Source organism: Pygocentrus nattereri, chromosome 9 (genome assembly GCF_015220715.1).
Source record: "Pygocentrus nattereri isolate fPygNat1 chromosome 9, fPygNat1.pri, whole genome shotgun sequence".
Lineage (NCBI taxonomy): Eukaryota > Metazoa > Chordata > Actinopteri > Characiformes > Serrasalmidae > Pygocentrus > Pygocentrus nattereri.
In genome coordinates, this window is record NC_051219.1 from 80,589 (window position 1) to 143,088 (window position 62,500).

The 62,500-nt window shown below is 46.1% G+C and overlaps 2 protein-coding genes across 2 annotated transcripts; one reads left to right on the plus strand and one right to left on the minus strand.

Annotated features, from left to right (window-relative positions):
• Positions 1-1,869: 1,869 nt before the first annotated feature.
• On the plus strand, positions 1,870-3,333 carry si:ch73-269m23.5 (ceramide-1-phosphate transfer protein; the record flags this gene model as incomplete). Its single annotated transcript, XM_037541627.1, has 2 exons — positions 1,870-2,175; positions 2,328-3,333. Coding segments are annotated over 2 exons (898 nt in total), but the record flags the coding sequence as incomplete, so codon positions are not given.
• A 7,785-nt stretch (positions 3,334-11,118) lies between these two features.
• atp1b2a (ATPase Na+/K+ transporting subunit beta 2a) lies at positions 11,119-47,576 on the minus strand. Its single transcript, XM_037541349.1, has 7 exons — positions 47,238-47,576; positions 30,760-30,888; positions 30,366-30,470; positions 24,380-24,585; positions 20,735-20,794; positions 12,667-12,762; positions 11,119-11,368 (listed from the first exon to the last, which is right to left on the minus strand). Exons 1-7 carry the CDS (start codon positions 47,335-47,337, stop codon positions 11,201-11,203), a joined length of 864 nt encoding a protein of 287 aa, XP_037397246.1. The 5' UTR covers positions 47,338-47,576; the 3' UTR covers positions 11,119-11,200.
• Between the last annotated feature and the right edge of the window lie 14,924 nt (positions 47,577-62,500).

Sequence of the window (62,500 nt, forward strand, 5' to 3'; positions counted from 1 at the left end):
TGAATAATTCTGAGCGTAGCTGTGTCTGAACTTTGAGGGGCTGAATAATTCTGAGCGTAGCTGTGTCTGAACTTTGAGGGGCTGAATTAATTCTGAGCGTAGCTGTGTCTGAACTTTGAGGGGCTGATTAATTCTGAGCGTAGCTGTGTCTGAACTTTGAGGGGCTGAATAATTCTGAGCGTAGCTGTGTCTGAACTTTGAGGGGCTGAATAATTCTGAGTGTAGCTGTGTCTGAACTTTGAGGGGCTGAATAATTCTGAGCGTAGCTGCATGAATCACAGTAAGAGCCCCTGCAGAGAAACAGATGGACGAGTTCTGCTCTCCAACATCTGTTACTCTCTGGGTTCTCCGACTGTTTGATTGTAGATTGTTCTGATGATCCTTCCCTCCCTCTCTCTCTCCCTCTCTCCCCACCTCTCGACCTCTCCCTCTCCCCCTCTGTCTCTCTCGCTCTCTCCCCACCTCTCGACCTCTACCTCTCCCCCTCTGTCTCTTTCCCTCTCTCCTAACCTCTCGACCTCTCCCTCTCCCCCTCTGTCTCTCTCCCTCTCTCCCCACCTCTCTCCCTCTCCCCCTCTGTCTCTCTCCCTCTCTCCCCACCTCTCGACCTCTCCCTCTCCCCCTCTGTCTCTCTCCCTCTCTCCCCACCTCTCGACCTCTCCCTCTCCCCCTCTGTCTCTCTCCCTCTCTCCCCACCTCTCGACCTCTCCCTCTCCCCCTCTGTCTCTCTCCCTCTCTCCCCACCTCTCCACCTCTCCCTCTCCCCCTCTGTCTCTCTCCCTCTCTCCACACCTCTCGACCTCTCCCTCTCCCCCTCTGTCTCCTTCACTCTCTCCCCACCTCTCGGCCTCTCCCTCTCCCCCTCTGTCTCTCTCCCTCTCTCCCCACCTCTCGACCTCTCCCTCTCCCCCTTTGTCTCTCTCGCTCTCTCCCCACCTCTCCACCTCTCCCTCTCCCCCTCTGTCTCTCTCCCTCTCCCCTCTGTCTCTCTCCCAACCTCTCGACCTCTCCCTCTTCCCCTCTGTCTGTCTCGCTCTCTCTCTCCCTCTCTCCCCTCCTCTCGACCTCTCCGTCTCTCCCTCTGTCTCTCTCGACCTCTCTCTCCCCCTCTGTCTCTCTCCCTCTCTCACTCCCTTTCCCCTCTATCAACCTCTGTCTTTCTCCCTCTCTCTCTCTCCCTTCTTTCAACCCCTTCTTTCTCTCTCACTCTCTCTCCCTCTCCGTCTCTCTCTCCCCACCTCTCGACCTCTCTCCCTTTCTCCCCACCTCTCGACCTCTCCCTCTCCCCCTCTGTCCCTCTCGCTCTCTCTCTCTCTCCCCACCTCTCGACCACTCTCCCTCTCTCCCCACCTCTCGACCTCTCCCTCTCCCCCTCTGTCTCTCTCGCTCTCTCTCTCTCTCTCTCCCCACCTCTCAACCTCTCTCCCTTTCTCCCCACCTCTCGACCTCTCCATCTCCCCCTCTGTCTCTCTCGCTCTCTCTCTCCCTCTCCCTACTGTCAACCTCTCTCTCTCTCCCTCTCTCAACCTCTACCTCTCTCCCTCTCTCCCCCTCAACCCCCCTCAACCTCTCCTTCTCTCCCTCTTTCAACCTTTCCCTCACTCCCTCTCCCTCTCTCCCTGCTATCAACCTCTCCCTCTCTCAACCTCTTCCTCTCTCCCTTTCAACTTCTCCCTCTCTTCCTCTCTCCCCACCTCTCGAGCTCTCCCTCTCCTTCTGTCTCTCCCCCTCTCTCCCTCTCTCCCTCTTTGAATCTCTCCCTCACTCCCTCTCCCTCTTTCTCTCTTCCTGCTATTAACCTCTTCCTCTCTCCCTCTCTCTTTCAACTTCTCCCTCTCTTGCTCTCTCTCCACCTCTTGATCTCTCCCTCTCCCCATCTGTCTCTCGCCCTCTCTCCCTCTGTCTCTCCCTTACTCCCTCTGTCTCTCCCTCTCTCCCCTCTATCAACCTCTCCCCCCAGGTGGAGCCTGCCGCTGCTGAAGGTCGGCTCGTCAGTGCCAGCGTTGATGATGAGTATATTATTAATAATAATATTCGTAAGGATGCTGTACTAGGTGTGTGTCCTGCACAGAAGTTTCAGGTGTCCCGCCTCCTGTTGTATTTAAACTCTGCCCTCGGCCCCGCCTCTGATGTCATGTTAGAGCCATACCTGCTCTGCTGGGAGGAGCTCATTAAGTATGTCCTCATTACCATAACCCAATATTATTATCTACTATAAATTATTCAGTACCCGGTATTAATTATTCATTATCTGTTATGAAGTGCATATGTATCTGCGGACACCCCTGTGGAACCTAAGAGCTCTGTGCTTGTTGTGGGTGTTTCAGGTTCATGGAGGCCCTTGGTCCTCTAGTGAGTTTCTTCACAGGGAAAGTTCAGGAGAAGATAACTCTGATTCGCCGGCTGGTGGAGGAGGAAGCTGCTAACTTCAGTTTCCTCACTGCCCCTGACTCTCAGGTTACCCCGAATCCCCAGTGGCATGCCTACTCCTCCGTACGTTCCATGCTGGTGGCAGAGCTGCAGAGAGGCGTAGTCAACTTTGACAGACGGACGGATTCCGGAAGCCGGACGTTGCTCCGCCTCCACCGGTCGCTGCTGTGGCTGCAGCTGCTGCTGGAGAAAGTGGTGGACGAAGGCCGTAGCTACCGGGGTCGCAGCGACGGGGGCCACAGCCTGGGGGCGCTGTGTGCTGAGGCCTATGTGCAGGCTTTAGCGCCACACCACCCCTGGCTTCTGCAGCAGGCGGCTCAGCTGGCGTTCAAGGCGATGCCCAGCAGGGCGGCGCTGCTGCCCATCGTATGCGTCCACACGCAGGAGGAGGCAGAGCCGATAATCCTGCTCATCATCAGCGCCATCAGAGAAGTTCACCGCAGAACTCAGAGAGAGCTGGAGCAGAGGAGCATGATGGACCTGCCGTGAACACAGACACCCACCCCGTCAGTTCTGAGTCCAGTTCTGTAGCCACAGCAGAGCCTGGCAAACTGATCTGAACCCTGCCCAGAGTTAAATCACGTTTTGGATGTTAGACTAAAGTCTTATTGAGTGACTGTAAAATCTGTGTAAATATGAAACATCAGCGTTTTTAAATTAGGGGTTTTATGGTGCAGTTTGAACTCATAGAATTATCCATACAGAAAAATATGACTCAATAAGATAAAATTACCCAGAATCCTCAGCTGCTAAATCTACTCTCGGCTGTGTTCAGTCAGTAAGTCTCTTCATTCCAGCTTCCGTTCTTCTCAGGATCCTCACTTTCAGCTCCTCAAAGAACCTGCAGACACGTCTCCAAAGCTTAGTCTGAGAAGCTGGTTGATGATCAAACCCATTCAGTGGTGCTGAGGTCTGGACTCTGGGGTGGTCAGTCCATCGTCCAGCTTCTCTGTTTGATGTGTCCATCTCCTTTTCTCAGTGAGGTTCTTCTTGAACAGCTACCTATGTCCTTTCAGACCCACAGCACTGAGGGGTCTTCTCACAGTGGAAGGATGGACAGAAACGCCTGTGGATGGTTTCAGATCTGACGCAGCTTGATGTTCTCCTCTCTCTCAGAGATCAAAGCTTTCAGTGCTGCCTCTCTGATGGGGGCAGTTCTGGGGTTGACCAGCTCTTCCAGGTGGTTGTTAGGAGCCTCATTATCCCTGGAGCTTTAATCAGTTATTAAAGTCCAGTTTGGAAACTGTTTTTTTTCTTTGACCTTCTCCCCTTTTTTGTACAAGTGGATTATTTTTTATCTGATATGCTCACAATTGTCTACTGATAATGAAGAATGTGGAGATAAGAAGGTTATTAGAATGAACCAAAACTGTCACTAAAGTAGCAGTAAAAAAATGTAATTGTTAACTGTGATAAAAATGAAGAATGGCTGAATGTGCTGCGTGAATGAGAGTGTAGAAGCTGGAGCTGAGCTGAGCTGAGCTCAGTCAGGGACTGGGACTTTTGCACATACATGAACACGGAAATCTAGTGAAATCTGGTGTTCACAGTCTGTACTGCAGGGGGCGCCAGAGGGCAGAACTAAACGGAGCTTCAAAGACTCAGTTTCAAAAAGTGTAAACTCATTAACTTCAGCTCGATTCAGCAGCGCTAATAACGGCGAGACGTTCAGATGCTTTAATCTGTCCTCTGGCACCCCCTACAGGACAGAGTGCAGTAACGCACCCTCTGTGCTGATCTGAACATTTGTTCCTTTATTAGTGTCTGGATTAAAAATCTCTGATGAGCTCAGTTTGTACTGTTGTATTTGTCCAGCAGGTGTCAGAGTTTCTCTGTCCTGCAGCAGCGCCGCGGAGAGATGTGACGTAATCCCTGAACATCAGGCTCAGTCAATTACAGAGAACCACAGTTTGCTCTCAGCCAATCACAGAGAGCCAGAGTTCTCAAATACAAACAACACTGCACATTCAATTTAATAATCTCTCTCTCTCTCTCTCTCTCTCCGTCTCTCTCCCTCTCTCTCTCTCTCTCTCTATGTCTCTGTCTCTCTCTCTCTGTATCTCTATCTATTTCCCTCTCTCTCCCTCTCTGTGTCTCTCTCTCTCTCTCTCTCTCTCTGTATCTCTCTCCGTCTCTCTCTCTCTCTGTCTCTCTCTTTCTCTCTCTCTCTATTTCCGTCTCTCTCTCCCTCTCTCTCTCTCTCTCTCTCTATGTCTATTTCCCTCTCTCTCTCTCTCTGTCTCTGTCTCTCTCTCTCTGTATCTCTATCTATTTCCCTCTCTCTCCCTCTCTGTGTCTCTGTCTCTCTCTCTCTCTCTGTATCTCTATCTGTCTATTTCCCTCTCTCTCTCTCTCTCTCTGTAAGGGGGGAGGGGGTCTCCTGTAGGTCTGCTTAGACCCCAGTGTCCCTCTTTCCCATGGTTACAGGGGGGATTATGTGATGGGGGTGGGGCTGATGATTTAATCTATTGATCTAATCTGACTGGAGAGAAAGAGAGCACAGGAGGAGGAGGAGTAGAGTGAGGGATGGAGGAATCAGTGTGACGGTGGAGAAATGGAGAGATACGGAAAGAAAGAGAGAAATAGAGAAAGAGATTACAGTCGGTGGGATTAAAGCTCTGCATTAATATGAACTCTGTTCTCACTCTGAGCTTCTACACCATACTTCCAAAAGTCTTCACTCCCCCATCCAAATCACTGAACCCAGGTGTTCCAGTCTCTTCCATGGCCACAGGTGTATAAAGCCGAGCCCCTAGGCCTGCAGACTGCTTCTACAGACATTAGTGAAAGAATGGGTCGCTCTCAGGAGCTCAGTGAATTCCAGCGTGGTGCCGTGATCAGACGTCACCTGTGCAGCAAGTCCAGTCGTGAAATTTCCTCACTACTAAATATTCCACAGTCCACTGTCAGTGGGATTATAACACAGTGGAAGCGATTGGGAACGACAGCAACTCAGCCACGAAGTGGTTGGCCACGTAAAATGACAGAGCGGTCAGCGGATGCTGAGGGGCATAGTGCGCAGAGGTCACCGACTTTCTGCAGAGTCAATCACTACAGACCTCCAAACTTCATGTGGCCTTCAGATCAGCTCAAGAACAGCGTAGAGAGCTTCATGGAATGGGTTTCCATGGCCGAGCAGCTGCATCCAAGCCTTACATCACCAAGCACAATGCACAGCGTGGAATGCAGTGATGTAAAGCGCCGCCACTGGACTCTAGAGCAGTGGAGATGAGTTCTCTGGAGTGACCAATCACGCTTCTCCGTCTGGGAATCAGATGGACGAGTCTGGGTTTGGCGGTTGCCAGGAGACGGTACTTGTCTGGCTGCATTGTGCCGAGTGTAAAATTTGGTGGAGGGGGGATCATGGTGTGGGGGTGTTTTTCAGGAGTTGGGCTCGGCCCCTTAGTTCCAGTGAAAGGAACTCTTAAAGCTTCAGCACCAAGAGATTTTGGACAATTTCACGCTCCCAACTTTGTGGGAACAGTTTGGGGACGGCCCCTTCCTGTTCCAACATGACTGAGCACCAGTGCACAAAGCAGGTCCATAAAGACATGGATGAGCCAGGTTGGTGTGGAAGAACTTGACTGGCCTGCACAGAGTCCTGACCTCAACCCCATAGAACCCCTTTGGGATGAATTAGAGCGGAGACTATGAGCCAGGCCTTCTCGTCCAACATCAGTGTCTGACCTCACAAATGTGCTTCTGGAAGAACGGTCAGAAATTCCCATAAACACTCCTAACCCTTGTGGAAAGTCTTCCCAGAAGAGCTGAAGCTGTTATAGCTGCAAAGGGTGGGCCGACATCATATTAAACCCCACGGATTAAGAATGGGACGTCACTCAAGTTCATGTGCGTGTGAAGCCAGGTGACCGAATACTTTTGGAAAAATAGTGTATAGCTCAGCTACTCTCAGCATTAGTCTCGGAAATTAGCTTTAACTTCTGTTCTGTTAACTTCTGTAAACAGCACAATCAAATATTTTTCAACAAACAATAAACAGCTTTGAATTTAGAGTGAACCTGAACACGCTTTACACACAGCGCTTCATCTGCTGAACTCCACACCTTCACTTTAACTGCACTCAGTGGACTTTTCCTGGTAACATTGCACTGTTCGTGTTTGCACAGTCTCTCGTGTTAATGCATGTTTTGCTGGTGCAGCAGATCGGACACGGCGGTGCTGACAGTTCGGACAGGGAGTCTCCATCGGTGCAGCTTCACCACAAGGAAATGCAGAAGGCTGACGATCCGTCACACTTTGGGCTTGTTGGTACTGTTTGGTAGTTTAATCAGTTTTGTTGGTTTGAGTTTTTAATGGAGTGTGTGTGTGTGTGTGTGTGTGTGTGTGTGTGTGTGTGTGTGTGTGTGTGTCTGAGTCCAACTCATAAAAGCCATTTTTCTCTTTTAAAACACAAAATGTTTATTTCATTCTTTCCATTTTCTGTTTATAATGATATTCTGTTTTTTTTTAATATAGGATCCACAATTTTAATCTCAGGCAATAATATAACAGTATATTCAGGATATTCAGGTACACACAGTAATGAGCAGTGTTTCCATGGTAACAGAACTGAAAGAGTGGAGGGAAAAAGCACATTCACCCGGTGAGGAGTTACAGACGGGCAGGCGGACAGACGGACGGACTGAGCGTGGGAGTGTGTGTGTGTGTGTGTGTGTGTGTGTGTGTGTGTGTGTGTGTGTTAGCATTAATGACACTGTATCAGAGATCAAACAGATATGTACCGCACTGCTAGCCGTCCGCTAACACCGACCTGCAGGCTGTCTGCTTACACACCTGCAGTGGGTTCTAGACAGCTCTGGCGTCAGAGCTGTTCTAGATGTGATGTGAAACACAGACAGTGGTTGGAGGGACAGTAGTACATTTGAAGCTCCGTCTGAGCCACGTTCTCACCACCTGACCGTACTGCACGTTCCACGCCACCGGGCAGTCTGGCCGTGCAGGCAGGAGTGGACGCCGGCCGAGGGCGCTAACGGATCTCGGAGAGAAACTCTGGCAGCTTCGCTTAGCGCTCAGGCTAATCACCTTCAGCCCCGTGTAAACATTACACACTTTCAGCCACGCTGAGGTGGAGGTGAACGATGGCTAACGTGAGGCGCTGATTGTGTGCGTTAGCTTTTCTCTCATCGTAAAACACAAAATCACTTTAGAAAACAAACAAACAAAAAGCACAGCGTATGCAAATCAAGGGGAAAATGTAATTGGGATAAAAAGTAGCAAAAATAAACGAGTGCACCTCACAAACAGGCCGCCTGCACGTCAGGCTAATGTCGCTATGCTAACAGTGCTAGACTACCTACAGCTAAACCTGTTAGCACTGCTTTAACTACAGTTTTATCTAAAGGTTTAACTAACATTGTGCCAGCGGCGGCTAGCGGCTGTGCGCTAACCTGCAGTGAAGCCTAACACATGCTAACCTCCTGTACGCTAACTGTGCTAAACATCCAAGTTTAACTTGCACAAAAGAAGAAAAGAGAAATGATATTTCTAAGGATACAAAACTCAGAGTTAAAGAGCAGAAACAGCTAACCAGCTTTCTAACACTTAAATGCTAATATTAAAGTAGTGAAATAGTGTGGTGCTAATGGAGGCTAACGGACCGACACGTCAGGGCTCAATAAAAAAGAAGAGGAAAGAAAAAGGTTCTCGCAGTCGTCGACACGAATCATCTTGGCAAATTCTTCCGTGTTGTTTGATTTCTCAGCACATTCGCTCTCACTCGCGCATCCCGTCGTCTTTATTACTCTACTGGACCTCCTGCAGCGAGACGCTTCCTCTCCGCCTCGTATTTACCTATTTACATACAGCTCACTATTGCTTAGTGGACGTTTACACTCAGAGTCGCCACTCGTGCAAAAATTCAGCAGGTTTCAGTGTGTGTGAGTCTTGCAGAACCAGGCGTGATCTCATCACAGGATGCCTAGAGAGAACCGGGAGAAGTTCTGGGCTAAATGTGGGGCAGTGTGGAACCAACTGAGTGAAGTTCCTAACCCACCCGATGCTCCACAGCGTTCTGAGGGATCCAATCACACGGAAAAATAAAGCAGTTCGCCTTTTTATTGAAAGGCATTGCAAAGTAGCGCATCATCTGGAATCAGTGCGACTGTTCAGTCAGGCAGTCTCTCAGCTCCATCGGCTACTGACAGCGCCTCGCCGATCACTCCACACGCCGAATGTGATAGACTGGAGGAATGTGGGGGCGGAGTCTAGAGGGGATCTGACTTTATTATCAAGCTGTCCCCAGATGTGCATTTCCACTATGAGATCACTTCTGGCCCTGCGAGACCTCCAGCGCCGCGATGCGTCAGTCCCTCAATATTTAAGACCAACGCTGCGTTCGACTAAAGCTCAAAACTCAGAATCTCATTTTCCTCACTGCACATTCAAAAACAAGAACTGACTCAAACAGGAGCCAACAGAACTTACGGTTCTAGATTTTCTACCTGGCTGATTTCTCAAATTTGGCTAATCAGGTCAGCGCTTAACTGGTCACAGTGAAGCAACACGCAATTTTGCGCTCAGGCTCTCGTAAACGATCTACGTTCACGGTGAATCTGCAGTGAGTGAGCGACACGTCTTCATGCTTCACCGTGATTGGTTGTTCTGCCTGCCAGTCAAACGAACGCAGAGTTTACAACACTGTTTTTCCGCTTGCAGTGAAATGGATTTGGTCTCGTGTCGTATGTTCTGTCTGGTTTTTACCGCCACTGAATTTAATCAGAGAACTCATCCACAGCTCCCACTAGTGGATTCATTAGTCTACAACACCGCCTCGATCTGCATGCAGACACGGTAGCTGGTCGAGTCTGTGACTCTGATTCGAGAAGGGCGCTAGCTTGTGATGCTGAGTCGAACGCAGCGTTCAGTTCAGTGCACAGTAACACTCACAGAAACAAGGACGCAACAAAGAGGCTGACGAATAAACAACACTGTAAATAAATAAATAAATAAATAAATAAATATTGTGATTAATATGTAAACAGATCTGTAAACCCTCCTTTTAGGAACACAGCAATACTGAGTGAGCGAGCAAGAGAGAGAGAGGGGGTTTGCTGTCTTTTCAGTGCAACGGGTGGGGGTGGGGGGGCGGGGCCAGAGCAGTGTGTGCAGATTAGGATTAAGGATTAAGGAGATTAGAGAGATATCGGCGCAGAAGGAGAGAATGGGGGAGAGAGAGGTCAGAGAGAGAGAGAATGACATTCACTCACTCAGAGGGATCAGCAGGAGTGTTTAATCGTCTCTCTGTACGCTGATCTCGATGGTGCTGTTCAGTCGGGTGGGGACATACGAACACCTCACGATCTCGATGCCGCTCTGAGTTTGATTTCTTTGGGCTGTGATCTGAGTTTCACCTGTGTTAGTCTCAGAATTCGCAGAACCGTTTAGCTTCATGGCGTTTCCTGACCGTCAGGTATTAAACCCTGTAATATCAGCTCGTCTGTGTAATAACAGCGCCCCCAGCTGGAGAGGCTTCTCTAGGCTCTACTCGAGTCAATGGGCTCGAAAGCTTCCAAAGGTGAGCCGGAGCTTCAGCGACGACAGAAACACAGAAATATGTTTCCATAAATATTCAGCTGATCTATAAAGTCTAATTAACCTTAATGAGAGAATCGTGGTCTGTTATTTCCCCACCCCTGAAATCCAGCATGGTTATTGATCATTGGTTATCTGTTATTGATATGTACAGTATTAGCATTCTGCGTGTATAAATACATGCATTGATACAGGTACAGTACAAAGGCCAATCAGAATACAGTACAAACAGGCCACACCCATCTCCTCTCTGCATTCTTCACCATACTCAGTTTTCTAAACTGATCTGATTGGCTATGAGGGAAGTGATGTCATTTCCTTTTGGGCAGTTTCAGAGAAAATTAAGAAAGTTGAAAGTTACATGTTCAACTCTGGAATGATTTAGACAACACACACACACACACACACACACACACACAGTGATAGAAATCTTCAGACTGGACTACAGTTCCCATAATCCCCATCACTAACTCACACAGGGTCATCACACAATAATGCTTAACTATTAGAGGGACCGTACACACTTGGTACGAAACCTGTGTGTGTGTGCAAGTGTGTGCGAGTGTGTGTGTATGTGTGTGTGTGCGTGTGTGTATGTGTGTGTGCGAGTGTGTTTGTGTGCGTGTGTTAGTTCTTAATTTGTGTGAGTGTTATTACTTTGTGTGTTACTGCGAGTGTATGTGTGTGTGTGTGTGTGTTCGTGCGAGTGTCTGAGTGTGTCTTAGTGCATTAGTGCGAGTGTGTGTGTTAGTGCGTGTGTGTTAGTGCGAGCGTGTGTGTGTTAGTTAGTGTGAGTGTGTGTGTTAGTGTGAGTGTGTGTGTCAGTGTTTGACTGTGTGTGTTAGTACGAGTGTGTGTTTGTGTATTAGTGTGTGTGTTAGTGTGAGTGTGTCAGTGTCTGTGTGTTAGTGTGTTTGTGTGTGTTAGTACGAGTGTGTTTGTGTGTGTGTTAGTGTGAGTGTGTGTGCGTTTGTGTGTGTGTTAATGCGAATGTGTGCATGTGTTAGTGTGTGTGTGTGTTAGTGCGTATGTGTGCATGTGTTAGTGTGTATGTGTGCATGTGTTAGTGTGTGTGTGTGCGTTAGTGCGTATGTGTGCATGTGTTAGTGTGTGTGTGTGTGTGCGCGTTGGTGCGTATGTGTTAGTGTGTGTGTGTGTGTGTGTGTGTGTGTGCGTTAGTGCGTATGTGTGCGTGTGTGTACGTTAGTGCGAGTGTGTATTAGTCGGGGGAGTTGATGCGCAGTTTGAACGAAACTCTGCCGGCGAACTTGTCTCTGTCACTGAACTCTCTGATGGTGTTGGAGTTGATTTTACACTCAACGTTGATGTCGGCATTTTGAGTCAGGTTCAGAAACTTCACCGCTACCAGCGGCTGAGAGTAGTTCACCTACACATAGAGAGAGAGAGAGAGAGATGGAGTGAGACAGAGAGAGAGAGATGGAGTGTGAGACAGAGAGAGAGAGAGATGGAGTGTGAGAGTGAGAGAGAGATGGAGTGAGAGACAGAGAGAGAGAGAGAGAGATGGAGTGTAAGAGAGAGTGAGAGAGAGATGGAGTGAGACAGAGAGAGAGAGATGGAGTGTGAGAGAGTGAGAGAGAGATGGTGTGAGAGACAGAGAGAGAGAGAGATGGAGTGTGAGAGAGAGAGAGAGAGATGGAGTGAGAGACAGAGAGAGAGAGAGAGGGAGTGTGAGAGAGAGTGAGAGTGTAATAGTGTGTGGGAGTGAGAGACAGAGAGAGAGTGTAATAGTGTGTGTGAGTGAGAGATGGAGTGTGAGAGAGAGTGAGAGAGAGATGGAGTGAGAGACAGAGAGAGAGAGAGAGATGGAGTGTGAGAGAGAGTGAGAGATGGAGTGAGAGACAGAGAGAGAGAGAGAGTGTGAGAGAGAGTGAGAGTGTAATAGTGTGTGTGAGTGAGAGACAGAGAGAGAGAGAGATAGGGAGTGTGAGAGAGAGAGAGAGAAAGAGAAGAGCAAGAACATGTCTGGCTGTTCTAGATAAAACAGACACCTGACTTGTGTTAAAACGTTCCAGATGTTTTGTCTGAATCCTCTAAGAGACACTATCCTCTATCTGAGCTTGAGTGAATCAGTGTTACAGTCACTCTCTCAGCGCAGTCCTCCACGGAGCCTGTTTAACATTCCTAACACCTAACTGGAACACTGCTTAGACTACAGTTCATATTCACAGGCAGAGATGTATCTAGAACCTACAGAAGGTCTAGAGTAATGTTGGTTCTACTCATTGTAAATCAGAGCCTGATTGGTAGGTTCCTCTGTCATTTCCTGATTATGTTGGTAGTTAACGTAACATCTAAGGTCTTCAGTCCAGCTCCTGAGTCTTGACCAATGGGAGAGCAGCTCAGCAGAATCTATCTACATACCACAGAGAGCACAATCCTGATTGGGTCATTTTCTGTTGGCCATTTCAAGAATTCAATCTTATTGTGTTCAACAAAACTCGACAATGGAATAAGAGTTTTATTACGACAACTACAGGGTTTAAATACAACAAACACAACAATAAAAAAGAGCTAAAATTACAGACATGAGTGCAGAGTTTCTGGAATCAAACAGCCCTTGGGCTCATTAAAGCGTCCTGCTGCCCCAACCGGCGTGCGGTCCATCAGACTGTTTAACATGACACACATCTCAACAAAACAACCTGCAACAACTCAGTCGCTCACCTGGGCCCGTTTGCCATAGTACGGGTAGTACATCAGGTTAAAGGTCCCATTTGGAGGGAAATACACCACATCACCTAAAAACTCACTGTCCTCCTTCTACAGAGAGAGAGCGAGAGAGAGAGAGAGAGAGAGAGAGAGGACACAGAGAGAGATAGAGAGGACAGAGAGAGAGAGAGGACAGAGAGAGAGAGATAGAGGACAGAGAGAGAGAACAGAGAGAGAGAGGACACACAGAGAGAGAGAGAGAGGACAGAGAGAGAGAGAGGACACAGAGAGAGAGGACAGAGAGAGAGGACACAGAGAGAGACAGAGAGAGAGGACACAGAGAGAGAGGACAGAGAGAGAGAGGACACAGAGAGAAAGAGGAGAGAGAGAGGACAGAGAGAGAGAGGACACAGAGAGAGAGACAGAGAGAGAGACAGAGAGAGAGGACACAGAGAGAGAGGACACAGAGAGAGAGAGGACACAGAGAGATAGAGAGGACAGAGAGAGAGGACACAGAGAGAGAGGACACAGAGAGAGAGAGAGAGAGAGAAGTAAAAATGTTAGCAAGTATTTTTGTTCCTGTGTTCAGGAGTAAAATAATCTTCTTTCAAATCTGTTCATTCTCAGTATTGAGTGGTATAAAATACAGATTAAGGTAAAAAGCACAGTTGAGCCATCATGAGCCTCCAGAACAGTTTCAAAGCTAAGTAGATCCTGGAACTCTGTGGAACTGTACTGGAGGGATGAAACTCTGGTGTTCTGATGATGGAGGAGACGTTCTGTGGCAGCAGAATCACTGTCAGTGACAACTGAAGTGAAAATCTGAATGACTGAATCCAACAAACTGCTCAGACCCATCGCTGACCAGCTGCTCCACTTTCTCTTCCTACCTCCTTTCATAAACATGTGACGGGGGGAAAAAAGAGGAACTTCTATACCTGTTGATTTCTAACCCTAGGCTTCTAATTGTCATCATCACCATTAACCGTTTAATCCAGATAGGGTCGCGGTAGCAGTTCGGAGAACAAAGAATCCCAGATGACCCTGTGATGATGGTCATTAGTCAGAACTCGTGGCTCAGCTCCCTCTTTTCCACTACAGTCACCTGTCCCAGCCTGCAGCCGATCTCCCGATCCCTCTTCCCATCACTCGTCAACAAGACCCCAAGATACTTAAATATGCCATCTAGTTCCGGGCTAAGACCATAGACTCAGACTTGGAGGTGCTGAACTGCATACCAACTGCTTCACACTCAGCTGCAAACTGACACATGGACACCACACATAATGCCCTCATGATCTGAGCTACACCTTTACACCCTGTCCATGAATATTATGAACAGGTTTAACTTAATGTCAAGTATACGAATGCACCTCTCACTCTGGAAGTACAGAGACTACAGAGTAGTAGCCCCAGCACTCCATAATTTTGGAGGATCTCCCACAAGATCTTGGGGAACACGGTCGTAAGCCTTCTCCAAGTCCACAAAACACACGTAGAAAACACACATGGACTGGGTTAGCAAACTCCCATGCATCTGTGAAAGGGTGAAAAGCTGGTCTATTGTTCCATGTCCGGGATGGAATTTGCATTGTTTCTCCTTCACCTATCGGTCAGACTCTCCTTTCCAGCACCTTGGCATAAACTCTCTGAGGGAGCCTGAGCAGTGTGATACCCTAGTAGTTGGCACACACCCTCTAATACACTTTCTTAAAAAGAGAGACCACCACCCTGGTCTGATAGTCCAAGGGTACTGTTCGAGTCTGAGGTCCATGCAATATTGCAGAGGTGTGTTAGTCACAATAGCCCGACAATATCCAGAGCCTTAAGCATTTCTGGATGAATCTCATCCAGCCACTTGCCACTGAGGAGCTTGCCTGAGGAACCACCTCAGTGACCTTGACCTTCACAAGGGAAATGGAACCTGACATGCCAAAAGCCTCTGGCCCTGACTCCTGTGAGGGAGGCATGTTTCTCCAGTTAAAGAGTTCCTCATAGTGCTCCTTCCACCACCTGACAATATCCTTTCAGAATATCAATTGAAGTCAGAGTTTCTCCACACCTGCCAAATACAGCTTGAGTAAAGCCACCCCAAAACTATCTGCTGTGTCAGGAGTCCTCCAGGCTATCCAGTCACTAAAGGCCTCTTTCTTCAGCTTAACATCCTCCCTTACCACCAGGTTACTGCCCTGGCAGGCACCAACAAGCTTTTGGCCACAGCTACGCCTGGCAGCTTCCACAATGGAGATTATGCACAGGGTCCATTCAGACTTTATGTCCATTATGTCCTCCAGAAAACGCAAAAAGCTCTCCTGGAGGTGGGAGTTAAAATCATTCCAAACAGGGGCCTCCGACAGTCGTTCCCAGTACACCCTCACTATTTGCTTGGACTTACCGGGTCTAATCCAACTCACCCGGCCGTCTAATCCAACTCACCACCAGATGGTGATCAGTTGACAGCTCAGCACCTCTCTTCAATCGAGTGTCCAGAACATATGGTCCCAAGTCAGATGGAACGACAACAAAGTTGATCACTGACCTCTGGCCCAAGGAGCTCTGGTACCATGTACACTTAAGAACATCCTTGTGTTCGAACTTGCTGTTCATTTTGGACAATCCATGCCTATTGTCCAATAACAATTCACCATTCGGGTTTAGATCGGGCAGGCCGTTCTTCGCAATCACACCTCTCCAGGTCTCCCAGTCATTGCCAAAATGAGCATAAATGTCTCCCACCAAGATTATGGAGTCTGTAGGTGGGGCTTTTTCTAGAACCCCACCCAGTTGCTCCATGAAGGTCAAATACTCTGACCTGTTGTTTGGTGCATAAGCACACACAACAGTCAGAGTTTTCCTTTCTGTGATTTTACTTAGCACTGAAGAGACCCTCTCATCCACCAGGACAAACATCAACTGCACAGCAGCCAGCTGGGAACTTGTGGGTTTCCCCACACCTACTCAGGACCTTTAACCTTGTTGCAACATTCCATGTTCCAAAGGCAACATGGCGCCCCCCGAGGCAGACGTGTTTGCTCACTCTGCTCAAGAATGCCGGCTTTTTCTTCTTTTCCTGTGCATTAATGCTCTCTTTACAGTGCACAAGTGCCAGGCACTCTTAACCTATGACAGACAAACTCTGCTGGACATCGCAAAAGACAACAACATGCATGGATTTAGCGGCTTTATTCCACCGGAGCTACAACCCATTGTCCGCTCCCGCAGCCACCACCACCACCAGGAAGACCCAGACCTACCGACCGCGAGTGAGCACACTGATTCGAGGAGAGCGCTCCAGAGGCGACGACGCAAGCGAGGCAAGAGGGGAGGGCTGCATGCTAGGCTAAAGGCTCGCGCTAGCCGACCACCAGTGCCTAGCCTCTTGCTAGCTAACGTGTGGTCACTGGAGAACAAGCTGGACGAGCTGAGAGCTAGGATAACATCTCAGCGGGAAACGAGAGAGTGCTGCACTCTAATTTTTACTGAAACCTGGCTCTCGGACAGAGTACCAGACAGCGCTATCCAGCTAGAGACTCACTCTGTGCATCGCGGAGATCGCACGGCAGCCTCCGGTAAGGCTAAGGGTGGAGGGGTGTGTGTGCTTGTAAACAACGCGTGGTGTAGAGACATACGGACTGTTTATAAGCACTGCTCACCAGACCTGGAGTTCCTGCTGTTAAAGTGTTGTCCCTATTATTTACCAAGGGAGTTCTGTGCTGTGTTTTTAACATCTGTTTATATAAATCCGTGGGCTAACTCTGCGGCAGCGCTCGGCAAACTCCATGACGTCATCACCCCGCCCCCACTTTGGACTCTCAGACCACATCTCCTTGTTCATGTACCCGGCTTACAGTCACAGGTTGAAACAAACACATCCGGTTACCAAAACGGTTCAAGTATGGTCTCCAGAGACTGAGAGCATACTGCAGGACTGTTTTGCTACAACAGACTGGGATGTGTTTAAAGCTGCAGCCACTACGGAGGACTCTTCTGTCAACATTCAGGAATATGCTGAACACGTGTCTGGTTACATCAGCACGTGTGTGGATAACATCGTGCCCACCACACAAGTGAAGAGGTTTCCTAACCAGAAGCCCTGGATTAACAGTCAGGTACGACACATGCTCCGTGCTCGCTCTCTTGCATACAGATCAGGCAATGAGACAGAGTACAAAGCTGCGAAGTACAGACTGAGGAAAGCCATCACAGCAGCCAAGAGGCAGTACAGGGAGAAACTGGATGGCTTCTACTCCACTGTTGACTCCAGGCAGATGTGGCAAGGCCTACAACACATCACAGAATACAGGACCATCACCAGCAACATCAGCTCCACAGACAGCCTACCGGACGACCTCAACACCTTCTACACCCGCTTCGAAACCTCCAGAACTAGCACCGGGAGGCTCACACACACACAGCCCACACAACCCCTGCCCCCCCCTCTGTCAGTATCAACAGGCCAGGTCTGCAGAGCTCTGAGAAAGATCAACCCCCGCAAGGCACCAGGACCAGACAAGATTCCTGAGCGGGCCCTCAGAGCATGTGCGAACGAGCTGGCTAATGTACTGACCTCCATCTCTCTCTCTCAGCCAGAGCATTGTTCCCACCTGCTACAAAAGGACAGTCATTGTCCCCATTCCTAAGAAGAGCCCCCCCACCAGCCTGAATGACTACAGACCAGTAGCACTCACTCCAATCATTATGAAGTGCTTTGAGAGAGTGGTGCTGGCCCACATCCAAGACAGCATACCGGACACGCTGGACCCCCTGCAGTACGCCTACCGTCACAACAGATCCACCTCGGACGCAGTCGCTGCTGCCCTTCACTACTCCCTCTCCCACCTGGAAAACAAAGACTCCTACATAAGGATGCTCTTTGTTGACTACAGCTCAGCCTTCAATACGGTCATCCCACACAAACTCACCCACAAACTCTCCACACTCTGCCTGCACCCCACCCTCTGTGACTGGCTTTTGGACTGGGTGTCCACATCAGTGAAGACCTCACATGGTCACTGAACACCAAGCAGCTAGTCAGAAAGGCTCAACAGCGGCTGTACTTCCTGAGGAGGCTGAGGAAGTTTGGGATGTCTCCGGTGATCCTCAGCAACTTCTACAACTGCGTCATTGAGAGCCTCCTGACCAGCTGGATCACCGTGTGGTACGGCAGCTTGACCGTGATGGACCGTAAATGCCTACAGAGAGTGGTGAAGACTGCAGAGAAGATCACCAATTCTCCACTGCACTCTCTGCAGAACATTTACAACCATAGAGTCCAAAGGAAGGCTGCCTCCATCATCAAAGACCCCACCCACCCCCAGCATGGTCTGTTCAAACCTCTGCCCTCAGGCCGGAGGTATAGGAGTATGATGTGCAAGACCTCCAGACTAAAGAACTCCTTCTTCCCCACCGCAATCAGAGTTCTGAACCAGAAATAACTATTCACACTTCGGTCTGCCAGACTTAGGTACAGACGTGTGATGTGTATCCCACTGGTAAAGAACTCTTTCCTCAGGAATAACCTGCAACTACTGTCACTTTAACTGTAGCACATGTTTACAATTGCACTATTGCACTTTACCACTCATTTCTGCTGCAGATAATCATGTTCCCGGCAAGGCACAGCACTATCCATCCATACCACTGTAATATATACATTTATACATTGCGTTATTTCTTGATTTAATATATATGGTTGTATATATACTCTTTTGTATTTTTTAATGTTATATCTGGCATTCTTAAGCGAGGAGCAAAGTAAGCTTTTCATTGTATATAAGGAAACTTGTTTCCTCTGTACAAATGACAATAAACACTTTGAACATGTACCAAGAGCCAGTTTCCAGTTCTGCCACCTGCTAATGTGAATGTACAGTAATGTGTTGCTCCACACTCCCTCAAGTCTGGGAGCACTGCCAACTCCTATCAGGATGGATGTGTATCAGTCAGAACTCCATACTGATTAGCAGTGGTCACCCACAAGGTCAAAGCCCAGTGTTCTGACCTATGCTGTATGCTGCACATACACTCACCCACCCATGGACAACATGGTGAGGGATGACTCTAGACCAGCACTGATGGATTTCACTCCTCTGACCTCTCAGATGGTCACTGGTGTTTATAATGAGGGGTCCTGCACTGCAACTCTGCTGTAACACATCTCTCTCTGTGTCCGTTCTCAGTTGAGGATCATCTGCTCTGACTTATCACAGTAATGCACAATTTTCCAGCCCTGATTACTGACGTCTCTCCACAGATCTAAACCTCTAAAAACTCCAAAACCAGAAAGTCAGTTGGTCCTGGTTAAGCAGCCACAATGCAGGTATATATACATAACACACACTATATTTCCAAAAGTATTCGCGTCTCGTCTGGCTTCACACACATAAGACTTTAAGTGACATGATGTCGGTCCACCCTTTGCAGCTATAACAGCTTCAACTCTTCTGGGAAGGCTTTCCACAAGGGTTAGGAGAGTTTTTGTGTGAATTCTTGACCGTTCTTCCAGAAACGCATTTGTGAGGTCAGACACTGATGTTGGACGAGAAGGCCTGGCTCACAGTCTCCGCTCTAATTCATCCCAAAGGTGTTCTATGGGGTTGAGGTCAGGACTCTGTGCAGGCCAGTCAAGTTCTTCCACACCAAACTGGCTCATCCACGTCTTTATGGACCTGCTTTGTGCACTGGTGGGCAGTCATGTTGGAACAGGAAGGGGCCATCCTCAAACTGTTGCCACAACGTTGTGAGCGTGAAATTGTCCAAAATCTCTTGGTGCTGAAGCTTTAAGAGTTCCTTTCACTGGAAATAAGGGGCCGAGCCCAACTCCTGAAAAACACCCCACACCATGATCCCCCCTCCACCAAACTTTACACTCGGCACAATGCAGTCAGACAAATACCGTCTCCTGGCAACCGCCAAACCCAGACCTGTCCATCGGATTCCCAGACGGAGAACCGTGATTGGTCACTCCAGAGAACACGTCTCCACTGCTCTAGAGTCCAGTGGCGGCGCTTTACATCACTGCATTCCACGCTGTGCATTGTGCTTGGTGATGTAAGGCTTGGATGCAGCTGCTCGGCCATGGAAACCCATTCCATGAAGCTCTCTACGTTGTTCTTGAGCTGATCTGAAGGCCTCATGAAGTTTGGAGGTCTGTTGTGATTGACTCTGCAGAAAGTCGGTGACCTCTGCGCACTATGCCCCTCAGCATCCTCTGTCATTTTACGTGGCCGACCACTTTGTGGCTGAGTTGCTGTCGTTCCCAATCGCTTCCACTGTGTTATAATCCCACTGACAGTGGACTGTGGAATATTTAGTAGTGAGGAAATTTCATGACTGGACTTGCTGCACAGGTGGCGTCCAATCACGGCACCACGCTGGAATTCACTGAGCTCCTGAGATCGGCCCATTCTTTCACTAATGCCTGTAGAAGCAGTCTGCAGGCCTAGGGGCTCGGCTTTATACACCTGTGGCCACGGAAGTGACTGGAACACCTGAATTCAATGATTTGGACGGGGGAGTGAATACTTTTGGAAATATGGGGTATAATTATTATTGCATCCTCTACTCTACTGCAATCTACTGTTCTATGATACAATCTACTGTAGTTTCATGTAAACTACTGACTCGTCACCTAAACTACATTATCTGTCTTACCCAGTCATCCTGTCCCACTTTATATCTCTGAGGACATAATGCAGACACAGTGGATGGGTGTGGTTAAAGATTGATGCGGAGGGAGGAGTTAATGATGATGGAGAAGGGTTAAACAGAATATTGTAGCGGGAGGGATTAATGCTGATGGGTGGGGTTAAACAGTAATTCAGAGGGATGGGTTAATTTTGATGGCTGGGGGTATCCATTAATATAGAGGGAGGGGTTAATGTCCATGGGCAGGGTTAAACACTGATGTAGAGGGAGGGATTAATGCTGATGGGTGGGGTTAAACGGACTAGATGAACTAATTAAAGGCTGGAATGATGAAAGTGTAAACAACTATTTTGATGAACAGGAAACAAACAAGTTTACAGCTCAATTTAACAACTGATTACATGAATGTTAATTAACTTAACATTGGTGGTCTTACCTTTGCTCCACAGGTGACGTATGGAGACTGTCCATCTTTCCCTGGTAACATTCCAATCACCTAGAGAGGTCAAAGGTCAGATTGTTAATGTTAGTCATCAATCTTTTATCACTTTCATTTTTATTATATTTTATTTTATTTTATGGAAATTAACTGCCTGAAAATGTGGTGTTTTTTCCTGAAAAGAAATCAAAGCAGTGAAATGTTCATCACATTTCTCTGTTCATCCTTTCCATCCCTCTATCCATCTGTTTATTACTGTTTACAGAGTTTGAGCTGAGGATGAGTGGCTAAGGATGGGGGGATGAGGAAGAGGGGCCGGGGACAAGAGTCTGAGGATGAGGGATCAAGGATGAGGAGATGAGGAAGAGGAGCCAAAGAAAAGATGTTGAGAAAGAGAGGCCAAGGACAAGAGGATAAGGAAGAGGGGGCAAGAAAGGTAGGAGGAAGAGGGGCTGAGGAGGAGGGGCTAAAGAAGAAAAGCAAGAGGAAGACAGGATGAGGATGAGGGTCCGAGGAAGAAAGGCAGGAGGAAGAGGCGATGAGGAAGAGGGGCTGAGGAGGAGGGGCTGAGGAAGAAAGACAAGAGGAAGAGGGGCTAAGGAAGAGGGGCTGAGGAGGAGAGGCTGAAGAAGAAAGGCAGGAGGAAGAGGGGATGAGGAGGAGGGGCTGAGGAAGAAAGGCAGGAGGAAGAGGGGATGAGGAGGAGGGACTGAGGAAGAAAGGCAGGAGGAAGACTGTAATTGCTGGATACCAGCAGCAACCAGCAGAGCCTTTTAATGGGTTCTATACATTTTTTGTTTTTGAGTTTGATAATGGAAGATGAATAAAGTTTGAGTTTATTGAATTAATATTTTCTAAATAAATCATAATTTTTGTGACAGACACATCAGGATAACAGACAAACTTCACACAAGCTGCACATAAATCACTGGAATGAATAACCAGCGAACTGTGAAAAAGCAACTGCAGTAATCATGAGCCAATCACACGCAGTGATCGAAACGAGCCAATCACACGCAGTGATCGAAACGAGCCAATCACACGCAGTGATCGAAACGAGCCAATCACACGCAGTGATCGAAACGAGCCAATCACACACATTGATCGAAACGAGCCAATCACATGCAGTGATCGAAACGAGCCAATCACACGCAGTGATCGAAACGAGCCAATCACACACAGCGATCCAAACGAGCCAATCACACACAGTAATCCAAACAAGCCAATCACACACAGTAATCCAAACGAGCCAATCACACACAGTGATCCAAACAAACTAATCACACACAGTGATCCAAACGAGCCAATCACACACAGTGATCCAAACAAACTAATCACACGCAGTGATCCAAACGAGCCAATCACACACAGTGATCCAAACAAATTAATCACACACAGTGATCCAAACGAGCCAATCACACACAGTGATCCAAACAAACTAATCACACGCAGTGATCCAAACGAGCCAATCACACACAGTGATCCAAACAAATTAATCACACACAGTGATCCAAACGAGCCAATCACACACAGTGATCCAAACAAATTAATCACACACAGTGATCCAAACGAGCCAATCACACACAGTGATCCAAACAAATTAATCACACACAGTAATCCAAATGAACCAACCACACACACCGATACAAATGAGCCAATTAATTAGTATAATCAATTTGCAGAGACTGGATAGTATAATCACTGAGCAGTGAATGGTTAGTATAATCCCTGTGCAGTGATTGGTTAGTATAATCAGTGTGCAGTGATTGGTTAGTATAATCAGTGTGCAGTGATTGGTTAGTATAATCACTGTGCAGTGATTGGTTAGTATAATCACTGAGCAGTGAATGGTTAGTATAATCAGTGTGCAGTGATTGGTTAGTATAATCAGTGTGCAGTGATTGGTTAGTATAATCAGTGTGCAGTGATTGGTTAGTATAATCAGTGTGCAGTGATTGGTTAGTATAATCACTGTGCAGTGAATGGTTAGTATAATCACTGTGCAGTGATTGGTTAGTATAATCCCTGTGCAGTGATTGGTTAGTATAATCACTGTGCAGTGATTGGTTAGTATAATCAGTGCGCAGTGAATGGTTAGTATAATCAGTGTGCAGTGATTGGTTAGTATAATCACTGAGCAGTGAATGGTTAGTATAATCAGTGTGCAGTGATTGGTTAGTATAATCAGTGTGCAGTGATTGGTTAGTATAATCAGTGTGCAGTGATTGGTTAGTATAATCACTGTGCAGTGATTGGTTAGTATAATCACTGTGCAGTGATTGGTTAGTATAATCACTGAGCAGTGAATGGTTAGTATAATCAGTGTGCAGTGATTGGTTAGTATAATCAGTGTGCAGTGATTGGTTAGTATAATCAGTGTGCAGTGATTGGTTAGTATAATCACTGTGCAGTGAATGGTTAGTATAATCACTGTGCAGTGATTGGTTAGTATAATCCCTGTACAGTGATTGGTTAGTATAATCCCTGTGCAGTGATTGGTTAGTATAATCCCTGTGAAGTGATTTGTTAGTATAATCCGTGTGCAGTGATTGGTTAGTATAATCAGTGTGCAGTGATTGGTTAGTATAATCACTGTGCAGTGATTGGTTAGTATAATCCCTGTACAGTGATTGGTTAGTATAATCACTGTGCAGTGATTGGTTAGTATAATCCCTGTGAAGTGATTTGTTAGTATAATCAGTGTGCAGTGATTGGTTAGTATAATCACTGTGCAGTGATTGGTTAGTATAATCCCTGTGAAGTGATTTGTTAGTATAATCACTGTGCAGTGATTGGTTAGTATAATCAGTGTGCAGTGATTGGTTAGTATAGTCAGTGTGCAGTGATTGGTTAGTATAATCAGTGCGCAGTGATTGGTTAGTATAATCAGTGTGCAGTGATTGGTTAGTATAATCAGTGTGCAGTGATTGGTTAGTATAATCAGTGTGCAGTGATTGGTTAGTATAATCACTGTGCAGTGATTGGTTAGTATAATCAGTGCGCAGTGATTGGTTAGTATAATCAGTGTGCAGCGATTGGTTAGTATAATCAGTGTGCAGCGATTGATTAGTATAATCAGTGTGCAGTGATTGGTTAGTATAATCAGTGTGCAGTGATTGGTTAGTATAATCAGTGCAGTGGGTTGTTAGTACAGTCAATGTAATTGCTTCATGTTATTACTGTAGTGATTATTTAGTATAATAATTGTGCAGTGATGGGTTAACACAATCAGTGTGCAGTCACTGGTTGGTATAATCAGTATGCAGTGAGTAGTTACTGTAACCAGTGCAGTGACTGGTTAGCATAATCAGTGCAGTGATTGGTTAGGATTAGCAGTGCAGTGACTGGTTAATGTAATCAATGTGCAATGACTGATTAATATAATCACAACAGTGACTGTTTAGTGATTGATTAGTGTAATCAGTGTACAGTGATTGTTTAGCATTATTAGTGTGCTGTGATTGGTTGGTTTAATTAGTGTACAGTGATTGGTTAATGTAATTAGTGTCATGTGATTATTAGTGTTCCCAGTGCAATAATTGTTAGTGTAAACAGTACAGTGTGATTGGTTAGTCTAATCAGAACAATCTTCAGATTATCAGTCAATCAGATTAGTCTAATCATGGTGCTGTGACTGGTTACCCGGTTGAGTTTGATGAGGATGCAGGGCTTGCCGTCACCGTAGCCATAAGTGCGGTCAGTGAAGCCATCACAGTCCCCCAGCATGGTGCGATTAAACTGACAGGAGCGTTTGGGGACATTCCTCACTGGGCCGCTGTCATCCTGAACATAATGCTTATCCGGAGCACAAGCATCATTATTCAACATCTGCTGAGAATTATTATAGGCTGAAGAGAGAGAGAGAGAGAGAGAGAGAGAGAGAGAGAGAGAGAGAAAGAAAGTATCAAGTATTGTCCTATTAATTTCCTAATCATTAATCTGTTCATAGTAGAACTGTCAACAAAGTACCATGATAACATGATAATTGCTTAACAGCACTAAAGTTTTTTGATGAATGACCCATCTGTAGAGGTTTCAGGCTGAAGCTCAGCTGCAGTGCACTATGTCTCACTGTGATAGAATCTGTGATTGTAGTGCTTTCATTCAAATACAACTTTTAAATGTCTTTTAAAGTGAAGCTTTTAGCTCCTTTAGCAAATTACATGGGATGACACTAACCCTAACCGTAACCCAGACAACACTGGATGGGTGGACCATTTTAGACTGGCCAAGTCAATTGCCAGTCCTCCACTAACTGATCAGCATTTCACCTCCTGAAGGAGAGATTAAAAAGAAAAACTTTCCAAAACAAGCAACAACCGAGAGAAGCTAAAGTATAACTTATTTTAAGACTGTATCTAAAAACTGGGTGGTCTGTTATTGAGGATGCCATGTTGTAAGCTATTCATCACATCTAGATGTAAATACCCAGAAATAAAAGCTTATTAATTTTCCTAAATTCATGTTTTATCTTCAGTGTAAAGCAAATACAAAAGAATCAGCCAATTAATTCAGAGGAGACTGAACTCCTTCTGTTCTTGTGGTCAATAAACAGAGCTGAGTTTTGGTGCTGTAAATTGGTGGAAATGTGACAGACTGATACAGTCTTAGTGAAATTTAATTACCTGAAGTAAGAAAGACCATAGGTTATGGCTGATATTCTCTGCCAAAGAGTTTTTTCGCCCCTTGTATTGTGTTGATTTTTACTGTCACATACGTACAGACTGAATCCTTCCTGCTGATTGTCCTGTTCATGGGTCTTTACTCAGCAGTTTGTCAAGTCTTAATTAACCACATTTAAGTTTTAGCTGAAATTTTGTCAAACACACACATTTACATAAAGCTAATTAGCTAACAAGATGGTGCCCAGCGTGGCAGACATCTTTGTGTTCCTCCTGTAACCAACGCTATTTATTATTTATTTTAACTTTAGTATTTATGTTACATGTACAGTGCACCTACAGTACAGTTAGTTACAGTAGAGAGGCACTCCTAGAGATTGGTAAAGTTCATCATGAACTTACCTTTAGCCTTCAACTTTCTTCAATGCCCGCACTCCACCAACACCAGCCAGCAAGGCCCAGCAGCACCGGCCTCGGTGAGTGGCACAGCCGACGAACAGAGCGGCCAAAGCGGAAGCGGGGCAAGAGAGGTGGGCTACATTCTAGACTAAAGGCTAGGGCTACACAGTCACCAGTAACTAGCCTGTTGCTAGCTAATGTTTGCTCCCTCAAGAACAAGCTGGATGAGCTGAGGACCAGCATAACAACTCAGCATGAGATCACAGAGTGCTGTGCTGTCCTCATGGAAACCTGGCTCTCGGACAGCATGCCGGACTCAGCGATCCAAACACACTCCGTCCACCGCAGGGACCGCACGGCAGCATTGGGGAAGAACAAAGGCAGCGGTGTCTGCATCTGCATGAACAACAGGTGGTGTACAGACATAAAGACTGTTGAAAAACATTGTTCAGCTGACTTAGAGCTGCTGATGGTGAAGTGTACTCTTCTATCTGCTGAGAGAGTTCAGCGCTGTGTTTATTTTGGCTGTTTACATCCCGCCACGCGCGAACTCGGCCACGGCACTAGGGCTGCTGCATGGTGCCATTAGCAAACAAGATACCACACCCGGATGCCCTGTTCATTGTTGCCGACCCTGGCCAACTAAGAGACATCATGGCCACACAGAACACATCACTCACTGTGACATCAGTGTAGGTGCAGGACCTTGAAGAGAACAAACCCATGGAGAGCAGCCAGCTCAGACAACATCACGGGGCATGCACTCAGGGTTTGCTCATCAGAACTGGGGCTGAGGTGTTTGTGGACATATTCAATCTGTCCCTCACGCAAGCTTTTGTGCCATCTTGCTTCAAGACTACCACTAGCATACCCCTCCCAAAGAAAAGCATTGTGACCTGCCTAAATGACTATTGCCCTGTTGCACTCACCCCAATCGTGATGAAGTGCTTTGAGAGTAGTCATGACACACATCCACAAGACCATTCCAAACACTATAAACCCTCTCCAGTTCACTGTCAGAACAGGTCCACAGACCACACAGTGAACACTGCCCTTCACACTGCCCTTCACACAGCCCTCACACACCTGGAGGGAAAGGACACATATGTCAGAATGCTCTTTCAGCTTAGCATTTAACATGGTATATCAACTCTCAGGAAAGCTCCTCACCCTCAGACTGACACCCACCCTCTGCAACTGGGTGCAGAACTTCCTAACAGACAGATCCCAGTCAGTCAGAGTCGGCAGCCGCACATCCAGCACAAGAACAGTCAGCACAGGGGTCCCACAGGGCTGTGTGCTGAGCCCCCTTCTGTACACACTCTTCACGTATGACTGCGTGTCCTCCCAGAACAACACCAGCATCATCAAGTTCACTGATGATATTACAGTCGTTGGACTGATCACTGGTGGGGACAAGATGACGTACAAGAAGGAGGTGGCTGAGCTGGTGGCCTGGTGTCATAAGAACAATCTCTCTTTGAATGCAGACAAGACCAAGGAAATGATTGTTGATCCGAGGAGGAAGCGGGAGCTGCACACACCCCTGTATGTTGGTGAGACAGAGGTGGAGAGAGTGAACACCTTCAAATTCCTCGGTTCCTGTTCCAAAGATGTAATTTATCTCACCTTTCAATGACTACAGACCAGTGCGCCTTACATCTCATGTCATAAAACTCCTGGAGAGAATAGTGTTGTCACATCTCAAACCTCAGGTCAGCTCTTTCCTGGACCCCCCACAGTCTGTTAATCAACAGCAGGTTGTTGTAGATGATGCTGTTATTTATCTACTACAGAAGGCACATTCCCATTTGGACCAGAACACCAGGTGCAACAACATGCAGGTGGACCATGACCATGGAGTCCATGATTGCATGGGTCTTGGACTACCAGGTCTGGAAGACCCCTGCATGTGCAGTTGGGAACCTGCCAGTCAATCTGGTCAATAGCATTGAGGCACCAAGGGGAACTGTGCTTGCCCCCTTCCTCTTCACCCTTGAAACCACTGATTTCTAGTACAGCTCTGATGACTTAGTGGTGGTTGGGTGCATTAGGAATGGGCAGGATGGAGAATATAGGAACCCTGTGGAAAGCTTTGTTGAGTGGTGTATGAAGAACCACCTGATCCTCAATGTAACTGAGACCAAGGAGATGGTGGTGGACGTTAGGAGGAAAAGAATCATGATCAGTCGTATTACCATCACAGGTCAGAACATTGAACTGGTAGACACCTACAAATATCTGGGTGTCCTGCTTGACAACAAACTGGACTTGAGGGCCAACACAGAGGCTGTGTACAAGAAGGGGAAGAGTAGTCTCTACTTTCTGAGGAGGCTCACATCCTTTAATGTGTGAACTAAGATGTTGGAGATCTTCTATCAGTCTGTCATTGGGGTTGTCTTCTTGTGAGATGCTCACTGGATGGTTTTGAGGTCGTGGTTGAAAGAAGGTCACTAAATAAACTCACTGCTATCCTGGAGAATCCATCACATGCCCTCCAAGACCTACTGATTAGACAGCAGAGCACCTTCAGCAACAGACTCATTCAGCTGAGCTGTAGTGAGGAACGGTACAGGAGATCATTTGTAACCACAGCGATCGCACTGTGTAACACCTCTTCACTGTGCCAGTACTGTATACTAAGTCACTGACAGGACAGGCTCACTGACCACCCACTGGACATTATACATCTACACTCTGTACTGTGCACTGCCACTTGTTTATATATCCATAAATATTACATATTGCACTGCCACTTACAGTTAATACACCTATGCATATTGATCTACTATGAACATATTATTTACAGTTTGTATGGTTACTTGGTTCATTTGCTGGACGTGGCATGCACCACTGCATTGTCACCTGCATAATATTTATGGAATTTAGCTTGTTCTTATGCTACATATTATATTTTATGGTTGTTTAGTATATTTTATTATATATCTTTATCATTTGGATTTATGCATCTGTATAGTAATGTATGGTGATATTTTTGTACTTGTTTCATGCATGATCTCTACAGGACACAGAAAAACTAGTTCATGCTTTTATTACTTCAAGGCTGGATCACTGTAATGCCCTGCTGTCTGGACGTCCCAGCAAAAGCCTCAACAAGCTTCAGCTGGTCCAGAACGCTGCAGCCAGAGTCTCACAAGAACCAGAAAGTTCGACCATATCAGCCCAGTTTTATCAGCCCTGCACTGGTTACCAGTTAAATTTCACACTGATTATAAAATCCTATTTCTGACCTATAAAGCTCTAAACGGACTCGCCCCTCAGTACCTGAGTGACCTTCTCTCCCACTATGAACCTTCACGCCTACTTAGATCACAAGGTGCTGCTTACTACTGGTACCTAGAACTAATAAAGCTCCATCAGGAGCGGAGCTTCTCATACAAAGCCCCCCAGCTCTGAATAATCTTCCTGTTAATGTTCGGGACTCAGACTCAGCCTCAGTCTTTAAGTCTAGGCTAAAGACTTGTATAGTGGAGCCTTTGGTGATTAGTCTCCCTGTCAGGTCTAGACCTGCTGGAGTCTCTGCTGCTCTGTTATACTGTAATCTGTGGTCAGCCACTCTTTACAGAACTGATGCTGTGGTCAGTCACTCTCTACAGAACTGACTCTGTGGTCAGTCACTCTTTACAGAACTGACGCTGTGGTCAGTCACTCTTTACAGAACTGACTCTGTGGTCAGCCACTCTTTACAGAACTGACGCTGTGGTCAGCCACTCTTTACAGAACTGACTCTGTGGTCAGCCACTCTCTACAGAACTGACTCTGTGGTCAGCCACTCTCTACAGAACTGACGCTGTGGTCAGCCACACTTTACAGAACTGAGTCTGTGGTCAGCCACTCTTTACAGAACTGACTCTGTGGTCAGCCACTCTTTACAGAACTGACTCTGTGGTCAGTCACTCTTTACAGAACTGACTCTGTGGTCAGCCACTCTTTACAGAACTGACTGTGTTTTTCTTCCTTTCTCTCCGAGTTGATCAGCTGCCCATCCTGTGTGTCTGATGCTGCTGCCTCTTCTGCCTTGGTCGGGTGCCACTGCTCACCAGCCATCTGGACCAGCTTGACCACCACTGAGCTTGCTGTACAGCGCTGTGCAGTCCTCACCCTCAGATGCTGCTTCTGTTGCTGGTGCTAATCATAAACTAATCTAATTAACCACTGGTCCACCTGTTTTTCCCGCTTTGTACCATAATACTTTATACTAACAATGTTTGCTGTCCGGTGTCGACCAGAGGAGGACGGGTTCCCCTTCTGAGTCTTGGTTCCTCTCAATGTTTCTTCCTTTTGCTCTTAAAGAGTTTTTCCTCGCCACTGGTTACACTCATGGCTGCTCAGACCTGGATTTTCTTTCTGTAATACTAATTTTTCTGTAAAGCTGCTTTGTGACAACACCTGCTGTAAAAAGCGCTGTATAAATGAACTTTGCTTGCTTGTTTTGCACTTTATTATACTTTGTGCTGCTGTAATAAACAACTGTCCCTCTGGGATTAATAAAGTGATCTATCTATCTATCTATCTATCTATCTATCTATCTATGTTCAGTGTAGAGTTACAGTGTAAACAGTGTGCTGTACTATGAATGTACTCACGAGCAAGGAAGCTGTCCAGGGTCTGAACATATTTATCCCAGCTCTCTGTATTCTTCACATCATATAAGATCTCCATATTGTCTCCTTTAGGCCTGATCATCAACCCTACACACACACACACACATACACAACACCAGTGACAGTTAAACTGTGCAAAGGTACTTATAATGTATTTGGGTGCAGAACAGTTAAGAGGCTGAAGCCTAAAGTATGTCTCTAATATGATTTTGTGACCGGAGTTTGTGTTTGCAGCAGCTCAAGAGTATCAGAAATGGACTTAGGTCAGTCAAACTGTCTGATAATGGAACTCATCCTACATCAAACATGGTTGTGAGTCAATCATGAAGAGTCATTCAGTCATTCAGTTGCATCATCTGAGATCACTGCAACATACCTGGAGTAGCGAGACGGTCCTGCCATGTAGGTTTATAGTCATCAAGCGTGAGGAGCATGATGTACATGGTGAGGCAGAACATTCCAGCAAGAAATGTGTAGAAGACCAGATAAAACAGTAGAATCAACCCTACACAGAGAGAAAGAGACCAACAGGGAGAGAACAGAGAGAGACAGTGATAGTCATATTTGAATCAGCTGAAAAAAGTGTGAAAGTAATAGACAACAAATAATTATAATAGATAAAGTGCTGTGAAGAGCATCTTCACTGTCTGACTGAAACTATTACCTAGAGAAAATTTTAACTAAAAATACAGAATGTCTAAAATATAAAATCTAAATAATAGCTCTTTTGATTCTAATGTTCGGCACAGTTTAAGGGGAGATGAGTTCGGAGTGCAAGTTAAAAGATGTGCTGAAACAGGGAAGGTGGACAAGGGCAAGTGGAGAAGAGCAGGTTCAAAGCAGCACTAAAGCACAGGGAAGGTGGACGAGAGGAAGAAGACAAGGGTGGGTTCAAAGCAGCACTAAAGCACAGGGAAGGTGGGCGAGAGGAAGAAGACAAGCACAGGCTCAAAGCAGCACTAAAGCACAGGGGAGGTGGATAAGAGGAAGAAGACAAGCGCAGGCTCAAAGCAGCACTAAAGCACAGGGGAGGTGGATAAGAGGAAGAAGACAAGGGCGGGCTCAAAGCAGCACTAAAGCACAGGGAAGGTGGATAAGAGGAAGAAGACAAGCACAGGCTCAAAGCAGCACTAAAGCACAGGGGAGGTGGATAAGAGGAAGAAGACAAGGGCGGGCTCAAAGCAGCACTAAAGCACAGGGGAGGTGGACGAGGGGAAGAAGACAAGGGTGGGCTCAAAGCAGCACTAAAGCACAGGGAAGGTGGACAAGAGGAAGAAGACAAGGGTGGGCTCAAATCAGCACTAAAGCACAGGGAAGGTGGACAAGAGGAAGAAGACAAGCACAGGCTCAAAGCAACACTAAAGCACAGGGGAGGTGGGTGAGAGGAAGAAGACAAGCGCAGGCTCAAAGCAGCACTAAAGCACAGGGAAGGTGGACAAGAGGAAGAAGACAAGCACAGGCTCAAAGCAGCACTAAAGCACAGGGGAGGTGGACGAGAGGAAGAAGACAAGCACAGGCTCAAAGCAACACTAAAGCACAGGGAAGGTGGGTGAGAGAAAGAAGACAAGCACAGGCTCAAAGCAGCACTAAAGCACAGGGGAGGTGGACGAGAGGAAGAAGACAAGCACAGGCTCAAAGCAGCACTAAAGCACAGGAAAGGTGGGTGAGAGGAAGAAGACAAGCACAGACTCAAAGCAACACTAAAGCACAGGGAAGGTGGGTGAGAGGAAGAAGACAAGCACAGGCTCAAAGTAGCACTAAAGCACAGGGAAGGTGGATAAGAGGAAGAAGACAAGGGCGGGCTCAAAGCAACACTAAAGCACAGGGGAGGTGGATAAGAGGAAGAAGACAAGCGCAGGCTCAAAGCAGCACTAAAGCACAGGGGAGTTGGATAAGAGGAAGAAGACAAGCACAGGCTCAAAGCAGCACTAAAGCACAGGGAAGGTAGACGAGAGAGACCAGATAAATCAGAAGGTTAAAGAACAAAGAATGTGAATGGAGGCAAGTGGACAAAGGTGAGTAGATGAGGGCAGCCTCAAAGCAGACAGGAGGGCATGTGGACAAGGGTGAGTGGACAAGGCCAGGCTTGGAGCAGAACTGAAAAAGACAGTGAGTGGACGAGGGCGAGTGGATGAGGCCAGGCTCAGAGCAGCACTGAAACAGAGGGCGAGAGGACAGGGGTGAGAGGATGAGGCCAGGCTCAGAGCAGCACTGAAACAGAGGGTGAGAGGACAGGGGTGAGAGGATGAGGCCAGGCTCAGAGCAGCACTGAAACAGAGGGCGAGAGGACAGAGGTGAGAGGATGAGGCCAGGCTCAGAGCAGCACTGAAACAGAGGGCGAGAGGACAGGGGTGAGAGGATGAGGCCAGGCTCAGAGCAGCACTAAAACAAAGATTGAGAGGATGAGGCCAGGCTCAGAGCAGCACTAAAACAGAGAGCGAGAGGACAGGGGTGAGGGGATGAGGCCAGGCTCAGAGCAGCACTGAAACAGAGGGCGAGAGGACAGGGGTGAGAGGATGAGGCCAGGCTCAGAGCAGCACTAAAACAGAGGGCGAGGGGACAGGGGTGAGTGGATGAGGCCAGGCTCAGAGCAGCACTGAAACAGAGGGCGAGAGGACAGGGGTGAGAGGATGAGGCCAGGCTCAGAGCAGCACTAAAACAGAGGGCGAGGGGACGTGGGTGAGTGGACGAGGCCAGGCTAAGAGCAGCACTGAAACAGAGGGCGAGTGGACAGGGGTGAGAGGATGAGGCCAGGCTCAGAGCAGCACTGAAACAGAGGACGGGTGGACGGGGGTGAGTGGACAAGGCCAGGCTCAGAGCAGCACTGAAACAGAGCGTGAGAGGATGAGGCCAGGGTCAGAGCAGCACTGAAACAGAGGGTGAGAGGACAGGGGTGAGTGGATGAGGCCAGGCTCAGAGCAGCACTGAAACAGAGGTTGAGAGGACGAGGCCAGGCTCAGAGCAGCACTGAAACAGAGGGCGAGAGGACAGGGGTGAGAGGATGAGGCCAGGCTCAGAGCAGCATTGAAACAGAGGGCAAGTGGATGGGGGTGAGTGGACGAGGTCAGGCTCAGAGCAGCACTGAAACAGAGGTTGAGGGGATGGGGGTGAGTGGACGAGGCCAGGCTCAGAGCAGCATTGAAACAGAGGGCGAGTGGACGGGGGTGAGTGGACGAGGCCAGGCTCAGAGCAGCACTGAAACAGAAGTTGATAGGACAGGGGTGAGAGGATGAGGCCAGGCTCAGAGCAGCACTGAAACAGAGGGCGAGAGGACAGGGGTGAGAGGATGAGGCCAGGCTCAGAGCAGCATTGAAACAGAGGGCAAGTGGATGGGGGTGAGTGGACGAGGTCAGGCTCAGAGCAGCACTGAAACAGAGGTTGAGGGGATGGGGGTGAGTGGACGAGGCCAGGCTCAGAGCAGCATTGAAACAGAGGGCGAGTGGACGGGGGTGAGTGGACGAGGCCAGGCTCAGAGCAGCACTGAAACAGAGGTTGAGGGGACGGGGGTGAGTGGACGAGGCCAGGCTCAGAGCAGCACTGAAACAGAGGGCGAGTGGACGGGGGTGAGTGGACGAGGCCAGGCTCAGAGCAGCACTGAAACAGAGGTTGAGGGGACGGGGGTGAGTGGACGAGGCCAGGCTCAGAGCAGCACTGAAACAGACGGCGAATGGACGGGGGAATGGGTCACTGTTTCCTGAGTTAGTCCATCAGTGTCAAGAACTGGTTTGTGTGGTTCTGAATTAAAACATTATTGATGACCTCATTGATTTCTGCTGTGTGTATGATCAAAAGTCTCCTATCAAACTTCAATCATCAGCTCTTCTCTATGCGATGGACCCCTCAAGTCGAACCCTCCTTACAACTCCATCATGACCTACTGACCTCCACTTCTCCTCACCTTACCACTAAGCATCCACTTCCTGTTTCAGTGTGTGTAACTGGATGACCAGACACTGCCTAGAGTGTGACCCAATTTCTCCTGCATTCTGCCCTCCCTTACTCTCCCTCCTCCACCTCATCCCTCCATCACGCCACTGACCAAATGTCAGAACAGCTCGTCACTAATCCTCTTTATTATTAAACCTCTGTCTCTCTGTCTCTCTCTGTACTCCCTCTTTACTCTCTCTCTTTATTCTCTGTCTCCCATTATTCTAACCCTATCTCTCTCTCTCTCTTTATTCTCTCTCAGTCTCTCCTCAGTCATGCTGGCACAACGCACCCCGGGGGAGCTGCGGAGGACCTATCAGGGCTGCAGAGCCAGCGCTAAGCTAAAGGCTAAGCGCATGGAGAAACGCTGGAGGTACAAACCATCTATTCCTTCGGTGTTTGTGTTTACATCCCCCCTCCTGTGGATGCTGAGATGGCGTGTGACGTCATATAGCAAGACTGCAAGGCTGCAGACTCAGCACCCTGAGGCTTTCATCGCCATCTCTGGTGATTTTAACCACATTACACTGGACTCAGTGCTCACATCTTTTACCAGTATGTAGACTGCCCTACCAGGATGAACAGAACAATTGATTTCCTTTACGCCAATGTGAAGGATGCATACATCGCCACACCCCTGCCCCCTCTGGGAAAATCTGACCACAGCCTGGTCTACCCGCAGCCCCAATACAAACCCTGTGTCCGGAGAGAGCCCGTAACCACACGCTCCTTCAGGAAATGGTCTCCACAGAATGGAGTGTACTGCAGGAGAGTGAGAGGCGGAGAGGTGGAGCAGAAGCTAAGGGAGTTGTACTGAAAGTCTGAGGTGTACAGTGTGAACAGAAAGGGGGAAAGTACAGCCCCTTGTGGTGCTCCTGTGCTGTTGACCACAGTCTCTGATGTACAGTCCTTCAGCCTGACATACTGAGGTCTGCCAGTGGGGTAGTCAGTAATCCAGGAGAGCAGGTGTGGATCCACTTGCATGTTAACCAGCTTGTCTCTAAGTTGGAGGGGCTGGATGGTGTTAAAGGCGCTGGAAAAATCAAAGAACATGACTCTTACAGCACAACCACCCTTGTCCAGATAAGAGTGGGCACGATGCAGGAGGTATAGCACGGCATCCTCCACTCCCACTTTCTCCCTGTAGGCGAACTGCAGGGGGTCTGTTGCATGTTGAACCAGGGGTCTGAGAAGGTGTAGAAGAAGGCGCTCCAGCGTCTTCATGACATGGGATGCTAGAGCAACAGGCCTGAAGTCATTGAGTTCACTGGATCACCCCCTCTTGGGTACTGGAATGAGGCATGATGTCTTCCACAGTGTGGGAACCCTCCCCAAGCGCAGATTCAGGTTGAAGATGTGGTCAGCAGCACAGGACCTAAGTAGTCTAGGACATACTTTGTCCGGACCAGCTGCTTTCCTTGTGTGGAGTTTCCTCAGCTCACCTCTAACTTGATCTGCAGTGAAGGTGTGCAGAGGGAGGGGGGGGCTATAGCGGTGCTGCAGATCAGCTCAGATGCCTTGATGTGTGAAGAGGAAGTAGAGGGGGTCGTGATGTCTGTGCCGTCAGCGTCTGGGAGGGTGGCATGAATATCAGTAGGAGCAGATGAGGTGTTGATATCCAGGCAGACAGAGACTGGAGTGCCAAGAGCTGAGAAGAGGGAGGGTGTGGTGATGACTGCTGGACATGCAGGTGCTGTGGAGATCTGAACAGGGCAGTCAAACCAATTATAGAAGATGTTGAACTCATTGGCTCTCTCTGCGTCACCGTCTAACGCACTGTCCATCCTCTGCTTGCAACCTGTAATGGTCTTAATACCATTCCATACCTCCCTCATGTTATTCTCCCTTAGCTTCTGCTCCACCTCTCCACCTCTCACTCTCCTGCAGTACACTCCATTCCATCCTTTTCTGATGACACTGCCATCGTGGCTTGTGTAAGGGGAGGACAGGAGGAGGAGTACAAGACCCTGTTGAAGGACTTCGTGGAGTGGTGCCGTGGGAGCAACCTGCTTCTGAGCACTGCCAAGACCAAGGAGATGGTAGTGGACTTTCACAGAGTTAGGCCACCCACACAGCCAGTCTCTATTGAGGGGGTTGAAGTGGAGAGGGTAATGACCTACAGGTATCTCGGTCTGAAACTGGATGACAGGCTGGACTGATCAGCCAACACAGACATCCTGTAAAGGAAGGGTCAAAGGGTCCTTCCTGAGGATGCTGAGGTCCTTTAACATCTGCAGGAAGCTGATAAATCAGACTATGGTTGCCAGCTGTCTTTTCTGTGCTGTGGTGTGCTGGGGAGGAAGCATAAAAAGGAGAGACGAGATGCGACTGGTCAAGCTGGTCAGGTGAGCGGGGTCAGTGGTTGGTGTGGAATTGGACTCTGTGGTCAAGGTGGCTGAGAGAAGGACACTACACAAACTGCTCTCCATTATGTAGGATGATGGCCACCGACTGCACACCATCATCATGGGCAGGAGGAGCAGGTTTAGTGGCAGGTTGCTGTCACAGAGCTGCTCAACCCACAGATTCAGGAGATCCTTTGTCCCCAGAGCCATCAGGCTCTTCAACTCTTGGGGGACCAGCAGAGAAGGGGGGGGGGGGGGGGCTGAATCTCATACTTACCCAGTGTTTATCTATTCATCTGCACATATAGACAGCGCAGTACAGGTATAGACGCGAGCTGCGCGTATAGACAGTGCACTACACGTATAGACGGCGAGCTGCGCATATAGACAGCGCACTACACGTATAGACGGCGAGCTGCACGTATAGACAGCACGCTACACGTATAGACGCGAGCTGCGCGTATAGACAGTGCACTACACGTATAGACGATGAGCTGCGCATATAGACAGTGCATTACACGTATAGACGGCGAGCTGCGCGTATAGACAGTGCACTACACGTATAGACGGCGAGCTGCACGTATAGACAGCGCACTACACGTATAGACAGCGAGCTGCACGTATAGTCAGCGCACTACACGTATAGATGGCGAGCTGCACGTATAGACAGCGCACTACACATATAGACGGCGAGCTGCGTGTATAGACAGCACACTACACGTATAGACAGCGCACGACACGTATAGACGGCGAGCTGCACGTATAGACAGTGCACTACACGTATAGACGGTGAGCTGCACGTATAGATGGCGAGCTGCGCGTATAGACAGCGCACTACACGTATAGACAGCGAGCTGCACGTATAGACAGCGCACTACACATATAGACGGTGAGCTGCACGTATAGACGGCGAGCTGCACATATAGACGGCGAGCTGCGTGTATAGACAGCACACTACACGTATAGACGGCGAGCTGCACGTATAGACAGTGCACTACACGTATAGACGGCGAGCTGCGCGTATAGACAGCGCACTACACGTATCGACGGCGAGCTGCGCGTATAGACAGCGCACTACACGTATAGACGGCGAGCTGCACGTATAGACGGCGAGCTGCACATATAGATGGCGAGCTGCGCGTATAGACAGCGCACTACACGTATAGACGGCGAGCTGCACGTATAGACAGCGCACTACACGTATAGACGGTGAGCTGCACATATAGACGGCGAGCTGCGCGTATAGACAGCGCACTACACGTATAGACGGCGAGCTGCACATATAGAAAGTGCACTACACGTATAGACGGCGAGCTGCGCGTATAGACAGCGCACTACACGTATCAATGGCGAGCTGCGCGTATAGACAGCGCACTACACGTATAGACGGCGGGCTGCATGTATAGACAGCGCACTACACGTATAGACGGCGGGCTGCACATATAGACAGCACAATACACATATAGACAGTGCACTACACGTATAGACGGCGAACTGCACGTATAGACGGCGAGCTGCATGTATAGACGGTGCACTACACGTATAGACAGCGCACTACACGTATAGACGGCGAGCTGCACGTATAGACAGCGCACTACACGTATAGACGGCGAGCTGCACATATAGACAGCGCACTACACGTACAGACGGCGAGCTGCACGTATAGACGACGAGCTGCACGTACAGACGACGAGCTGCACATATAGACGGCGAGCTGCACATATTACACTTACTATGTACCTCATTGCGCATGTTGCACATGTGGACTTATGTGGACATGTGGACATGTGGACACTTAATTGGGTATAATACATGCGCATATTTCTTTATTCATTCTGTGGTCATTATACGCCATCACCTGTAAATTTTTGTACAGTTGTTATTGCGCTGAATCTCTCGTCTCAGGTTATAGATATCATCACAGACTGTGGTATCTTTTCTATTAGTATATAAACCTGTAGACAGGATCTGGTTCATTTATTCTGCTCTATGTCTACACCCGTTTACGGTTACTGTACAGTGTTGTGCATCTGCAACGGGCTGCTGAATTTCCTTCGGTATCAATAAAGTATCTATCTATCTATCTATCTATCTATCTATCTTATTCTAACCTAACTCTCTCTCTTTCTCTCTACTCCCTCTCTTTATTCTCTCTCAGTCTCCCCTTATTCTAACCCTAACTCTCTCTCTCTCTCTCTACTCCCTCTCTTTATTCTCTCTGTCTCCGCTTATTCTAATCCTAACTCTCTCTCCCTCTCTCTCTCTCTCTCTCTCTACTCCCTCTCTTTATTCTCTCTGTCTCCCCTGATTCTAACCCTAAGTCTCTCTCTCTCTTTCTCTACTCCCTCTCTTTATTCTCTCTGTCTCCCCTTATTCTAACCCTAACTCTCTCTCTCTCTCTCTACTCCCTCTCTTTATTCTCTCAGTCTCCCCTTATTCTAACCCTAACTCTCTCTCTCTCTCTCTACTCCCTCTCTTTATTCTCTCAGTCTCCCCTTATTCTAACCCTAACTCTCTCTCTCTCTCTACTCCCTCTCTTTATTCTCTGTCTCCCCTTATTCTAACCCTAACTCTCTCTCTCTCTCTCTCTCTCTCTCTCTCTTTATTCTCTCAGTCTCCCCTTATTCTAACCCTAACTCTCTCTCTCTCTACTCCCTCTCTTTATTCTCAGTCTCCCCTTATTCTAACCCTAACTCTCTCTCTCTCTACTCCCTCTCTTTATTCTCAGTCTCCCCTTATTCTAACCCTAACTCTCTCTCTCTCTCTCTACTCCCTCTCTTTATTCTCAGTCTCCCCTTATTATAAACCTAACTCTCTCTCTCTCTCTCTCTCTCTCTCTTTATTCTCTCTGTCTCCCCTTATTCTAACCCTAACTCTCTCTCCCTCTCTCTCTACTCCCTCTCTTTATTCTCTCTCTGTCTCCCCTTATTCTAACCCTAACTCACTCTCTCTCTCTCACTACTCCCTCTCTTTATTCTCTCTCTCTACTCCCTCTCTTTACTCTCACTCTCTTTATTCTCTCTCTCTACTCCCTCTCTTTATTCTCATAACAAACCATATGTCACAATTGGCCCTTCCTAGTCCTGTCCACGTACTTTGGGTTTTGGATCTTCCATGTGTGTTTGTTTTGGTTCAGCCCCCTTGTTTGTTGCCTCCACCCCTGATTGTTTTCACCTGTCCCATATTTTCCCTGTTTTATAAGCCCTGTGTTTGCCTCTTGTCTTGATTGGTCTTTGCTTGATGTTCTGGTTACTGTGTGTGGCTTGAATCTCTGTCTGTGTTGTTTGGATGTTTATGACTGTCTTCATTTTGTCAATTCTGTCTCTCCTGCTCTCCGTATTGGCTATTTGACCCTGGACCATTTAGACAATGACCCTAGATTTGCCCATAATAAATCTTGCATGTCTCCGCACATGTGCCCACCTCCTCGCTCTGTTACACTATAACAAACACTATAAACATCATAGGGTTTACTCATCACTGTAACACACTATAAACATCATACGAGTTTACTCATCGCTGTAAAACACTATAAACATCATACGGGTTTACTCATCACTGTAAAACACTATAAACATCATACGGGTTTACTCATCGCTGTAAAACTCTATAAACATCATACAGGTTTACTCATCGCTGTAAAACTCTATAAACATCATACGGGTTTACTCATCACTGTAACACACACTATAAACATCATACGGGTTTACTCATCGCTGTAAAACACTATAAACATCATACGGGTTTACTCATCACTGTAAAACACTATAAACATCATACGGGTTTACTCATCACTTTAAAACACTATAAACATCATACGGGTTTACTCATCACTGTAAAACTCTATAAACATCATACGGGTTTACTCATCACTGTAACACACACTATAAACATCATACGGGTTTACTCATCGCTGTAACACACTATAAACATCATACGGGTTTACTCATCGCTGTAAAACACACTATAAACATCATAAGGGTTTACTCATCACTGTAACACACTATAAACATCATACGGGTTTACTCATCGCTGTAAAACACTATAAACATCATACGGGTTTACTCATCACTGTAAAACACTATAAACATCATACAGGTTTACTCATCGCTGTAAAACTCTATAAACATCATACAGGTTTACTCATCGCTGTAAAACTCTATAAACATCATACGGGTTTACTCATCACTGTAACACACACTATAAACATCATACGGGTTTACTCATCGCTGTAAAACTCTATAAACATCATACGGGTTTACTCATCGCTGTAAAACACTATAAACATCATACGGGTTTACTCATCACTGTAACACACACTATAAACATCACACAGGTTTACTCATCACTGTAACACACACTATAAACATCATACGGGTTAACTCATCACTGTAAAACACTATAAACATCATACGGGTTTACTCATCACTGTAACACACACTATAAACATCATACGGGTTTACTCATCACTGTGAAACACTATAAACACCATACGGGTTTACTCATCGCTGTAAAACACTATAAACATCATACGGGTTTACTCATTGCTGTAACACACACTATAAACATCATACGGGTTTACTCATCACTGTAAAACACTATAAACACCATACGGGTTTACTCATCACTGTAAAACACTATAAACATCATACGGGTTTACTCATCGCTGTAAAACACTATAAACATCATACGGGTTTACTCATCGCTGTAAAACACCATAAACATCATACGGGTTTACTCATCGCTTTAAAACACTATAAACATCATACGGGTTTACTCATCGCTGTAAAACACTATAAACATCATACGGGTTTACTCATCGCTGTAAAACACTATAAACATCATACGGGTTTACTCATCGCTGTAAAACACCATAAACATCATACGGGTTTACTCATCACTGTAACACACACTATAAACATCATACGGGTTTACTCATCACTGTAACACACACTATAAACATCATACGGGTTTACTCATCACTGTAACACACACTATAAACATCATACGGGTTTACTCATCACTGTAAAACACTATAAACATCATACGGGTTTACTCATCACTGTAACACACACCATAAACATCATACGGGTTTACTCATCGCTTTAAAACACTATAAACATCATACGGGTTTACTCATCGCTGTAAAACACACTATAAACATCATACGGGTTTACTCATCACTGTAACACACACTATAAACATCATACGGGTTTACTCATCACTGTAACACACACTATAAACATCATACGGGTTTACTCATCACTGTAAAACACACTATAAACATCATACGGGTTTACTCATCACTGTAAAACACTATAAACATCATACGGGTTTACTCATCACTGTAACACACACTATAAACATCATACGGGTTTACTCATCACTGTAACACACACTATAAACATCATACGGGTTTACTCATCACTGTAACACACACTATAAACATCATACGGGTTTACTCATCGCTGTAAAACACACACTATAAACATCATACGGGTTTACTCATCGCTGTAACACACACTATAAACATCATAAGGGTTTACTCATCACTGTAACACACACTATAAACATCATACGGGTTTACTCATCACTGTAACACACACTATAAACATCATACGGGTTTACTCATCGCTGTAAAACACACTATAAACATCATACGGGTTTACTCATCGCTGTAAAACTCTATAAACATCATACAGGTTTACTCATCACTGTAAAACACTATAAACATCATACGGGTTTACTCATTGCTGTAACACACTATAAACATCATACGGGTTTACTCATCGCTGTAAAACTCTATAAACATCATACAGGTTTACTCATCACTGTAAAACACTATAAACATCATACGGGTTTACTCATTGCTGTAAAACACTATAGCCATACAGGATTCTTTATTTCTGTAACAAACTATAATCGATGAGTCTGACTGCACACATGAGAAGAGACTCACATCTCTAACAGGTCTGAAGCAGTGCATTATGGGTATTCCCTATCTGCTAAGGTATCTCATATTCTACTTATTACAGTGCTTTGTAGGATTGAGTGCACTGGATCTTCTGCAATGTGTTTTCTAACATCAGTACAAACTGGCAGAACTGGTGGCAGAACCTCAAAATAGTGCACTACATGTTACAAGTAGCTCATTGCATTACAGGCAGGAAGTGAGGTAGAAGTGAGGCAGGAATTTAGGCAGGGGTGCATGAGAGTGTGAAATAAGTTTAAAGTCTTACCACAGCAGGATTAAGATGTAGTTGTGTTTTCATAAATGTGTATGAATTAAATCTGAGTCATATAAAATAATATTATCATGCAGATGGAAACTGCCTGAGACACACGGCTGCTAAACGAGCTAAAGCTAGCATTATTAACACTATATAACACAAAACATCCCCACTCTCACATTTAGCTAAAGGAGCTAAAGCTAGCATTATTAACACTATGTAACACAAAACATCCCCACTCTCACATTTAGCTAAAGGAGCTAAAGCTAGCATTATTAACACTGTATAACACAAAACATCCCCACTCTCACATTTACCTAAAGGAGCTAAAGCTAGCATTATTAACACTGTATAACACAAAACATCCCCACTCTCACATTCAGCTAAACGAGCTAAAGCTAGCATTATTAACACTGTATAACACAAAACATCCCTCACTCTCACATTTAGCTAAAGGAGCTAAAGCTAGCATTATTAACACTATGTAACACAAAACATCCCTCACTCTCACATTTAGGTAATGGAGCTAAATCTAGCATTATTAAAACTGTATAAAACAAACATCCCTCACTCTCACATTCAGCTAAACGAGCTAAAGCTAGCATTATTAACACTATATAACACAAAACATCCCCACTCTCACATTTAGCTAAAGGAGCTAAAGCTAGCATTATTAACACTATATAACACAAAACATCCCCACTCTCACATTCAGCTAAATGAGCTAAAGCTAGCATTATTAACACTGTATAACACAAAACATCCCCACTCTCACATTCAGCTAAACGAGCTAAAGCTAGCATTATTAACACTATATAACACAAAACATCCCCACTCTCACATTCAGCTAAACGAGCTAAAGCTAGCATTATCACCACCATATTACACAAAAGTCATTCTAACATGCAGCGAAAGGTGCTAGAGCTAGTGTTATTAATGCTGTATAACACAAACATTCCTCACTCTCACATTTAGGTAATGGAGCCAAAACTATTGTTATTAACACTGTATAACACAAACATTCCTCACTCTCACATTCAGCTAAACGAGCTAAAGCTAGCATTATTAACACTATATAAAACAAACATTCCTCACTCTCACTTTCAGCTAAACAAGCTAACGCTAGCATTATTAACACTGTATAAAACAAAAGTCATTCTAACATGCAGCAAAAGGTGCTCACTCTCACATTTAGCTAAAGGAGCTAAAGCTAGCATTATTAACACTATGTAACACAAAACATCCCTCACTCTCACATTTAGGTAATGGAGCTAAATCTAGCATTATTAAAACTGTATAAAACAAACATCCCTCACTCTCACATTCAGCTAAACGAGTTAAAGCTAGCATTATTAACACTATATAACACAAAACATCCCCACTCTCACATTTAGCTAAAGGAGCTAAAGCTAGCATTATTAACACTATATAACACAAAACATCCCCACTCTCACATTCAGCTAAACGAGCTAAAGCTAGCATTATTAACACTGTATAACACAAAACATCCCCACTCTCACATTCAGCTAAACGAGCTAAAGCTAGCATTATTAACACTATATAACACAAAACATCCCCACTCTCACATTTAGGTAATGGAGCTAAATCTAGCATTATTAACACTGTATAAAACAAACATCCCCACTCTCACATTTAGGTAATGGAGCTAAATCTAGCATTATTAACACTGTATAAAACAAAAGTCATTCTAACATGCAGCAAAAGGTGCTAGAGCTAGTGTTATTAATGCTGTACAACACAAACATCCCTCATACCAGCATTCAGCTAAAGGAGCTAACCCTAGCGTTCTTAACACTATGACACTGGAACTCCTGCACTCAGCTAAATCAGCTAGCGCTAGTATTATTAACACTGTATAACAAACATCAGAACTAGCTTTTTGTTGTTATCGTTATCAGTGTCTCCATCTCACTGCATTTAAGTGGAGCTATCAGTGCTGATATGGATACGGTATCAGTATCTGTGCTGAACTGGATACGGTATCAATATCTGTGCTGAACTGGATACGGTATCAATATCTGTGCTGAACTGGATACGGTATCAGTGTCTGTACTGAACTGGATACGGTATCAGTGTCTGTGCTGAACTGGATACGGTATCAATATCTGTGCTGAACTGGATACGGTATCAGTATCTGTGCTGAACTGGATACGGTATCAGTGTCTGTACTGAACTGGATACGGTATCAGTGTCTGTGCTGAACTGGATACGGTATCAGTATCTGTGCTGAACTGGATACGGTATCAGTGTCTGTGCTGAACTGGATACGGTATCAATATCTGTGCTGAACTGGATACGGTATCAGTGTCTGTGCTGAACTGGATACGGTATCAGTATCTGTGCTGAACTGGATACGGTATCAGTGTCTGTGCTGAACTGGATACGGTATCAGTATCTGTGCTGAACTGGATACGGTATCAGTATCTGTGCTGAACTGGATACGGTATCAATATCTGTGCTGAACTGGATACGGTATCAGTGTCTTTGCTGAACTGGATACGGTATCAATATCTGTGCTGAACTGGATACGGTATCAGTGTCTGTGCTGAACTGGATACGGTATCAGTATCTGTGCTGAACTGGATACGGTATCAGTGTCTGTGCTGAACTGGATACGGTATCAGTATCTGTGCTGAACTGGATACGGTATCAATATCTGTGCTGAACTGGATACGGTATCAATATCTGTGCTGAACTGGATACGGTATCAATATCTGTGCTGAACTGGATACGGTATCAGTATCTGTGCTGAACTGGATACGGTATCAGTGTCTGTGCTGAACTGGATACGGTATCAATATCTGTGCTGAACTGGATACGGTATCAGTGTCTGTGCTGAACTGGATACGGTATCAGTATCTGTGCTGAACTGGATACGGTATCAGTGTCTGTGCTGAACTGGATACGGTATCAGTGTCTGTGCTGAACTGGATACGGTATCAGTATCTGTGCTGAACTGGATACGGTATCAATATCTGTGCTGAACTGGATACGGTATCAGTGTCTTTGCTGAACTGGATACGGTATCAATATCTGTGCTGAACTGGATACGGTATCAGTGTCTGTGCTGAACTGGATACGGTATCAATATCTGTGCTGAACTGGATACGGTATCAGTGTCTTTGCTGAACTGGATACGGTATCAATATCTGTGCTGAACTGTATACGGTATCAATATCTGTGCTGAACTGGATACGGTATCAGTGTCTGTGCTGAATTGGATACGGTATCAGTATCTGTGCTGAACTGGATACGGTATCAGTGTCTGTGCTGAATTGGATACGATATCAGTATCTGTGCTGAACTGGATACGGTATCAGTATCTGTGCTGAACTGGATACGGTATCAGTATCTGTGCTGAACTGGATACGGTATCAGTATCTGTGCTGATATTAATACTGGATACGGTATCGGTGTCAGTGCAACTGTAATACTTTGTTCTTCCGTCTTTTAAAAATAAACTCATTGTTCTTTCTTCTCAGTGTGAGTCTCCGTATTGTATGTAATGTAATGTATGATTATCCTTGTCCCTCTTTAAAACACCTTAACCTTTTATTTTGAAATCTGAACAGCTGACTGAATATGCTGTGATGATGGAGTTACGGAGATTATGGAGAAAATTAATAAAACCAAAAGAGAGGAAAAAACCCCAGCAGCTCTTTATTCGGTGCTGCATTGCAGAAGCGTGAACTGAAATCTCCAACAAGGCTGTCAAGCCTGAAATCCTGAAGTGGTTTTATCTTAAGTGATAAAACATCAAATCAGGCTCAAGCTCAGCCTGCCAGACTTTAATATTATATAACTGTGATGCTGATGGGAACTGCGTCACGTGATCGCCACCCGCGCCCCGCCTTCATTAATAAATAAATAAATAATTTTTACATTTATTTAAAACTATTCATCATCATCCTCATCATCATCAACCTCATCATCCTCATATTCCTCCACATCATACTCTACGGCAGCCTGCAGCTAAATGTGGTGAAGGTGATGCTGATGACGAGCGCGCGCACAGAGAGTTATTCACAGTACAGTAATTCACATGCACACAGTGCGCGAGGCTGATGCGGACAGCGCTACATCCGGGGCTTTTGTAGCTCGGGCTGGGGTGGGGGTTACATAACCGGATATGTATGTGTGCGCGCGATGCCGCATCTCTGACAGGCGCACACACACACACACACACACACACACGCGCGCGCGCGCGCACAGACATACTCATTCACCTCTACTGTTATTATATACGCGCTCTCTCTCTCTCTCTCTCTCTCTCTCTCTCTGTCTCTCTCTCTCTCTCTCTCTCTCTCTCTCTCTGCCTCTATTAGACTCACCCCAGCTGCTCGCAGTCCTGCCCAGCAGCTCGTGCGTCCTCGGGTTCCAGAAGAATTCCCGCCACTCCCCGGCCTCCTTCTTCTCATCCTCCTTCGCCATCGCGCGCGAGACCGCTCACACACAGCCTGAGAATGAGTGACAAGGGACGACGAAGGCGTTCACACGCGCGCGCTCTACTCTGGCCCTGAATCTCGCGCTCGGCTCGGCTGTCTCGCGCTGTTCTCAATTTCCCCCCGGCCGCAGTGCCGCAGCGCGCGCTGACTGAACGATACTGCGGTAAAACGCGCTGGGCCGTCAGAAAGCCTGCGCGTGCGCACTGCGCAACATCCACCATCCCCCCACGCGCTGCGGAACACACACACACACACACACACACACACACACACACACACACACACTGTCTTCTCCTCCAGCCAATCAGCGCGCTCTGCGCTCCGTGTAGTCCCGCCCCCATGCTGAGCTGTGAATGACAGGCTGAACTGGCCAATAGGATCTCAGCAGCTCAATTAGGAGGCTCTAATTTTGACTTATTGAAATTTACATACACAACCTGCCCAACCGCTTTTAACACTGTGGCAGTGGAATTCCACCCATATTTCAAAATATGCTGCCCAGCCTGGAGTGTTGAGTTAAACTTCTCTGATTTTAATGGTGTTCAGTGTTGGAGTCATTTAACCGAGTTGATCAGATCCGCACAGATGTAATTAAACTCCACCCACACCTTTCACTTCGTTCACTATGGAAAAAGTTTGCTTTATCAATAGACCCCTCCGCAGGTCACTGCTGCTGAGGACACTATTATTGGCATCAAAGACACTGCATTGGACTGGTTTAAATCATATCTAATGGACAGAACAGAATTAGTTGAGCTTGGGAAAGCCAGATCTCAGACTCACTCAGTGACCTGTGGAGTTCCTCAGGGATCGGTCCTTGGCCCTATCCTTTTTATTCTGTATTTATTGCCACTGGGCAATGTTATCAGACGCTATGGAATTTCTTTTCATTGCTATGCTGATGACCTACAACTTTACCTGAAAGTTGGCTCTTCACCATCATTACTGTCATCAACTTCTCAGTCAGCAACCCCTCTCACTCAACTTCATGACTGCTTGGAGGAAATAAAAGTGTGGTTGGCTCATAATTGTCTTCAGCTGAACAGTGCAAAAACTGAGGTAATTATGGTTGGAACCCAACAACAGATCCGGCTATCCCATGTTTCCAGAATTACACTCTTTGGACAAGACATTTCCTTATCCTCTACAGTCAACAACCTGGGTGTTAAACTGGATTCACAACTCACTTTTGATAGTCATATTAAACATATTTGTAAGACTGCCTACCACCATCTCAGAAATATTGCCAAGTTGCGTCCTATCCTCAGTCTGTCTGATGCTGAAAGACTGGTCCAAGCTTTTGTGTCCTCAAGACTGGACTACTGTAATGCTCTTCTCTTGGGGCTCCCTAGTAAGAGTATTCAGAGATTACAGTATGTTCAAAACAGTGCAGCCAGGGTCCTGATGAAGGTACGCAAAAATGAGCACATTACACCTGTTCTTCAGTCTCTTCACTGGCTCCCTGTGACTAAGAGGATTGAATACAAGGTTCTCCTCCTTACACACAAATGTGTTCATGGCCAGGCTCCCTCTTACTTAAAAGAACTGCTAGTACCACAGACACGTCTACGAGCCCTTTGCTCTGTGCATCTCCACCGTCTTCTTCCAACTAGAACAAAACTTTGTACCATGGGTGACCGTGCCTTTTGTTCTGCAGCTCCACACCTTTGGAATGCCCTGCCTGACCATCTGAGGAAGCCTCAGACAACTGATTCTTTTAAAAAGGGACTAAAGACATATCTTTTTAGGAGGACATATGGACAATAAAGTATTATATTTTATTAGTATTATTATTATTTTTTTTTTTTTATTATTATCTTTTAATTAATGTTTTACACTGTACGCACTTTGGGATTTACTATAAATGAAAAGTGCGTTATAAATCCAATGTATTATTAGAGGGCCTTATACCCGAAAGACACTGTGCAGAAGGACATGAACGCAGACACTTCAAACTGCGCAGGCGGGGTTTTGCACATAGTTGCCTTCAAAAATATGTCACGATTCATTTCATAACGCAATGCAAGCTGCATCCTGAGCATTATAGCAGGGGGTGCTATCATGACAGCCAAGCCCATCCAAGCGATCTCGTACCACCAGCGTGTTTGTTGACTGCCATAACAGATGAGCAGTTGAGTCTTACCAAAGACGACTTACATAATCACGAAATATAATCCGTTATCATCTGTCCATTCCAGCAGAAGAGCTAAAGCAGCTCACTGTCCTCTACTGTTCATCTTTAGCTGATGAGGCTGTTGGAATAACAAAAGATCCTCTAGGGTTATTGTTAGGTTTAGTGGGTTTAGGGTTAGGTTAGGGGAACATACAATGACTTCCCCCATCAACTGTCATCCGACAACAATGGTTAGATAGGAAGATCAAGGGTATTGCATGGGCCAGCACTTGTTAAGTCACGCCCTCGGGCCTTCCAGTCTCTCCGTCTGGAAGGCCTGCTTCGTGAGGCAAAGAACAAAGAGGTGAAGAGAGGAGTGCGCCACTAGACTGAGCAGGGCACCCTCGAGGCCTGACTTGGCCTATGTTTTTCACCTATTCATTCTCCTTCCCACAACGGCAAGTCAGAGAACTATTATTATTATTATTATTACTACTATTATTATTATCATGATTCATTATAAAAAACAACATGTTTTTCTATGTTATTATTTATTTATTTAGTTATGATTAGGGTTTTTTGTAATTAGTTTTAGCCTTTTTCTTTCCAAATATGAATTTTCGCAGATTGTTTTATGTCCTTTGGTATGGTGTGTGCTGATAGAAGACTGGGCGCTCATTTAAGGTTTGTATGCCCCAGACCACCTTCCCTGCATGCTGTGCTAGTGGACCCAGAGAGGCTGAATACTTACCCCCTGCCCAACTGACCCTTTGTTAACACCGCTAGGTTGCTCAGGTCAACCAGGCAAGGCCTGTAAATTGATCTCATCTTGGGGCTCATCCCAGTTAGTCTCCCCGAGCAACAAGTAGAAAACCAGGATCCAGTCTCTATGCACCCCAGGGACGCGATCCAGCCATGAATGGATCACTGCCTCTTGAACCCCCAGAGATGCCAGAGCTGGATCCCAAACTTCCTATTTATTGACACCACAAGGCATCACAGGTTGTTTAATGCAGGTTTGGGCCTACTCTGGCATACACCAGAGCTCAGAATCCAGAAGCCAAGGGCCCAGGGCCAGCCACAAACTGATCACTGCCTCCCAGGACCCTCAGAACCAGAAACCATGCCACAACCACCCGTTGCCAGGTGGCCAACTCCAAGACCCGGGAAGGTAGGTCCCATGCAATACATCAACCTCCAGACGGTCTTGGGTGGAGATCCAAGCCGGCAGATAGCTTCCCTTTGAATTCCAGGTTGGTGTTAGTCAATACTGAAATTTTTCTGGGAAGATACCAAGCTTCTACCGCTTTGGGCCCTCCTTTTTGGGGTTGTACACTAGTGGTGGACTCGTGCCTTACCTTCAAAGATACAGGTACCAGTCAGGGTTCTACCATCAGTACTCCACCCATCTGAATGTGTTGTGGCTTTGGTAAGCCTAGTTTATCTTAGCAGTAATAAATTCCATCAAGGTGAATGCTTATGGTTTTATGATGTATAATCGTTGGTAAAAGTGTAAAGTTTTATTAGCAAAAAGCTATGTGTCTCTATTTAATTTTGTTTAAAAGTTATTAACATTTAAAGATGTGGTGTTGTGACCTTTTGCATATTGGAAAAATTATCATGTTTCCTTGGGAATCTACCATCCTCTAAAGTTTTAATTATTTATTTTATTTATTTTGGTGTAGTTCTGGGTTTAATGCTGTATTCAATGTTATGTATCCCTGTACCAGGGAATCACCCACCCAATTCTCCCTAAAGGGATGAATATTGGGCTCTGAACTCGTGTTTGTATTCTAGTGGTCTGGGGCCCATCCGTGGTTAAAGTCAGGAGCCAATGGTTTGGTCCCCCGACTATAGACTGGGTGGGGACAATTTTTATTTATTTTTTATTTATTATATAAGGGATAGGTTTTGGTTTTAAGGTTGAGATTGGGGCAAAAAATTAGGTTTGGAATTTGGTTAAGTTTATGGCTAAGGTGAGGGTTAGAGTTACGGTCTTGGGTGGAGGTCCAAGCCGACGGGGGTCTTTTGACTCGCAGAGAACGTTGGGAGACCATGAAACTAACTTAGTCAAAATTGTGGACTTAGAGAAATGTATTTGTTCCTCTCCCTGGGAGACCATAAAAACTTAGTCAAAAAACAAGAATAAAGCCTCTGGACTTAGAGAAATGTATGTGCTTGTGCCTCTGGGAGACCATAAAAACTTAGTAAAAAAACCGTAGTAAAAATTCTGGACTTAGGTCTACCAATGGCCTAGCGTCTGGGCGGTGCGGGCTGACTGGTGTAGTCCGAGAGGGAGTGCTTAAGTGTGGGCCTGATAGGTTTGTGAGGTGCGCTGGGTTGGTGTTGGGTCTTTTCCCCGGATGTTTTGATTATTTTTGGCCAAGAAAGGCGTGTGTTAATGGGGTAGCGTATTTTGGTGTACCGGTCCCTGGGCATTGTGGATCTCGGGCCTGGAGGAAGCTAGAGAAGCGGGGTTTTTAGTGAGTGAATGGGTCTCTGGGAGTTCTGAATCCCATAATCATGGGTCTTTTAAAGTTCCCTGGGCCTCTGGGAGTTCTGAGTCCCATAATCATGGGTCTTTTTAATTTCCATGGGTCTCTGGGAGTTCTGAGTCCCATAATCATGGGTCTTTTAAAGTTCCCTGGGCCTCTGGGAGTTCTGAGTCCCATAATCATGGGTCTTTTTAATTTCCATGGGTCTATGGGTGTTCTGACTCCCATAATCATGGGTCTTTTAAAGTTCCCTGGGCCTCTGGGAGTTCTGAGTCCCATAATCATGGGTCTTTTTAATTTCCCTGGGCCTCTGGGAGTTCTGAGTCCCATAATCATGGGTCTTTTTCATTTCCATGGGTCTCTGGGAGTTCTGACTCCCATAAGCCTGGGTCTTTTTAATGTCCATTGGTCTTTGGGAGTTCTGACTCCCATAAGCCTGGGTCTTTTAAAGTTCTCTGGGCCTCTGGGAGTTCTGAGTCCCATAAACATTGATCTTTTTGATTTCCATGGGTCTCTGGGAGTTTTAAGTCCCATAATCATGGGTCTTTTTTAATTTCCCTTGGCCTCTGGGAGTTCTGAGGCCCATAACCATGGGTCTTTTTTAATTTCCCTTGGCCTCTGGGAGTTCTGAGTCCCATAATCATGGGTCTTTTTAATTTCCATGGGCCTCTGGGAATTCTGAGTCCCATAATCATGGGTCTTTTAAAGTTCCCTGGGCCTCTGGGAGTTCTGACTCCCATAATCATGGGTCTTTTAAAGTTCCCTTGGCCTCTGGGAGCTCTGAGTCCCATAATCATGGGTCTTTTAAAGTTCCCTGGGCATCTGGGAGTTCTGAGTCCCATAATCATGGGTCTTTTTAATTTCCATGTGTCTCTGGGAGTTCTGAGTCCCATAATCATGGGTCATTGGGATTTCCGGTTCCGGTTGAGAGTACGTTGTGCGCTTTGTTTGCTGCCGCTTCTCGCTGGATGTTCTTCTATTTGTTTTTTTTCTTTTTTCTCTTTTTCACTTTTCTGTCTGTTATACTTTGTTGGACTTTACCTCGACTGCTCTGGATTTGGGTTTTCTCTGGACACGTGTTTTGATCCGCTGCTGCAGCTTTGCTTGCGCTGTGGTGACATTCCTGGCTTTTTGGTTACACCGGCAGTTTCATTGACTGCTGTTGCTGGCTGCGAGCCTGCCTGCCAGCCTGCCTGCACGAACGGCACATTCCTAACTTTTGGTTTCACCGGCAATTTCGTCGGCTATTGTTGCTAGCTGCGAGCCTGCTTGCACGAACCGCCCCTGTGGCTCTGATGTCGTGCGGGTGGCTAAATGGGCTTGCGGTGTGTTTACTTTTGCCTTTTCTCGGACTATCATTTTTTGATCGGGCGATGGAGGAATTAACTGGTACTCCGAGCCTTTATCCTATTTACTCATACTCCAGCGAGGACTTACGAAGGCTGCGTTCTTTCCGTCGGCTTGATGCACCCACTTACAATCTTTGCTGCTCTATCAGCATCTCTAGACGACCCCGATATATACATCGTGGCCGTAAATGTCAGACTTATCTAGCACCTCAGGCACTGTGCATCAATCATCCCGCAGTACGGATTACTGATCGTTGCTTTAGGCGACGCCCTGGAAGAGCGCATCGTGGAGTGAACCGTAGGTTTCTACTGGAGGTCCCTCGTTCTACATCGTCGCATCAGTCTGCTCCTTCGATCTCGGCACATCGTCTATCTAACCTGGCGCTACTGAACTGTCGCTCGCTCACAGATAAGGCTGCATTAGTCAATGACCTTATCGACCAGCATCAGTTGGATCTCTTCTTTTTAACTGAAACGTGGCAGGTACCAGGTGACTTTTCTTACCTGAATGCTGCTTCTCCCCCTAATTTTAATTATCTGGCCTCACCTAGAAAAACAGGTAGAGGTGGGGGACTGGCGGTTTTATTCAGGGACAATTTTGAATTGACTTTGGGCAACCCGCAAGATGTTTCCTCTTTTGAAGTCATGGTTCTCAAGGCTCCTGGGTGTATCTTCTTAATGATTTACCGCCCCCCGAAGAGTTCTCTGACTGAATTTTTGTCAGAATTTGGGGAGATCTTGGCGTTTGCCAGTTCACTCTCCTCTTCCATCATTGTTCTTGGCGATGTTAATATCCACCTTGACTCTAACTCTTCTGCCTCTTCAGAATTCCTGTCATTGATAAGCTGTTTTGATCTAACTCAACACGTTGACTTTCCGACTCATAAGAAGGGTCATATTCTGGACATAATCTGTTCTACGGGTGGGATTATTACTAATATAACTGGACATTTTGTTGGTGTGTCTGACCATATACTAATCAATGCCTCTTTCTCTCCACCTGTTCCTAAACCTCACTCAAAATCTGTACTTACTTATCGTAATGTTAAGGCTATTGATTGTCCTTCTCTGTTGGCCTCTCTGGAAACGTTTAATTTTGCCCATCTTAGTTCAATGCAATCCACTGATGATGCTATATCTTTCTATAACTGTACTCTACGTGCTTGTCTTGACACCTTGGCACCGATGAAAACTAGATCTGTGCCTTCTACTCATAGATCGCCTTGGTTTACTCCTGCTCTCCGCAATATGAAAACAGCTGGAAGATGTCTAGAACGTCTTTTTAAGAAATCCGGGTTGCAGGTTCACTATCTAGCTTACACTGATCATCTGGCCTCATACAAAGTAGCACTAAACAATGCTCGTGCATCATACTATGCGGATGTTTTCAGTGCTGCTGGTCAGAATCCCAAGCTTCTGTTTTCAGTGGTAAATAAGCTTCTGCGACCCCCATCAACTCCAAATACTGCCTCAACTGATCTATGTAATGCCTTTCTGAAATTCTACGGTAACAAGGTGTCAACCATCTATAAAGACCTGTTGAATACCCCTGTTGACTACCATGGGCCTATCGTTTTCTCTCCAACTCTGTCACTTTCTTTTTCAAATTTCTCTCTGACTGACTCAACTTCTATTGTCAATATTATAGCTAACTCTAAGACTTCATCCTCTCGACTGGACCCTGTTCCTACCCATCTTCTTCAATGCTGTGTCTCTATCTTTTCCGAACCAATATGCCACTTGGTTAATCTTTCACTCACTTCTGGATATGTTCCTGTGTCTTTAAAAACAGCAGCTGTCACACCTATCATTAAGAAACCTGACTCAGATATAACAATTTTGAGCAATTACAGGCCTATTTCAAATCTCCCATTCATCTCTAAATTTCTAGAAAAGGTCGTGGCTTCCCAGCTGCTTGATTTTTTGAACTCTAATGATCTATTTGAAAAATTTCAATCTGGTTTTCATTTGCATCATAGCACCGAGACTGCTCTTCTCTGTGTCCTAAATGACCTTCTCCTTTCCGCGGATACAGGTTGCATCTCCATTCTTTTGCTTCTTGATCTCACAGCTGCTTTCGACACAGTAAATCACAATGTTCTCTTAACTAGGCTCACTGAGATTGGTCTCTCTGGAACCGTACTATCCTGGTTCCACTCGTATCTGACTAACAGGCTTCAGTTTATTTCAATTGGGAACCATACGTCTGACACAGTGCCCATTGAACATGGTGTCCCTCAGGGTTCCGTCCTTGGTCCCCTCCTTTTTATAATCTATATTCTCCCCCTCGGTTATATTTTTCGTAGTCACAATTTACACTTTCATTGCTATGCTGATGATACTCAGATCTATCTCAGCTTCAAACCAGCAGCACTGTTTCCCCCACCCCAGTTAAATAGATGTCTCACTGACCTGAACTCCTGGCTTAGGGCAAATTTTCTTTCTTTAAATGCACACAAAACCGAGTTTATAGTTACTGGCTCCAAGTCAACTGTTAACGCTCTCAAAAATCTTGCTCTCACTGTAAATTATATTACAATCACTCCATCTGTCACTGTCCGAAACCTAGGTGTTCTTTTTGACCCTTCTTTGTCTTTTGAACCGCACATCAAGTCTCTGTCTAGGTCGGCATTTTTCCACCTTCGCAATATTTCACGTATCCGTCCTTTACTGTCCCCGGCTGCAGCTGAGTCTCTGGTCCATGCTTTTGTTACTTCTCGCCTGGACTATTGTAACTCATTGCTCTATGGGCTCCCCGCTAAGTCACTTAGGTTGTTACAAATAGTGCAAAATTCTGCAGCACGGATTCTCACATACACTAAAAAATCTGAGCACATTACTCCTGTTCTTCAGAGACTTCATTGGCTGCCCATTACGTATTCGCTATAAAATTCTACTTCTCACATTCAAGGCACTTCATGGCCTGGCTCCTGCATACTTACTCGACCTTCTAATACCCTACAAGCCCACTCGTAACCTCAGGTCTTCAGAAGCAGGCCTTCTAGTGGTCCCTAGGTTCAGGCTCAGCTCTATGGGTGGTCGTTCCTTCAGTGTTGCGGCCCCCTTGCTCTGGAACTCTCTTCCTCTCTCTCTTCGCTCTACCTCTTCTCTTTCTCATTTCAAATCTTTATTTAAATCTCATCTTTTTCTCCTTCATTTTTCTCCTGCATCTTCCTCGGGCCTTGTGTAAGGTGATATGCATTTTGTAAAGCGACCTTGGGTTTTGTGTAAAGGCGCTATATAAGTTAGACTTATTATTATTATTATTATTATTTTAAAGTTCCCTGGGCCTCTGGGAGTTCTGAGTCCCATAATCATGGGTCTTTTTCATTTCCATGGGTCTCTGGGTGTTCTGACTCCCATAAGCCTGGGTCTTTTAAAGTTCTCTGGGCCTCTGGGAGTTCTAAGTCACATAAACATGGATCTTTTTGATTTCCATGGGTCTCTGGGAGTTTTGAGTCCCATAATCATGGGTCTTTTTTTAATTTCCCTTGGCCTCTGGGAGTTCTGGATCCCATAATCATGGGTCTTTTAAAGTTCCCTTGGCCTCTGGGAGTTCTGAGTCCCATAATCATGGGTCTTTTAAAGTTCCCTGGGCCTCTGGGAGTTGTGACTCCCATAATCATGGGTCTTTTTAGGTTCCCTGGGCCTCTGGGAGTTCTGAGTCCCATAATCATGGGTCTCTGGTTGTTCTTACTCCCATAACCCTGGGTCTTGGGTGTTCTGACTCCAATAAGCCTGGGTCTTTTGGAGTTCCCTGGGTCTCTGGGTGTTCTGACTCCCCTAAGCTTGGGTCTTTTGAATTTCCCTCTGTCTGTGGGTGTTCTGACACCCATAGCCCTGGGTCTTTTGGAGTTCCCTGGGTCTCTGGGAGTTCTGACTCCCATAGCCCTGGGTCTTTTGGTGTTTCCTGGGTCTCTGGGTGTTCTGACTCCCATAAGCTTGGGTCTTTTGAATTTCCCTGGGCCTCTGGGAGTTCTGAGTCCCATAATCATGGGTCTTGTTAATTTCCATGGGTCTCTGGGAGTTCTGAGTCCCATAATCATGGGTCTTTTGGAGTTCCCTAAGTCTCTGGGTGTTCTGACTCCCATAAGCCCGGGTCTTTTGGAGTTCCCTGGGCCTCTGGGAGTTCTGAGTCCCATAAGCATGGGTCTTTGGGTGTTCTGAATCCCATAATCATGGGTCTTTTGAATTTCCATGGGTCTCTGGGAGTTCTGAGTCCCATAATCATGGGTCTTTTGGAGTTCCCTGGGTCTATGGGTGTTCTGACTCCCATAAGCCCGGGTCTTTTGGAGTTCCCTGGGCCTCTGGGAGTTCTGAGTCCCATAAGCATGGGTCTCTGGGTGTTCTGAGTCCCATAATCATGGGTCTTTTGAATTTCCATGGGCCTCTGGGAGTTCTGAGTCTCATAATCATGAGTCTTTTGGAGTTCCCTGGGTCTCTGGGTGTTCTGACTCCCATAAGCATGGGTCTCTGGGTGTTCTGAGTCCCATAATCATAGGTCTTTTTCATTTCCATTGGTCTCTGGGTGTTCAGACTCCCATAATCATGAGTCTTTTAAAGTTCCCTTGGCCTCTGGGAGTTCTGAGTCCCATAATCATGGGTCTTTTTAATTTCCATGGGTCTCTGGGAGTTTTGAGTCCCATAATCATGGGTCTTTTTAATTTCCATGGGTCTCCTGGAGTTCTGAGTCCCATAATCATGGGTCTTTTTAATTTACATGGGTCTCTGGGAGTTCTGAGTCCCATAAGCTTGGGACTTTTTAATTTACATGCGTCTCTGGGAGTTCTGACTCCCATAATCATGGGTCTTTTAAAGTTCCCTGGGCCTCTGGGAGTTCTGAGTCCCATAATCATGGGTCTCTGGGTGTTCTTACTCGCATAACCCTGGGTCTTGGGTGTTCTGACTCCCATAACCCTGGGTCTTTCGAAGTTCCCTGGGTCTCTGGGTGTTCTGACTCCCATAAGCTTGGGTCTTTTGAATTTCCCTGTGTCTGTGGGTGTTCTGACACCCATAGCCCTGGGTCTTTTGGTGTTTCCTGAGTCTCTGGGTGTTCTGACTCCCATAGCTCTTGGTCTTTTGGAGTTCCCTGGGACTCTGGGGGTTCTGATTCCCATAAGCCTGGGTCTTTTGGAGTTCCCTGGGTCTCTGGGTGTTCTGACTCCCATAAGCATGGGTCTCAGGGTATTCCAACTCCCATAGCCCTGGGTCTTTTGAAGTTCCCTGGGTCTTCTGACTCCCATAGCCCTGGGTCTTTTTGAGTTCCCTGGGTCTCTGGGTGTTCTGACTCCCGGAAGCCTGGGTCTTTTGGAGTTCCCTGGGTTTCTTGGTGTTCTGACTCCCATAAGCCTGGGTCTTTTTGGGTTCCCTGGGTCTCTGGGTGTTGACTCCCATAGCTCTGGGTCTTTTGGGTCACAGGTCACAGGTCACAGGACAGTCTACCTACTGTTTGTGTTAGCTCGCGCTGTTGGATTTATTTTAAACGTTAATTCGACTTTTAAAATCTGTTAACTCTTAAATTGTGTTTTTAAACTTCCTCGAAACTTATAAAGTCCTTCAGTTTATTAGTAACTCCGTGTTTCTAACCCGCTTCTCTTCTGTGTTTACTCCGAGGAAAATGGCGACCATGGAGGACCGCGCTCTCCAGATGCTCTCCGAGGAGCTCGCCCGGCTGGACCGGGCAGATCCAGGCCTTGTTGGTGAAGCAGTCGGAGCTCCATCGGGCGAAGTCGAGGCTGGAGGAAGCCCGTGACGCCTCATTCGCCGTCTCTTCCCCGGGGCTACCGGCTGGGCGGACCGCGGCGGTCTGCAACTTCACCCCCGCGCCGGGGAGGGGTTGGGAGCGGCAGCGCGGCCGAGGCAAGCGGGTCTCCCCCCTACCTTCTCAGCCGGATTTTGCGTCCGCAAACCGGTTCGAGGTCCTCAGCTCGTCGCCCTCGCCTCCTTCTCCTCCCCCAGCCCCGAGGAAAATAGATAAGGGGAGTGTTCTCATTGTTGGGGATTCTATTGTTCGGCATTTAAAGGTGTCAAAGGCTAAAGCTAAGGCTAAAGCTAATGCAACGGTGGCATGTTTTCCAGGTGCTCGTGTCCTGGACGTCGCCCGGCGGCTTCCTGCGGTGCTCTGGCACCGTGGGGATCCTGGCACCGTTGTAGTCCATGTGGGGACGAACGACACGTCCGCCCGGCGCAGTGAGGTCCTGAAGGAGCACTACCGGAGACTTCTGGACACCGCTCGCCAGCGGACCGACGCCAGGATCATCGTCTACGGACCCCTGCCCACCTACCGCCGCGGGAGCCTGAAGTTCAGCCGCCTCTACGCACTCCACTGCTGGCTGCGGGAGTGGTGCCCTACCATCGGCGTGGACTTCGTGGACAACTGGGAGAGCTTTCGGGAGCGACCGTCCCTCTTCCACCGCGACGGGCTTCATCCCAGTCCCCTGGGATCCACCGTCCTCTCTGGAAACATTGAGGCGGTGCTACGCCGGGACTGACTGCCTGTATTCAGTCATACCGGGCAGGTTAGTGGGCTTAATAATAGTCCATTTAGTGAGAAATACTGCTCTAATTATTTACCCTACCACTTTTCTGATTACACTACTGGAAATAATATTTCTGTGTCATTTTCTCAGAACAGTGTAATTAAACCTTCTAAGATTGAGACTGTGTCTGTCCCCCGTGTAACGCGAAATCGGAATAATCAGAAAATCTGTTTTAACAATCTAATTAGAGTTAAAACAAACGTATCCGTCTCTCAGAGTACTAGCAACGTCCGTATTAAAATAGGGCTTCTAAATATAAGATCGCTAGCACCTAAATCAGTTATTGTAAATGAAATTATTACTGATAATCAGCTTACTGCACTATGTCTCTGTGAAACCTGGGTTAAACCTGACGAATACATTGCTCTAAATGAATCCACTCCCCCAGGCTTTAGCTATTATAGTTACCCACGCAGGTCCGGTCGTGGTGGTGGGGTAGCCACAATTTATGATTTAGTTCTAGGTGTAACTCAGAACTCAGGGTTTGATACTAAGTCGTTCGAAGTTCTTAGTCTTAAAGTAGCAGGTCCGTCTCCTGCTTCCAAAACTCAGCATTCGTTTCTACTGATAACAGTGTATCGTCCTCCTGGACCATATTCAGAGTTTATTAGTGAATTTGCTGATTTTTTAGCAGCAGTAACTCTTTCCTCTGATAGGATCGTTATTGCAGGTGACTTCAATATTCATTTTGAAAAGGATCAGGACCCACTAAAAATTGCTTTTAAATCAATTATAGATGCTCTAGGCCTCAATCAAAATATCATAGGCCCCACTCACCGATGTAGCCATACATTAGACTTAGTTCTGACAATGGGTATTGAAGCAGAGAATATAGTCAGTTTTTCACAAAATGACTCAATATCCGACCATTATTTAATCATGTTTGAAGTTGTTCTTAGTCAAGAAATCCTTCAGCCTCCCCGCTACAGTAACAAGCGTAAAATAACAACCTCAACAGCCAATTCGTTTATAAATAACCTCCCAGACTTAAACAGCTCCTCTCCGTCTAATGAAATAGATCTCGAACGCATAACTGAACATTTTCAATCTGTGCTCCGCTTTAACCTAGATAGTGTTGCGCCGATGAAAATAAAACCGATCAGGGATAAAAAGCTAGCCCCGTGGTATAATGACCACACGCGCACATTAAAACAAACAGCTCGTAACTTTGAACGTAAATGGCGACTCACTAAACTAGAATCCTTCCGACTTGAGTGGCAGCATAGTATGACGAACTATAAAAAAGCGCTAATTAAAACTAAATCACAGTACATCTCAGCTCTCATTGAAAAAAACAGAGACAACCCGAGATTTCTGTTCAGTACTGTGGCTAAACTTACTAAAAATCAAAAACAAACTAGCTCCGTTATCCCTGACACCATTAATAGTAACGATTTCATGAAGTTCTTAGATGATAAAATTAATAATATTAGACTAGAAATTCAGTGTCACTCACATAACATACCTATAGACATAGATGAATGCTGCACCAGCTCTGAGCCACACCTAGAGAATTTTATCCCAGTTATAGAAAAGGATTTGCTTAATATAATTAGCTCATTAAAATCGACGTCATGCTTATTAGATCCTGTACCTACACAGCTATTTAAACAGGCACTGCCTAAGGTTGGGAACTCATTACTAGATATAGTCAATTCATCTCTCAGCTTGGGCTATGTACCTAATTCTCTCAAATTGGCAGTCATTAAGCCCATCATAAAAAAGCCAAATCTGGATCCCTGTGAGCTGGCTAATTATAGACCGATTTCCAATCTCCCCTTCATAGCCAAAATTCTTGAAAAAATAGTGTTTAAGCAGCTGTGCTCTTATTTACAAAACAATAGCATTCATGAAGTTTTCCAATCAGGATTCAGACAAAATCACAGCACAGAAACCGCCTTGCTAAGAGTAACAAATGACCTACTTTCTGCACTCAATAGGGGCAGCACTGCCATTCTTGTGCTCCTTGATCTCAGTGCTGCCTTTGACACTATAGATCACGCTATTTTGCTCAATAGATTAGAAAATCTTATAGGAATTAAAGGATCCGCCCTCACCTGGTTCAAATCCTATCTTAGTGATCGCTACCAGTGTGTTCATTTAAAGAATAAATGCTCTTATCAGTCTAGAGTTAAATATGGTGTCCCACAAGGGTCAATTCTGGGCCCAATACTCTTTACACTCTACATGCTACCGCTGGGTAAAATAATCCGTAGGCACGGTATTAACTTTCACTGTTATGCAGATGACACCCAACTTTACATATCAGCTAAACCCAATGAGGACCTCTGTCTAAACCAAATAACTGACTGTATTAGAGAAATAAGAAAGTGGATGACACTTAATTTTCTCCTACTAAATTCAGATAAAACTGAGGTCCTCCTACTAGGTCCCAAACTTGATAAAATCGATAATATTGTAGTAGAAATAGATGGTCACCTAATCATACCAGGTAAAACGGTGCGAAACTTAGGAGTCATTTTTGACTCAGTTCTTTCATTCGATGTGCATATATGCAGCATAGTTAAAACCGCATTCTTCCATCTACGTAATATAGCTAAACTCCGCAACATACTCTCTCATGCAGATGCTGAGAAGCTGGTGCATGCATTCATAACCTCTAGACTGGACTACTGCAACGCTTTGTTGGCTG

What these genes read in the sequence shown, in the direction of transcription:
- atp1b2a (XM_037541349.1), bottom strand. Translation starts at nt 47,337, where the DNA reads ATGGCGAAGGAGGATGAGAAGAAGGAGGCCGGGGAGTGGCGGGAATTC. An exon ending in CCTGGACAGCTTCCTTGCTC is followed by an intron (nt 24,586 to 30,365) that starts GTGAGTACATTC and finishes CTCTCTCTTCAG; the next exon opens with CCTATAATAATTCTCAGCAG. An exon ending in TCCTCATCAAACTCAACCGG is followed by an intron (nt 20,795 to 24,379) that starts GTAACCAGTCAC and finishes TGACCTCTCTAG; the next exon opens with GTGATTGGAATGTTACCAGG.